The sequence below is a fragment of the Gallinula chloropus genome (genome assembly GCF_964237585.1).
Source record: "Gallinula chloropus genome assembly, chromosome: 12".
Lineage (NCBI taxonomy): Eukaryota > Metazoa > Chordata > Aves > Gruiformes > Rallidae > Gallinula > Gallinula chloropus.
Genome location: NC_140097.1, coordinates 3,276,925 through 3,349,013, shown reverse-complemented (window position 1 = coordinate 3,349,013; position 72,089 = coordinate 3,276,925). Strand labels below are relative to the sequence as shown.

At 42.8% G+C, this 72,089-nt stretch overlaps 1 protein-coding gene across 1 annotated transcript; it reads left to right on the top strand.

The window, feature by feature from the left end:
* Positions 1-13,681: 13,681 nt before the first annotated feature.
* On the top strand, positions 13,682-67,296 carry CHL1 (cell adhesion molecule L1 like; the record flags this gene model as incomplete). The annotated part of the gene is made up of 26 exons (XM_084269671.1): positions 13,682-13,772; positions 15,671-15,776; positions 17,130-17,320; positions 25,861-25,983; positions 27,099-27,269; positions 29,030-29,077; positions 30,711-30,831; positions 33,792-33,976; positions 40,286-40,417; positions 41,000-41,137; positions 41,785-41,896; positions 42,569-42,735; positions 44,857-45,022; positions 46,195-46,319; positions 49,055-49,156; positions 49,374-49,571; positions 50,411-50,481; positions 52,809-53,031; positions 54,468-54,583; positions 54,751-54,955; positions 55,198-55,320; positions 56,609-56,788; positions 63,296-63,457; positions 64,145-64,276; positions 65,108-65,180; positions 67,080-67,296. 26 exons carry the CDS (start codon positions 13,682-13,684, stop codon positions 67,294-67,296), a joined length of 3,678 nt encoding a protein of 1,225 aa, XP_084125797.1.
* Positions 67,297-72,089: the final 4,793 nt, after the last annotated feature.

Here is a 72,089-nt window from a genome sequence, read left to right as displayed (position 1 = left end):
TTGCAATGGCTTTAGTGGCCATTAGCTCCTTCTCTCCCTGTTTGGAAACCAATATGCTTCAAGCTCTGGGGTCTATATGCCCAAAAATGCAGAGAGGGGAGTGTCAAGGAAGCGAATGCATCACCTGTCAGCTCCCCATACCTCTGTTTGAGATGTAGGAGGTGTAAGGAGCATGGCTGCCCTTGGCTTTCCTGCTGCTTGGAATAAACCAGAAGTTGGTAGGTTCAGGAGTAGCTCTTTTCTGGGATTCACTGACTAAATTGCAGACAAACCTGTGTCTCCCCAGTGCTGCAGGTTTGTCCTCACCCCAGGGAGCTGCCCGGGCCACAGGCAGGTTCCTGCAGTTAATACCAGGCTCTCTGTGAGCTCTCAGTGTGCCACCTTGATCTGCTGCATGGTGCCCTGGACCTCTGAAGGGTTCCTGCTGCTCCCCTAACACAAAACAGCATTTATAATACTATAGCCACATTTTCCAAGGAATATCCAGGAGCATCCATCAGGCTTCCAGATGCAGTTGAGCTGTTTAATAAACACTGCTGTTTCCCCCAAGGGAAGGAACCTAATGGACACACCAGTTGGGTTGGACAAGCGGGAAGAGCGGGGCCGTGTCCCTGCATTTGTGTGTTTAGGGGAGAGATGTTTGCAATGCTCAGATGTGTGAGGAGGGAAGCCATGCAGCTTGTCTCCTGTGCTCTGGGGACCTTTGCAGGCTCGCAGCCAGTGGCTGGGAAGCATGAAGGAGGAGAAGTTAAGTCAGAGATATTTGAGAGTAAAGCATATGAAAGGTATCGTGCAGTTCTTGTCTTTTTAATAACTGACTCCTCACTGTGGTTTTCTTAGCTGTTTTCTTGTTAAGCTTTCTAAGGGGCATAATCAGTTATGTGAGATGATGATTAGAAGGAAATAATGTGGATCCATCCATGTGATGCAATACAAATGAGATGAAACATGACCAGTAGCATTTGCGTAGAACAGCATGTGTGATGCTATAGAAGCTCCAGATGAAGTGTGTAATACAGTTTTCATGTGTGGAATGTGGAGAGTGCTTTTTTCCCAAAGGGCATGTAATTGATTAGTGTGATACATCTGCAGATGGGATGGTGAGCAAAAATCATGATTGTTCTGGAGAACATCGTGTTATGGGCAGGGGTGGTACTGAAGACCACAGTCCTGCATATCTGATGTTCAACATTAGGGTTTTCCTTACAGCTTTATCTAACCCCAGCAGATTTCAATCTTTGAAGCACAATTTTGCACTGCTGATGTATGTTCATTGTGAGTCTAGTTTCATTTTATTTACTTACATTTCCAGCAAGGTGGATTTCAGGTTTGCCCAGCAATGGGATAGAGGAAAATATGCTGTCTGTGCCCAGCATGTGTGCAGCCACATCAGCCTTCTCCTTCTATTGCAACTTAAGGTTTAGTGCTGTAGTAAAACATGGAAAAGCAGAACATAAATCACCAAAATGAAAGAGAAAGGAAACACAATGATGTAATTATCTTTGTGCAGTTAGTGGGGATGACCTTTGGATTGTTTCTAAACCTTATTTCTGTCTGGTCTCAGGAGATGCTTTGCCAGGCTCCCACCAGCTAAGGTGGGACTTAGCTTAGGGATAGCTAAGTGGGACTTAGCTTTGACCAGTTTTCCTTCAATACTCTTTTCTCTTGGTATTTTGCAAACAGGTGGGTGATGGTATGCATCTCAGGGCTTTTACACTGGATAGTGTGTGCATGCTGCATGTTTTCCTTCCTCATTGTTCTCTGCTCAGGCACCTGGTTGGAGTCAAATTGTATCAACTGTTCCTGAAAATAGAGGGTGCGTGGATATGATGTGCCTAATCCAGTATCTTCTGTGGGATCACCTGAAAATGATGCAGTTGCTGACAGCTGCTTTTCTGCATCTCACCAGTAATGAAAGGGATGATGAGCATGGATCCAAGGGAGAGAGAAACAGAATTACCAGTCTTTCCCCTTTCTTTCACAGCTACAGTGGATATATTCAATATATTGTCAGCTAACTGTCTTCAGTTTAGTTGATTGATGTTTTGATTCAGTGCTCTGAAAAAAAAAGCCATTAATGGAGAGAGGCAACTGTTGCTGCTGAAAAATCATTGGGATCTGGAGCATTTTAAATGATGCTTTTCTCTTACAAAGGTAAAACTATGTGAGTGGGTGCAGGGAACTGCTGCCTGTGCTCAGAAATAATCTTCACCTTATCATCAACTGGGCTCCCCTGAAAGCCTCAGTACAAACACTTCCATTAACACATGCTATTGAGACAAAGCCACAGCCAGATAAACTGTAGCACTGTGCTACTTGGAAGGATGTCTCAGGCACTTCCATTAAGATTGCAAACTCTTTGCTCCCCAGATGAATCCCCAGCCAAAATATGTCCTGTCAGTTGTCCTGTATTTCCCTACTGGGACGGTAACAGCTCCTACACAACTTGTTTTTAGGGTGAAACCAGAATGTCCCACTTATATGAGCTGGCTTTTCTGTGTGTGTTTTTCTTTAAGCTTAGTGTTTATTTTTTAGCTGTGAAGTTGTTCATGGGGAAAAGGAAATTACTGTAGACTCCAGCATCTAAGGTAAACACAAACGAAGTAGGAAATGCACAATCAGGATGAAATATCCACTCCTCTCTTGTGCAACCGTGTTTGCTCTAGAGATTAGGCTTCCTAATGCATAAACTGTGGCAAATCCTGTATTTATTACCCTAAGTAAATTCTTCTGGCACTTCTTCTGTGGTAAACTGCAAATCTCCCTGGAAAGTGGGGATGATCTCCTCCTGTAGAAGCAAACCCCAACAGATTTGACCCAATGCCTTGGGAGAAAGGGCTCCCTGTCCAGGCAGGCCATGCCAGGATTTCAGAATCTGTCCTACCATGACATGGATGGTGCTTAACTTGTATCCTCAAATGCTTCCCTGGAGTCTGTGGTTAAGTCATTACACTTCACTTCTTTTTTTTCTTTTTTTTTAAAGTAATCCCTTGTATCTCCTGTAATGTGGAAAATGTTGGAAGCTTAATGGCCTTGACTTATCAGGAAAAGCAAGCATTGCACGATCCTCCACGAAGCTGGAAGAGCTAATCTCTTTTATTAGACAGAAGGAGGAAAAAAAATCAGAGGAAGGCAGAAAGTACACGAGATTGCTTGCTGTGAAGCTCCCCATCCTCCTGAGTCGCTGCCTGCAATTTAAATTAGAACCACAGAGTGTCCCAATGACTCTTGCTGTCTTGTAGCACTATGGTGCTGAGATGCAAGAATAAAAGGGATACAGAAGGAGATTTGCTGCAGGTTTGATGTTAGTTTTCCTTTGGTTTTAAGATTTCATGTGTGAAGTCTGCCAGGAGTTTCCTCTTGGGATCTTGGGATCACGCTGAGCCTCCCTGGGGTCTCTGAGGCAGAGAAGTGCTGTGCATCTTGCATGACACGGATAAAGCACTGGGCTCAGGTTTAGGATTTTTGATACTTGACGGTATTCACAGGTGATGTACACTGTGGATGAGTCCACCTGTCTTGGATGCATTAGGGAAAAGTGATTGTTCATGGATCAAATGGGAATAATAGCTGTTTTCTGCTGTTTATAAAGGTAATTTATTTGTAATCAAGTACCTTTTTTTCCCCCTTTGTTTTTCCTCTCCTCCCTGGTTGTATTGTCACCTTGCTACCAGCTCAGGGAACTCTCACATAAACTCAAACTCACGCTGTGGAAAATCACTAACGCACAGCAGAACCCTCGCTGCTCTGCGGTGGTGCCTGTTGCTGTCAGATGATGCTGCTGGCACAGGGATTTCTCCCGCACTGGGAGCATGCCATGCTCTTGAACAGATCCCAGTATGTGCTGGGTGCTGTATATTTATCCCCCCTGTTTTACTACCTGATAGAGAGCAGCATTTCTCCCAGGGCAGACTTTGGAGGAGCCGGTGTGGATGCGTTTGGGAGGGGGGGAGATGCTGTTTTCTCTGGCTTCATGCTGGCTGAACAATCTCATTAGAGTCCAGGGCTGCAAGGAGCTCTGCCCAGCAGATCCCCTGCCCGCATTTCCAATTCAATAGGGCTCTGCCTGGCTTTGTGTCTGCTGAATGATGCGCTGCAGAGCGGGAGCTGAAATAGCTCAAACGAACTGGGATGGCTCATGCCAACCGGGATGGCTCATGCGAGCTGGGGTGGCTCATATGAACTGGGATGGCTGGAACAAACTGTGTCAGGTTTCAAGGGAGGTTTTCAAGGTGAGGCAGCATTTCTCCTAGGAGGTGTTGCTTGACTAGAAAGGGTTGGTTTGTTGTTGCTAACATGAGAAGACTCATGACTTTGCTGTCATTTTGTGTTTTGAACAAGGGGGAATCAGGGTACAAAAGAAAAAGTGCCTCTGCTTGCAAATTCATTTGGAAATCAGGAGAATTTGCATTTCCTCAGTTGGAGGAGGCTGGCATTAGCAGTCTCTTCTGGAAACAACCTGCTTTTATTCCCTTTGTGCATGGCTGACACGCTGTCATTCCCAGCCACCCAGCCCAGTCCCTACTGTACTTCGCGTTATGCTTCATGCTTGACCTATGAGCTGAAATGCTAATCGCTGATGAAAATTTCAATTAATATAAAACTAGTTTCAGCCAGAAATGTGGTAAGGGCATTTAGGAGATGTGGGATCTCAAGGAAAAACATAACAGCAAATGCCTCAGATGATAGTTTAATTTTTAACTGGCTAGTGTGCTGTGTGTGTGTCTGCAGAGCTCCCATCTGTCCCATCTGTGCTGCTCTATTACCAGCAAGGGGAGTGATGGTCAGTGCACGTTGGCAGGTCTGTGTGAAAGCCATGCTCACAGCGTTATCTCCTCATGCTGCAATAATGGCTCTGATTTCATTGCTTAACAAAAAATGAATGAATGTATGGACATACCCTCAAGGAGGGGAGATACAGCAGGTACACATGGAGGGGATTAGTCTGCTCTTGCATCTCTAAACGTGCATCTAAGTAGTCAGTAACTTTAATTTTTAGTGACTTGTACAAGTGTTATGCAAACTGCACTTTGTGTTGCAGTGAGGAAATATAATCTAAAATTTCACCATGGTATTTTTAATTCAGCTTGAACTTTAGATTCTTTAGAAACTTCCTAATTAAATAATCAAGCATCGCTCTGAAGTCTGCAAAACATTTACACCACCAGTTTTTTGCCACAGAATGTGGTATATACAGCTTACGTACTCTATCTTAAATTCAGACTTCTCCCTGAAAGAGAGACTGCTGCCATAGTAGAACTGGGAGAAGGCTAGAGGAAGATGAATATAAAGATATGGACTGGCTTCCCACTCAAGGAAAGATTGAGTTAGTTTCTCCGGACCTACACTCATCTTTTACAGGAGCTGCTGTAGTGACCCAGTGCTCTCAGGGTTGAGTTGCTGCCCAGTTGACCCACTCCAAGAGCAAACTGGGGAAGGGCAGTGTCACGTGCAGTGAGGATGGCCAGAGAAGCGGGACCTGAGACCAGACTGGTCAGCTAAGTTACCCCACTCCCAACACGTGGTGTGGTTAAGGTGATGCTCTGTTTCACTTTGGCAATGGGATTGTAAAGGGGGACACAGGGAAACAGCACAATCACAAGTGATGCAGAGGGAAAACCTGTAGAGAGTTGGGAAGAGCCAGTGAGGTGATGAAGCAGCAAGTTTAACAGCATATGTATCAAGGGACTCGTTATCTGAGGGGATGGAGGTCTGACTAATCGTCAGTTGTGGAACAAGAGAAAGGTACCTAAATTTGTGGAAGAAAGGCCCATTGGCTGCTCTTATGGATGAAAGGTTAGTGGCAGCATCTGGCTGAGATTCAGGAGGTGGGGAGGATGGATGTTCCAGGAGAGCAGCATCCTGCACTCCTTTTGCCACTCACTTGTGCCTCCCCTGTCAGGAGGAGCCAGAGCCACTTCGGTGTGACCTGGTGTCCTGCTTGTTGTTAACCACTGCTCTTCTTAAATCAATACAGATGCTCGTGTTTATTCACAGGTTGAAGAACATCACTAACAGTGGGATTTGGCTGTGGGGTATTTAGGTCTGTGTGTTCCTAACAGTGGGAATAACCACATCAATGGTTATCTCAATAACTCATAAGCACCATGTCAATAATGTTGTAACTAAAGTGTAACGATGTATTCATCATAAACTACATCCTGTTCACAGTTAACATTTATGTCTTTGGTTATGAAAAAGCCAACCCAGGTATTGATTTCCACACTGGATTTCCTTTTGAATCTTTATTGCAAGTGCTGCTCAGAGGCGTTTCGAGCTCACAGCGGAGCTGGTGGGGTGGCACAGCTGGTCTCCCCACCATCTTCGCAGGGCTGCTACTCTTTGGGTAGATTTCCACAGTGAATATCCAGGCCTGGAAAGTGAACTTTTGTTTCCAACACTTGTGTAATTTGTTTTAGGTTGGTGCTTTTATCAGATGTTCTGGGCCTGAAGCTTGCTCACACCAATTTTCCCAGGAAGCAAATATGAAAGTGGGGAATTGCTTACAGTTTACAGGTGATGCAAGGATGAGTTTGCAATTCTGCTGGGCTAAGTCAAGTCCAGGTGACGTTAGATGGTTTGAGCAGGTAGATCAAAGTGGGTACTGCCAAACTGTTACTTTGAAGTATCACATGTTGCCAGAAGCATTGCTCAGTCCTGCACTGTTTTTAGAAACCAAACCCTTGCTGACTTGAGAGGAGCTGTGTAAGAAAAATGGAAAAAAAAATGGGAAAAAGCATTCAGATACCCTAGTGTATGTGTATCATATTGGTGAAAGGACAATAGAGAATCAGATTATTGATATTTTTTTTTCAGGAAAACCTGAAGACCTCACATTCTTTGGCAGCAAGCACCCTTATATCCTAGGAAGGGAGCTTCACATTGGCAAACAACAGCCACCAACAAGGAGATTGTTTGTACTGATTACAAACTGCTTTCCTTTAGCTTTCAATCACTGTGTGTCTGTAAAACACATGGAGGGTTTATAGAAATCTGGTCCCCATAGTCTGTGATTCAGTGGTACGGTGCTTCAGCTGCCAGGTGCATGAAAGGAATTCAATCAAATCTGTCAGGTGCTGTGTGTATACGGGCAGTGGTGACCAAGAGAAATCATTTCTTTAGTTATTTAAAGCTAGCTTTTAAGTGGTTTGCACTTTATGATGTTTTGGGGGAACAGTTGGGAGTAGATACTTAGCACAAGCGGGTAGTTGGTGCCGGCTGCCTTCTCCCCGGGGCCAGGGAGATGCTCGTACACCTTCTCAGCTTCCTCTTAGCTCAGGGTAGATCTCAAACAGAAACGCCATGAACTGACTTTCCATGCAATCAGCACAAACATCAAACTGAGACGTTGGTCACAGCCAGGCGAGAGCAGAGCTCCAGCTCAGGGACAGGCACCAGCTGTCACCCTGCCGTCTCTGCCTGCCTGGGGATGTGCCCTGCCTGCCCGACATCTGACTTCTCTTCCAGAAAACTGCCCTGGTTTATCCTGAAAAGCTGGGCTCCCAAAATCCCTGCTTATTTCTGAAAACCTTGTCCCAGGGAAATTAATTCTAGTACTTCCACTGTTCATTAAATTGAACCCTTCACTGCTGGTTGTGCTACAGTGCAACGCTCTGCAGCCTTGTGTACATATTTCTTTATTATTTATATTCATTCTGTCACATTTTAGAGGGTTTTTTTTTTGTGGTTTGAGAAGCTGAAAGACTGATGGATTGCAAAATAGGGAAGGCATAATAGTTGCAATCATATTTGAAACACACATTTTGTGCAATAATGTTGAAGTTGTTTAGCTGCACCCAAAACTTTTACTTTGCGTGTGCTGTTCAATTCTGTTTATAAAGTCCTTGGCAAGATAAATAATGCATAGACTTCTCTCACTAAACCTCCTGGGAGCAGAATAGGATCTAAAAATATATAAATATCTTTGTGCCTTTGTGCTACAGTCTATTTGGAATTATTTTACCACGGAAGGAAGAGCATCTTTCTGATTTGGCTGATTATTTTAATCACCCCCAGCATATGCATCATGGGCTGCTTCTCTAAGAAGTGACAACATCCAAAAATAGGTGATTGGGGTAGAGTCAAGTGAAGGTTATCTTCTCCCTGCTACTAACGCTGGGTTGTCAAAAAGCTTTTAGGGGAAAAGCTATGTGTAACATTGACACCTGAAGTTAAAATGCTGGGTCCTTATGAATATTCCTTCTCATCTTTACTGAACATATAAGTGACTCTGTGTGTGGGGAGGTTTTTTTGCAGGGAGTTGGGGGGAAAGAACCATAGCTGCATGAGTGCTGTAGTGTTACATTTAAGGCTTCACCAGCATAAATCTCAACCTTTCTTAGCTCATTAGTGAAACAGGGAGGAGGTGTTCCTACTTGTGGCATGGCCAAATGCAGAGAGGATTAATCCTCCATGGTCTTCAGGGCTCTGCCTGTGTCCCAGGGGACTGTGGCCCCTGTCCTGGGAGCTGCTGGGAGACCACTTTGTCCTATGATGAACACATTTCCTTGCCTCCTGAGTTTTCTGACATTGATTTGCTGGAAGAATCTGCAGCAGAGGGGAGGGGAGGCTCATTGGGGTGGAGATGAATGCTTCCTGAGTAGAAGCCCTTGTCCTCATAGCGAGCATGGAAAGAGGCAGGTGGAGCATCCCTGTTGCCCTCCACTGTAAAATTCCTCAGTGTCTAAGGTCACTCACTGTGATCTTTGATGGAGTCTCACCATCTCCCAGTATCACACCCTCAGCCTCATTGAAGAGGCCACCAAAGATGATAGGGCTTCAGGAAGGTGCCTTCAGAGGTGTCTGTGGTGGGAGCTGCCGCCCCAGGCCAAGGCATCGCTTCGGGAGCAGCGGTGCTCACCAAGCCCAGAGGCTACTGGGCTGTCTGGGGCACCACAGGATGTACCAGATGCCGTGTGCCTCTCAGTGAGAGTGTCAGCTGTGGGCACAATCCAGCCATTGCCCTCAGCTGGGATGGGATGAGGGGCTTTGGGATGGGGGGGGTTGGGATGGGGGGCACTGGGATGGTGGGCATTTGGACCATGCCTGGGACTTTCTTCTTCTTGTGTGCTTGTAATCAGGTGATTGTAATTTGGAAAGAGAGTACTTAATTAAGCCCCAGTGCTATATAGTCACTTAAACTTGCAGCATAGGGTATAATTAAATAACCAAATTTTTATTTCTCATACCAGGAAGCAATTTTTTACCAGGGTTTTGTTCTGTTATTCTTCTAATGGGGGCCACCCTGAAGGCTGTAGTTTCTAATTACCAGTGGCTTTTATTTAACAATCCTATAATGTATATGTCACTGAGAAATTAAATCTGATTTTAGCTAATGAAAAGGTCAGCCCAGAAATGCACCAGCATTAAGCTGCGGGAATCCTGTACTTCTGTGAATATTTGTGCTGTACAGGACTTATACAAGGACCAAATCTTATGTATTTTAAGGAGGAATCAAACAGCCAAGATTGATGCCATATTTAGCAGTGCATTATAATTTCTCTTGGAAGCAGTAGACCAGTAATCTGGGAATTTTGGCTGTCATCCTGCTACTATTTATAAGCAATTTTAATGTAGTAATTACATGTAGGGAAAATTGTTCACTAGGTTGATGAGATAAATGGAAATTCAATTTTTTTTTCTTGTTTAGTTGTCCAATATTTTTATTCTATGCTTCTGGAAGCTATGGTATACAGTAAAAGGATCTGGAACAGCATTGCTCCTTGGAAATACTGGTGTTTTGAAAGATTTGCTCACTGTAAGTTAAAGGCAGCTCATTAAACAAACAAATGAGCTGTCCTTAGAGCAATCAGTATTTACTATTAACTGAACAGCACAGTAAATAATGAATTGCAGGTAAGGAACTACAGATAAGTATTTGCAGGGAATTCAAATTACTTGACTTCAGCCTGAGGCAGAGAAAAGGGAACAAAAAAAAAATAGAAATGAAGAGGGGGATGAAGAAACAGGAGGAGGAAGGATTGCAAATGTAACATTCCTTGGACCATACATGTTGAATCCTTGAGCTGAGGAAAGGTTTTCTTATATTGTCTTTTGCCCTGCTTCCTGGTGTAAGGGATGCTGCAGCTCATTCCTTGTGAGAACAAAGGATGATGTGGAATTCCTGGGATAAAGCAGGGGTCTGCAGCAAGCTCGCTGGCTCCCAGGGCAGGGCTGATGTTTTTACCAAGGTCAGGATTTTGCAAGTTGCTCTCTGGCATTTACTAGACCCCAGGAGAGCGTTATGCCTTGGCACCAGTGAGACCGAAACCTGCCCCTAGCTGCCAAGTGCTTGCTCAGCTACCTCATTTATTACTCCAATTTACTTAAGCAGTTGCATTGTTCATTTGCTAGGAACTGGCATGGGATGAGAAGTTTTGGGCTGGTGTTTAACCATCAGAGGAGTGAAAGACGGTGCTGCCTGAAGTTTGGGTACGTGGCTGCGTTTTCAGCCCAGATAGATGGGGTGTCTGGAGGATGGACATCTAGTATTGCTCACTTAGGAAGGGGCTCAGGGTTGTTTGGGTGCTGGAGATGAGAGGGAAAGTCAGTGATTTAATCAGAGACTCTGCTGTTTCAGCTCAGCTGCAGGCCTGAGGCTTGGTAGGACAGTTGGACACGTGACAGCCATACAAAATGCCTAATGCTTGGCAACCCTGTCTATACATCACCTTAAATAAGGTTAATCACCTGACACAGGTCTCCGTGTGGGGAGGACGTATGTGTCAACCTGTCTGTCTGCTGAGGACCAGCACTGTCTAAAACAGAACCCAAAAAACAACTGGTCCAGTGTGGGGTGTTGGAGGAGATGTGTGTTGAGTGTTTGCCTTCCAAAATAACCCCTGTCACAACCAGCACAGCCAGCGTAACGCCTCTGCTACATCATCAGGTGTAGGATAGATAACATCCAAGCAGGATGCTCCTCTTGCTGGATAGCTGTCCCTAGGCAAACACCTCTGCAAAGACACTGTTGTTTAATTCACATCACCCCAGGACTGCGCCTCGTGGAAACGGCCACAATAAAAACCCAGCAGAGGTTAAATGCAGCCGCAGGGAGATTTCCAAGTGGCCTTTGGAAGCATCCGATCGCTGCACACAAGTCCAGTGCCATCGGTCCCCAAGCGCCTGCTGCTTCCAAATGCTGGTGCTGTCAGCCCCCAGCATTAGTATTCAGCACAGGGAAAAAGAGCTAGGCGCTAGACACACCGACTAATTACAGCAGCCTGCAGAGGCAAGTCATGCCATACCACATGATAAAGGATATCCTTTTTATTTAGTACATTTCTGCTTTGCTCTCTGTCACTGTATTAAAAAAAAAAAGGAAAAATAGGAAGTGTGAGCTAATGGGTTTGGTTAAGGAACCAGGCTGTTTTCCTACCTTGTTCTTGAATTGAATCTGAATCTATAGAGTGCTTTGTAATATTCCTATGCAAGGAAACTTCCTACTCTGTAGTCTGCTGCCTTAGCAAGCTGCACACCTCCTGTAATCATAGCTCTGCTTGGCATCTTGGCATGGGATGCTGTGTTCCCCAGAGCTGTCAGCAGATGTGAGGAGAAGGGGGCTTTGCGGCCGCTATCGTACCATCTGCAAGCTGTGACATGGGTCTGATTTTTGTGAGCCTAAATTGGAACAGTGTGGGAGAGGGTTTGCTGTCAGCACGTCTGTTTCACCATCAGTGACACTGGGACTGAGCGTCTGCCAGGACAGGTAAGGCAGGCAGGAGAGCCAGTCCTGTGGTGACAAGTTGTGAAGCCATCAGGTACTTCCAGGCTGGGGATGCTGTGTGGCATGTGCACCCCCCCACTGTGCTGTGATACAGCACAGATTTTGTTGGGCTGAGGTTTGGAAAAGTCTGCTGCTCACAGCTCAGGGTGGGAGGAATCAAACTGGGGGAGATCCCAACTGCCACAAATCATAGCTTACTGATGTTGCCTGATTCTGCCTGATTTGCACCCAGACATGACCTGGAGGGTGGCAGCTCAGTGGGTCCTTGTCCCCTCCGATGCCCTTCTGCACTGTCCCCTTCTGCAGAGTGAAGCACTAAGCAGATTAGTCAGCTTCTTCCATCAGTGAACACTCGCTGCTTAGGATACTTATAAGACATCTGGTTTTTAGCCTCATTTCTAAATAAATGAGGCTTATGTGATTATAGTGTCTGCCTCTTGTCCCCTTGTTGGCCAGTTTCAATCTCCACCCAGGGATTTTGGTCTCAGAGACTTTAACTTCCAGAAACTTTTCATGAACTGGTGACCAAGTGAACAGAAATTATCCAGCTAATGCCTCGGAAGCAGCAGCAGCACAACCTGTTGCTCATCTCTGAGATCCAATGTGAGAGGGACTGTGCTGGGAAGGGACTCTCTGTAGAGACTCCTGTAGAGCTCTAGCAAACCAACCATCAAGAGCAAACCATCACAGACTGGTGTGTACTGGCTGCATGGCTCGGTGCTGTCCCTGCTCCAACTGCAGCCAGCTGTGCTGGGCAAGGGCGAGCATCCCCAGCGCGCTGCCCAGGTCCCACCTCCTGCCTGCCCCCACATGCCAACTGCTCTCGGTGATCCCAGGATTGCTTTTCTGATCCACAGATTAACCGGGTGGTGTGTGGAAAGATACAAGAGCTGTGTGTGAGCCAGGCTTAGTCTGGCGATGTATTGCTGTGGCCGTACGGCTCTGCGTGTGAGCACAGAGGATTGAATCAGAGCTCACTGGGCTGTGTGGGGCTGGGTGGCTGATGGGTTGGTCCTTACAGCCAGCATGGTCACCCTGTCTTCAAAATACCTGTTGCAAAATTATCTTGAATACTGAGGTCCAAATTCTCTTGAGACCGATGTGTGTGTTAGAAGATGCACAGGTACAACCTGCCTTATACCAGTTTATGTTTCCCAGAGATATTGTGAATGATGCTGAGGACTGAAAGGTTCTGTACACCCACATTTGTAGAATTGTCTCTACTTTACTTCTCTCTGAATTACTCTTAAACACTTACTAGAGCTGACTATGTCTCCTTTTGGCAGCCACCTGATGTTTTTGCCTTGTAATGCAGAACCTGAGGATGTATAACCTGTTGTGTAAAACCCACGTACAGTAGTTCTGGGATTATGGAGGAAAAGCAAAGGTTTCTTGTTCTGGTGCTTATTAATGAACCAAACTAGATAGTCTTTTTTATATTATACATAAATGGAAAAGAAAAGACATGGGAGATTTATGAACAAGGTCATTACTGTACCAAATTTCTCGCATTAGATCTGTTACATTACTTTCCAACTTATACAACTCTCATTAGAAAAATTTATGAACTGGAATGATTACAAGTATACCATATTTTAAACCGTCCCTACTTTCAGTTGCAAACCAAAACACAATTATACTCCTGTGCTGTAATGGATTTGTACTTTGTGCATGTATTTTTTTGCTAGGAATTGAGTAGAAGATCTTCCCAAAGCCGGGGAGAGAGGAGGGGGAACTGTACCCCTCAGTGCAATTTGTGGTTCAGCTGCAAATCCCGAAGCAATGCTTAAATTTAGGAACCTTGCTAGAGCCAAGTTAATGTTACAAGCTAATGTGGCTGTTTCTGTTCCTCACTAGACTTCCAGCTTCACATCCTTGCCTCTGATTTGAAGTGACGGTGAGAGGAAGCATAAGGTGTATCTCGTTCTGTTTGGATTCCTTGTTTACAGAAGAGTGATGGAGATGCTATTAAGCACAAAAGGGATCACCATATGCCTGTTTTTCTTTGTATCGAGTTTGGCAGCAGCTATTGAAATACCATTATCAGGTGAGTTGTAGGTGTTTACTGAGCACTTTGCTGTTTTCATTTGGTATCCCTTTTTTTTTTCCTTTTTTTTTTTGTGTTGTTGATCCTTTCCTTGCAGAAAAAAATATGAAATCCCACTTTTCAGTTGTTCCATTTGAATTTAATTCTACCAGAACATGGCCTTTGGGAAATTGAGATGTGATAAAAATGTAAACTACTTTGTTTGGACCTGTTTGAATGTAGCTGTAAACTTGTCTAATAACATATATCTCATGTTTGCCATCCACCACACTGCTTAGCTCCGAGGGTTTGGTTTTGTCTTTCACATAAATTCCTTGTTTTGGCTCAGAATCTCCCTGAAGCTTGTTTGATGTACATATACCCTTACTTACTTGTCTTGCAACCTGCCGTTTTACTCTGAAAAAAGAGCAGGTGTATGGCTCAGGGCATACATTAGTCCCCTGAGATGTATTTCCTAGACCTCACATACCACCCTGGGAGCACCTCCTTTATCCCTCCCTGCCTGTGATGCATTCAAACTGCTCATTTTACACGGTTGGGCTGGTTTTGGGACACGTGTAAAATATGGGATGAGGCTCACAGGGGACAATCCAATAAAAATCAGTGGACCCCACTGCCTGGAGTATAGCCCAGACCTCCTAAACTTTGCATTTTTTGAATGTAGGATTAAAACCTACAATTTTTGTTGTGGGCTTTTGGTGCTGTAGCCTCAGAGTAGAACACAGAGCAGTTTCAGGCCATCGTGTGGACCTACCGTGAGCTGTTAGCACTCTGGGGTCTGCCAATAGCTCTGGCTGCAAAGGAGAAGGCAATCAAGCAGGTTTATGGGATGTTTTTCTAAAGCTATCCAGATTTCTTTAACAGCATTTGAAAGTAGAAGATTTTTGGAGGAAGGTACCACCGTGGCTCCTTGTGTTTAATAAAGCAAAAGTGGAGCTGTGACTGTGAAGTGCAGGAGAAACTCTCTGGGCATCCACATATTTTTAAGTGCCTACACAAGGGAACCATCTAGCCCTTAATTTCCTTTAATGAAGCATTTTATATTTTAATAAAAAGGAATTATGTCCAATCAGTGAAGCTGGTGGGCTTGGAAGCGTTCAGCTTTGAGACCACATGGTATGGCAAGACACCCCGTTTCACTCCAGCTTTGTGCTTCCTGGACTAAAAAGAGAAACCAAAGACCATGTTTAATTTTCTTCCTGGCTGTTTATAACAATGTGATGATCCTATTATCCCCAGCTCCTCTGCAGGGAGCATTCTCCCTCGTGCAGCTCTGTTACACAGGCATTCACAACACTTGGAATTCCATTAGCAAAAAACCCAGCATTTAGTGGAACATCATCGTGTGACTGTGTGACTGGCAACAGCTCTTCCCCTGCTGTACCCCAGAGGGGGTTTTAAAGTCATCTTTGCATTCCATTGATTTCCTGGCAGTTTTATCTGGGATGGAGAGGGAAGTTTCCTACTTCATGTGTGTGTGTTTGTGTCTGGACTAAAAAGCCAATTATTGACTTTACTGCTGAATTTGCTTACCAGTCCACACAATCATGCTTTGGCTTTGTTTTTGGCTTTGGCTTTGGCTTTGGCTTTGGCATCGCCCCAGGTCTCCTCTGCCCTGCACAGGTGGGTCACACATGGGAGCGTGGGCAGGTGATACCCAGGGGCGGCTGGTCGAAGGTTATCTGTGCTGTCAAGCCGTCCCCCAGCTGCTGAGGCAGTAACAGTGCTCAGCGTTGGGAGCAGGGAGCATTGGCAGTGCCAGGAGGATGATGACCATCCTTCTCTATCAGACAAGCCTCGCTCTTTGCGGTAGTAAGGCAATCCTGAAGGAGGAAGGACCAGAGAGGACCACAGTTTTCCTTAAACTGCGTTTTAACCCAGTACCTTTCTGTGTTCAGTTGCGCAGCTTCCAACCATCACGGAGCAATCTCACACCCAGGTTGCCTACCCTTTTGATGAGGACTTTACAATTAAATGTGAAGCTAGAGGGAACCCACAGCCCAGGTGAGTACTGCTTCTGCCTTTAGCCTTTGCCAAGCATCGTTCTGGTTTTAGGGAGGGGAGGAATAGCTGCTGCACAGTAACCTGCTCACCATCCCAGGGCGAGGTTAAGGCTTGTGTTTCCATGTAGGCCATTCAGGTTTTATTGCTTCAGTGCTTCTGCTCACTCTGTGACTAGATGTGAGCGTGCCTTTTTCCTGTCAGGAGATGTTTTCTTTCTCTTGCATGTGCTAAGTTCACCCCATGATTTAAAAAAAGCTTGTCTGGGAGGTACATAACGGTAATCAAAGGGTCTCAGCTGTTCTTCTGCCTTTTCCACAGCAACACTAAAACTACTGAGCACATTAAACCACGTATTCAGTGATCACATTTGCATTTTATCAGAGACTTTGTCTGTAGCCAACATCATCATGACCATGAAGGTGTTACAATTACACACGTAAGGAGTTATTCAAATAAGTATCCAAAGAGAAGGTTTGTGTAGGTTTATTTTCACCAGTGTGAAAAAGGAAAAAGATTTTTAATGAAAATGTGCTTAACAAAAATGTAATAATAACATAGTAAAGCCCCTCTTGAGACTTGCCGCTGGATGGTGTATGGAGTAAATCAGTCGCTGTTTTGCATGTTGGTTTTACTCTTTAATCCTTCACTTCTTTCTCTGCAACCCAGTTAAACTCACTTTAAAAAAGCAATTGTTATTTTACATCAAGATGATTTGATCCTTTTTAATTGAGCTCTGAATGGAGGTTTGTAGCCTGATAACAGATTTCCTTTGTTTTACTGTTTGCCTGAGGATCAATTAAAAGTTTTATAGTATATTTAAATACGTGTGATAGTGCTGGTCAGGCAATGGGAACATCAGAATCACAGCCCAGCATCATAAAAACTGCAAGTAATTCTAAGACCAGGAGAAGCTCAGTCGAGTTATCTTGGTTTGTCCTGGGTTCAGCCACAGTACCTCCTGTAGATGGTGAGGAAAACTCCTGTCAATCCTTGCCCATCAAAAGTCCCAACTCTCTTACAGACACAGCTCTTCCACAAGCCTCTGATTCCTGTCACTGTGTGGCTCTTGCTTTCACAAATGGTCTCTCTCATTTCCTGTCCTTGCCTGAAGCTTTGTATTCTTATTTCACGTCACAGACAGTTATCCAAAATTAAAGTGTCTTAGAGGAGAGACATGCCCCACAGCTAACACTATAGTGGCACAATGGTCGTTTTACTGTTCAACTCTTTCCTCTTACATCAAGTCTTTCCTTTTATATGTACTATTGTACACTACTGGACCCACACTGACCACTCTTTTCAGTGCTCTCTGGTCTCCTACCTGTCCTTTGTAACGCTTGTATTATCTTTCAGCTTTAACTGGACTAAGGATGGAAAACCATTCGATTTATCATCTGACCCCAGGATAGTTGCATCTAACAACTCTGGAACATTTGTGATTCAAAACCGTGGAATCATCAGCAATTTTCAAGGGAAATATCGTTGCTTTGCATCCAATGTGCTGGGAACTGCCATGTCAGAAGAAATTGAGCTAATTGTTCCAAGTAAGTGCTTTTATTTTGCTTTTGGTTTGTTAGGATTTGGGGTTTTTTTTAAGATGAAAACTGTGTTTCCTCAAATTAAACAGGAAGGAACTAGTTACTAAGGGGATGAATGGTAAAACATGTGCTGTTTGTTATTCAATGAATACTGGAAGGAAAAACTCTGTGCTTCCTGGAATAACTGTATTTCACTCCTGGCTTTGAGGACAGAAGCCAAACCCAAATGCAGGACTTCAGACCATACCACTGGAGTGTCAGGTCCTTACTGGTTTCCAAACGCTGCTACTGATGTTTCTTACCAACTTTAATTAATACAAACACAACTGGGTAGATGATGTATATGTTTTCCCAGATACATTCATTTGGAAAACATTTATTCATTCCTTTTGCTTTCTGAGTACTGTCTGCCCCACTTTGCCTCTAGAGGCTGAGTTATTGGGTAAATTAGGAGAAACTTTTTAATCGCCATCTCAGGAGAGCTGAATGTTCAATGGCAGAAAGTTGTTATTTGCTTTGACTTGACTATTTAAATGCCTCTTTAAAGTACTTGCTTTGCCTTTGCCATAAAACCCATAAGAATTCTTTTCTTTGTATTTGCACTGCTTAGAGCCACTGTTTGCTCCTGCAATGCTTCCACTTTTAATACTTTTTCTGCATAAATATTGATGAGAGTCATAGTCTAGTAAATTCTCCACCTAATCTGATCAGAGACGATTTGTTTGTGAGCTGATGGCAGCACATCATGAAACTGCAGGAACTGAAATATTTGGAGAGAGAAAGCAAATAGAAGAAAAAGCAGAGCAGCTATCTTAACTGCAGTCCCGTTATTGAAAGACGTTAGCTGGTGATGAAAGACAGAAATAATGATATCGATCACAAAATAGTGTTAGAAATATATTAATAATTAAAAAGGTAGTGGTCAATAAGGGAATAGGAAATCATTGTTGGAGAAAACAAAATTGGTTTGAGTCAGGTCACCTGGGGAAGTGTTGTAAAAACACTTTGTGAGTTTGGGGAAACTCCTGAGTTTAATTCAGTTATCTCCCTAAGAGTGGAGAAATTTATTTGATAAAGAATTAGGAATTATGTGATGCTCTTGCCTTCCAAACTTTTATTGGAAAGCAAATGCTTTAAGAGTCATAAGACTTCAATATTTCAGCTTGGCAAGCGTGACTGGGTGCCCAGAAATTGGGAGGACAATATGGTCTCCGTCTCAGAGCGAGGAACATGAAACCAGAAGCTGAGGGGAAGGGTGGGACAAATAGCAGTTTATTACTGCAAAATAGCAAGCGATGCAAATGTTTGAAAGCCCAAGGGGAAGTGATCCAATCAACTGTGATTTCATTAGTCTGATGTCAGTAGCATTCAGGGTTTGCTGTAGATGCAGGGAGCATATCTGGAACTGAATTGAAAATAAGCTTAAAATATAGTAGTGACAATCACTCATCCTAGAACTTTGTCCTTCCATCATCAGCAGAGAGGGAGGGCAGAGGGGGAAATGGGTGGTTTTAAAGACCAGGTTTGTAGAAGTGGGATGAAATTTGCTGAATCAAAGTTTAAGGTCCTGATAGAACCAGCTTTGTACCGACACATTTAAACACTTGTAGTTTGGAAGTAGCATAAGAAGATGAAATTGGTCATAAATTCAGAATCAAAATATATGAAATGAGAAAAAAATGAGGCAGAACTTTCCTAGTGGGAATAGAAAGGACAAGAAATGTCACTGGCTTCACAATGGAGCAGAGTGAGATCATTAAGCAGACTGTATGATGTAGTCAAGTGGCATGGAAGAAGAAGATCAACAGTGCAGTGTAGGGTTTTTTCAGACTAGATCCTGCATTTTAATGTTCCTACAATTTTTTGTTATCAGGGGACCTGAAAGGACTGGGCAGATGTGGAATTGGTGTGCCTACATGTCAGGGGCATCTCCACAGTCTTTGCAGTAGCAAGAGATAGCCACCTAGCTACAAAAAACAGACTTCCACCAGATCAGTGCAGATGAAATAGGCAATAAGAAATATGCTTAATAGTTTCTGTCTTGGTTTTTTTCCATAGGAGATGATCCTGAGAATTATTTCAGGCATAGCCAGGGTGGGAGAGTCATGGCACTGCGGTCACATTGGAAATAAGACACATCACAGGGGCTGGGAGAGTTCCTGGGAGAGAACTGCTAGGAATGCCATGTAGATGTTTTGTCATGAGCACTCCTCATGGAAGAGAGGATTTATTTTCTTTCTAACCAGTTTAATGGATTTTTTTTCTTTGGGAAACTCATTTCATGTTGCTTCATATCACATTGTATTGCCTAATGCAGTAGCTTGGTGTTTGGTGAGGAATTACCAAGATTACACCTATCTCTGTGTGGTTTGGTCCCTACCAACTTGCAGTTGCTTCAAGGGAACAGCCTTCTGGAGGAGAGGAGAACTGCTCACAGTTGAAGTTTACCGAAGTGATGATGTTAGCCAGCTCCACAGGTAGCACAGTGAAGCTGATGTCAGCTGGAGTTTCTGGCAGGACCAGGAGAGTGATGCAGTTACTCAGAGTTTTAGACAGGACGTAGTTATTTACTTTGGAGTCTGGCCAGGGCAGTGGGGTTAATATGACTTCTCTTACGCAAAGTGTCATGGTCTCATGAATTTTCAGAGGAGTTCAAGTCCTCAGTGTCATGTTTCAGTGAAGGGATACAACCTCCAGCTGCAGAATATTTTGATCCTTCATTACTGCTGAAGAAAATAAGACAATAAAAAATGGAAAAGAAGAACAAGTTGAATGTCTGCATCTGGCTTTATTGAATCTGTACTCAGGGCAGATAATTTTTGCTTTTAATAAAAAATTGTCTATACTAGGTTGAATAGACATTAAATATACCGGAGGTAGTTAGCAACAGATTGGTTGAGAAGTTACAATCGTGGTTGCTATCAAATGTGAGGGGAATTTTCATGTTAATACATGCAAAGTCCTAAATCCAGGAAATAAATAAATGGTACAGATAATGTATTAGAGGGATTTACCCGACGCCCACACCCTTTAAGGCACATTTACTTTTATTCATACTCTTCTGTGATAAAGTTCTTTCATTTCATGGTGCAGAGTAGATGCTGCAAATTAAATCAGGATTCAGAGAGGAATAGAAGACACCTTTGATTTTCTAAAGTGCTGGATAGTCTACAACTGTGCTGAAGTGAAAGAGAGCTGCTGGTGCACAGATCCGCTGTAAATTAGGCAATCACTGACACAGAAGAGTTTGGGATAAATTACCTCTATTCACCCAGGAGTTTTGAAGCAGGGGCTGGTACATGGGAGATCACTACATGCATTCAATGATAACGATGCAGAGGTGGCAGTGCTTTGCCAGCTGTATTCAAGTAAAATGTAAGCTACTTGGCAAGTCACTATGCCAATGAAGTGAAGAAAAACCCAGCAAGTCAGACTAGGCCAGGGTTTTTTTCATAAATTACACTTAGACTGCAGAAGTAGAATACTGGGTCTGTGAGGTTGCTTTTGAAAGGGAGAACAAAAGACTGTTTACTCACAGTAGTCGTTCCAGGAAAGCAATAGAAATGTCAGCAGAAATGATCATTAAATCTCACCTACATAATGAAAATACCACACCTCCCTTATATGTGATGACATTAAGAAGAGTGGGGAAGGATGGGGTCTGAGCATCTCTATATGTTTGCATTATTTACAAAGTCCAGATTGCTACATGCAGCACGAAAATTAATTTAAATGGTGAGAACATAGACTTCAGCTCCCCTCCTCCTGTATTTAGGGAATCTGTTGCTTGAATTACTGAGTAGGCCCAAGGCCAGGGGAAGGAGAAGTAGTACAGTTTAAACTTCTTTAATTAACTGTAGTGTAAAAGACTCTTCATGGTAGACTGCATTAAGATTTATGCTCAGTATTTCTAAAGCTGCTGCTCTGAAAAAAGCAAAGATCTGAGGATGGAAACAGCCTAAACATAAAATGATGCAGTGGCAGGCTGTGCTGTGCCAGTAATGGTAGCTCTGGAATTCCCAAACAAAGCAAAACCTATGTTAATATTCAAAAAAAGGGATGTGAATCTTGTGAAATCCTTAAAAGATATCTTTAGCTGAGAATACATCCGATGTCCCAGTAACTCTCTTTGTGGAGGTGCTCAGTGTAGCCTTTGTGGAAGAGAAAACAGGAGAGTAATGGAGACTTCGCAAACAATGGGAATACAATTTAAACCTCTCACCTCCCAAACCAGTCTCTATACCTTTGACAACTTCTCTGGCCATCTACATCATTGAGATCCCTCTGACTGTTGGCAGCAACCATTGTTTTGGCAAGGGAGATTAAGATTTACACAGAAAATAAAAGACCACCACTGATTCCATCATAAAAGCTTTGAGAGTGACTGGACTGACAGCCATGCTCTTCCTGACAGCCAGACATTCCTAACTTGTTCAATTTAATGCAGCAATTAAAAAAAATCTGTGAATAAGCAGGATCACATCCAATGAAAGGTTGAAAGACTGCAATGAACATTACAGATTTAACTACTACTGATGATACATGGATCAGAATATCAATTGATACACTGAGATGAGTACTGAAATCTGCCCAAGCTGTAATCAGTACAACTTGTGATCAGTGGCTGTAAGTCACGTTTAAGGTCCTTTGATATGTTGGGCTGTTCACTGCACAAGACACATAGATCTGTGTAACAGATCAGTCAGCTACTAATTATGCTGTCTGAGGAGCTGGGAATTTCCAGGATATAGAAATTATTTCCACTTTCCTTCACTCTTACATGCTTTAAGGATTTATTTGCATGAAAGAATTTGAGTATCCATGATGGGTCAAGCTAAGCATCCATCTAGCCCAGGACACATCTCTGGCAGCATCCACAGACAAGGTTTTGAAAACAGACCTTGTATATCATGGTGTTTTCTTACAGTAGTTTCCAAAAATATTTGTTGATTTACTGTAATGAGTGGACTCCCATTTTGCACCAGATACTGGTAGAAACCAGACACAAGGATCTCAAAGGCTACTATCATTACCTGGAGAAACCCTTTTCTTTCAGTTCAATTTTGCAGCACGTTTACCCAGAAGCTCGATACAGTTACAGCGGGGTGAGGTCACTGTAGCCAGCAGCAGGACAAAAACTAAGGTGCAGGACAAAGGGTGCTAATAGGCACCTGAGTAAATCCAAAGCAATCCTTCTGGGCCTCTGGTTGCTGCTGTATTTCTGACTTGATATTGCTGAGCTCAAATTTACATTCTCTATGGCGCTGCATTGGTTTCACTCCTGCTGGCTTTCTGTGGAGATACTGCATTTTCTGAACAGACAAGTCTTTGGAGGGGGGGGAGGGCCCCAGCAGCCTTTCTGAAATTTCTCTCAGCCAACCTAATTTGTCAGTGGTATTTCAGCCTAATCTCGAGTACAGTTCGGTCATTAAACTTTGAGTCACCCCAGGGATTATGCAGAGTCTGGCTCCTTACACAAATGACTCTGGACGCTGATAATCTTCCATTTCCATGGTTTGCACACTGTCAAAGCACTGTAATTCTGTCTTTTTGACTGCTGTACAACATTTATGGTACAGCCTTGTCAGGAAATATTACTTGGGCAGTGAAGCCTTTCCCAAGCCTGTTTTGAGAGCTTTATATGTCACGGTGGGCTTTTAGAAGATGTCTCCATACGAGAAGTCAGGTGTGCGGTTTTTCATCTTCCCTGTGGCTGTTTCATACGTGCCACTGATTGCTCGTGTCCTGAGAGCCATCCTGCTTCAGCAAGCCTTTCTCAGAGTCATTAAATAACGTTGTTCTCCCCTGTGTTATGGATATGTGAGAGGTAGCACTTGGAGCTACGCTGGATTCTCTGTCTCCTCTCATTATATCTGTGTGTGGGGAATTGCATGAAAGATTGACGTGACAGTTTTAATGGTACTGCTGCAAAGAGATCAATTGGTTGTAAATTTTCCAGTGTCCATGTGCTGCATTGATAACTCCATACAGTATTAAATACTTCCATGACACAATTAATCTTGTATGATACTTGCGAGCTGTGATAGTTTCTGTGATCAGCCACAAATCAGCAGTGATTGATTCTGGAATATCAGCTAATTAAAACAGACGAAGACTGGAAAGGAAAAAAAAAGAAAAAAAAGAAAAGAAAATGCCTCTATATACATACTGAAGACAAATGTGCAAGAGCCAAAGTCTAATGCGGTGTTAGTTTTTAGTTTTCATAAATCTCCTCATGCAGAATTCAGAAGCAGCTCTTTTTCTCGTCTTTGAGACCTGTGGGACCCCAGCAAGAAAATACACTTGTCAGAAGGTTTGGTTCAGGGATTCATCATGAAAGCTGAATTTTCCTCCCTTGCAAAACTTCCAGGGTTCAAAAAGCTCAAAAATTATGTCTCGAGAGGAAAATCAAAGGTTTTCAATGTTTTTTCACAATGAATGAAGTGTAACAAGCCAGCACGGAAGAACCCAGAAGCCCCAACCTGTACTTCAGGTACTTGGGGTTCAGGTTGCTGCTTGCCACTTTGGGCACCGAAGGGCATTGCACTGGACATGAGAGCCTGTGATGCCAGCTGGTGGCACCGAGACCAGGAATTTTCATTGCCACCTGGTGGGAATTGCTACCTTTTTGTGTAATTCTTTAATGAATGGCTACAGAAATTGACTGAGCTCACTGGTGGTTATGGCACCCAACTGGCATATTGGAGACTCTGATTTAGTTGTGCCAAATGAGGCAGAAAATGGGTTTGAACAAGAGTTTCCAATGTCCTAGATGAGTGATCTCATGGTTAGTGTATTTGCTGATCTCTCTGTTACCTAGACAGAGATCCCTTTAACTTCACCTGATCCAGTTTTCTTGAAGTTTTGTTGAGAGTGATGTGCTTTTGGAAGTAAATAAGCTTTAGACCAACAAATTGGCTTTTTCATACTAGAAAATGTTCCACCTCTCCAGCAATGAGTAGATGTATTTTACAGGGCTTGAAGAGTATAGCTTATAAAAAATACTAGATTTTAATACATAGTTCCCCCATTACCTGAAATTTCACCTACAGAATGAATGGATAGTGCTTGTTAGCCCTGCTTTGCCTCTCCTAAGATTTCATAACATATTAATAACCCTTCTGGAGGTAAAACCTATACCCAACCTGTATTCAGACAATCAGCATTATGGTGGTTGCTTCCTTTTATGTGTAGTAATCCTACAGTGTATAAAGTCTCCTCAGAGTTCCAGCCCTGCTTTTCTCACCTTCCTCCTTCAGTTTGACTCTGGTGATGTGACACTGCAGATATCCTGTGGAGCTGCTGGACCGCTGACGTTTATAATTGTTTATTCACTGTCATGACTTGTCATGACTTGAGCAGCGGGGTGCCAGTATTTGCTGTGCCAGTTTATTCTGCACTGCCAGGATGTTTTCACTGGTGGTTTCATTGCTCTTAATTTTGCTGTTTAAAGCAGTTGCCTGAACCGAAACTTTCACTAGTTTGAACTCGCCTGGAATGAAAGCAGGAGACGTCGTCTGCCCTGAAACTCTCTTAGCTAAATTAGTTTAAGGAGTGGTTACAATCTGCAGACTAATTTCTTTGCAGTAACTGCTGAACCACAGCTTGCCAGCACTTGGTTTGGTGTGGGCTCCAGCCCAGCTCTGCATCCCCGCTGCTCGGATGCGCTCCGGTTCCATTTTGGGCTGCTGAGACTGCCCAGGTTGCCCAGATTTGCCAGGTGTGGTTCAGGCTTGGAACAGTCTGCTGACATCAGCACTGATGCTCTACATGATTAAACAAGTTTTTGAGCCATTAATTATTTAATCTATATTTCAGACCAAATAGAGCAGCCCTTTGTATTCTTTCATGCAAATCCTGAAGGAGAAACTCGCTGAGAGACCCTGCAGGTCTGCACAGCAGAGAGAGGTTTCACACCTCAGGGGATGAGGAGGCTGTAGAGTCTTTAAACCGGACTTCTGCTGTGTGTTATTCTGGAGGAGAACTGGGACAACTCCAGGCAGAAGGTGGAGGAGCTGGCTGATGTCTGTCCTTGCCTGCACTGACTTGCAGTGGTTCTTTGGAACCCCCTCTAGCCAAGACTTCCCAGAACACTGAACTCCCAGGATGATTCCTGACCTCCCAGGAGCAGCCCGGGAGCCATCGGTGCACAGTCCCCTCTGCCCGTCTCAGCCTTCAGTTCAGAGAGTCCCTTCCAGAGAGTAAAAATAAATGAACCATGGAAAGGGTTTGAAAATGAATGTGTTAAGATAAAACCTGAGCAAAGCTCATGGACATCACAGACAGCACCACCATCAGCTGCCTGACTTTCAGTGCTGCAGCCGGTGTGCTTTACAAATGAAGAACCCTAGCAGGGATTTCTTACCCTTCATAAAAGGCACTGTTACTCTGTATGACTTTGTCATAGCTAATATTTTTTAGTACCAACCAAAGGCAGGCAATGGAAAAATGGTATTAAAGAAGGTATTTTGTTAAGAATTGTATAAAGGGGGAAAGAAAGAGCAAAATTTCTAAAGGCAACAACCAACTTCCTTGGTTTTGTGCAGGTGTACCAAAATTCCCAAAAGAAAAAATCGAGCCCCTTGATGTGGAGCATGGTGATTCTGTGATCTTGCACTGTAACCCCCCAAAAGGCATCCCCCCTTTGCACATCTATTGGATGAACATCGGTAAGTAAACGATCTTAACACGATTCAGAAGAGGAGACTCAAAACATTTGTCTTCCAGAGCAGTTTCATTACAGATTCATAATTGATGGGAATGGTAAATGTGAGAGTGCTTAGGAATAAAAGATTGGGATATTGAAAAACAAAACTGAAAAGTGGAGGGTGGAGATATGTTTTTACATAACACAGAGTTAAATTGCAGAGTGTGTTGACCCAAAATATTAATAAAGAGGAGATATCAGAGAGCTTGCACATCAGTAAATGAGTCTACCAGTAATGAGGGGCTGCTGCATTTACAGGAGAGAGGATAAAACACATCAATGTTTTATTTCTACCGTTACTGTTTTCTTCTTTTCATAGATTAATGGTAGATTTATGATACTAAGGGGAAAAAGTAATGTCAGGTTCATATCCTGAGTTCCTTGTGGGTTTTTGTCACATTATTCTCCAGCATTTGTGTTCTGCAGGAATTTCTGGCTCTTGGGAAGCAAAGTAAGTTGGATTGCCTCCATGATGTGAAGGGTTTGTTTCTGATGCTGACCAAGTACTTGCAGAGACAGGCTGCCAGGCTAAACCCCTGATCATATAAGGCAACCTCTCTACTCCTGGCATACATATTTAGCACAGACCTGCATTTGGCTGGATCAGCAATGAGACAGTACAGCAACCTTAGATCGTACTAACACTCCCCTGCCGTAATTTGTAGTTGCACAAGAACAAAGTGCTTGGGAGACTGGCCACAGGGACCAGCTGTAAATTGGGATCTTTGTATCATCATAACAATCCTTTGTATCAGGGAAACTTGCTGGGGATTTCCTTTGACCTGAGCCAGAACTTTGTACTGAGGTGTTTTTTTTAATTAGAATTTTTTCATTATAAATTGTTTTTCATATACTTTACATTTTATAAACATATTATTATATATAAAATATTTATTTCCAGCTGTCAGTCATATGTTGACTATTGGTAAATAACCCATTGGTTCTGCTGGGCCTCCTGCCTCTTTCCCATTACAGCTCTATCCTCTGGAAGCAAAGACATGACAGGAGAGCGTGAGTAGTCACATTGGTGAAACAGCTCAGTATCATTACCATATCATAATTATTTTTTCTTGCTAGATTTGCAGCACATCCCTCAAGATGAAAGGGTCTCCATGAGCCTTAAGGGAGATCTCTACTTTGCAAACGTGGAAGAAAACGACAGTCGGAGTGATTATTGTTGCTTTGCAGCGTTTCCAAGGCTGAGGACGATCGTACAGAAAATGCCAATGACACTGAAGGTTTCCCGCTGTAAGTCTGTGGAGAAGTAGTTTCCTGTTTGCTATTGTTGTCTCTTCATTAACTCCCAGTGCATCAGTGAATGCAGATGTGTGCCCTGCCTCTCTGATCCGAATCTCTCTGAAGAAAATGGATGTTACTGTGCTTATTCCTCCATTATTAACCTCACTCTGAGGGCTAAATTCAACTGATAAAAGCTTTTTGCAGCTGTGGGGCCCCAAAAGTGCCCTGTTCTTCCTCCTGTTCTCCCTGCAGTGAAAAGCAATGATGCCTTAGGGAAATCTCCTTCTCTCCCACCAACGGATGGGACTTGGCTCTCACCTCCTCCATGGGTGCAGGCCTGCTTTGGTCTGGTGCAGCAGTGCAGTTGGGCAGGATGGTGCTTTCCAGGTCTTTGCAGGCTGCCTTGAGCATCACTAGTGACACATGAGGCATTTCCCGTTTTCTTAAAGAAATGTTGAGTAGGGAACATGGAATTTTATTTATTTGTTTGTTCGTTTTATCATCTCTGTGTCCTGTGGGCTCCAAGGGTCTTACACAAAAGATGGTTTCAGGGGTCTTGGTGGGGCATCACCATAAGTGTGTATATGTTTGTGTGCATACCTACCCACCACGGCATCAAACTGCTAGTTCCAGCTGTGTAAGCTACTGAGCAGGTGGGGGGGTACAGGTTGGAAGGGGGAGAGGAAAAGAATACAAATGCCAAGAAAAAAAAAATCTGAAAGAAAGCAGCCTTTTAGGGCACACTCTGAGCAGTGTTAAATCAGCAAAGCCGGACAGAAGCCGATGGAACTAAGGCAGCTTATACCAGCTGGAGACCCATCCTGCTTTGCTGGAATCTCTTTTGGCTGTAATAGTTTCTGGTATCACTTGTCCCACTCACTGAGGCTGCTGGTGCCCTTAATATCAATCTTCTGTTTCACTAATACTTCTGACCTCTTGGCCCAGAAAGCCAAGAAGATTTTTTCTTCATGAATGAAAGTCTAATGTTTAATAGATGATTTTGAGAGTTTTCTTGTTGGGATAAAAAGATAAAGGATTAGTAGTGGGTTTGTGTATCTTAATACTTGCTTAAAACCATATATTGGGATAATAATTGTGAGAAAAATATCAAAATGCAGTGTTGCTCACTGTGGCTTCTCTAAAGGGTCTGGTCCCACACACATGGACATGCAGATAACAGGAATATATGAAGGGGTTGGGATACTGGGGGGGGTGGGAATTAGTGGCCCTGGAAATAGCTCAGCAACATACTTTGGTGCATGCATCTTGCTATAGAAGCCATGAGACTGGGTGCAGGCAAGGAAATGAGGGACATGCTTAATGGCTTGTGTAAGCTCAGCTTGAGACCACCCACCCTTATCCACCCCAGGTACCTGCTGAGGGACCATGTGAAAAAAAAATACATAGAAAAACATAGGTGATAAGAAAAGAGAGACTGGATACATTTTATAAAATTACTTTATAATGGATACTTAGGGCTTAGTGATTTTTTTATTATGCTAGGTAGCTAGGATGGAGTGACAGTTATATCACCCATGAAGTATTTTGCAGAATGAGACCTATCTGTGAAGAATTTTCTTTGTATTTTCAGAAATTTGTTGTTCATCTGTTGCTTTACTTCATATTTTTCTTTTATTTCTTTCTTTTATGGCAGAAATGGCGGGGGGGAGGGGACGTGGCATGGTTTTCTTTTGGTTGATTTAGTGTTTCTTTTGGTTCTGTATCAACTCTGCATGTTTGTGTTTGGTTGTCACTTTTATTTATTTCAGTTAAGCATGCTAATGACTCAGGCTCACCTAACGCTGCGGTTACTAAGGGTGAGTTGATTGCATCTGTTATTCAGCCTTTCAACTGAGAATCTACCAGCTGAGATGAAATGTGAGCTGCTGCTCAGGAAAAAAGAGGGGGGAAAAAAGAATCACAAAAGCCTTTTTATTGCGACAGGAGGGATTTAAGTGGTCCATGGAGTACAATTTGCTCATCTTGTAGTTTTTGACAGAAATCTGAAGGGTTTTTAACAAAGAGGTAGTTTTCTTACCTGAGAACATTCTCATTTCATGATGTGATGTAAGTAGGGAGGATGATGTTCCTGGTTTCTCGTGTTGTCAGTTCAGGGGGGGATTCAGAACTGGATGCTCCAAACCTCCCTCTGGCAGTTAAGATGCTGGTGTTCGGTACACAGGGTTTGAAATGATGAATTCATGTCTAAAGTGTCCATTGTTACTCTGGGGTGAGCTTAAGGCGTGGATTTACAGAGCTTTTGGTGCTCTGTGCTCATTGTCCCCATCTGCAGCTCTGCCTTGGGGCGAGGGGGGGGGGGGGTAGGTGGTTCTCTTTGGCCATACAGTGCCCTGTCTGTTACCACAGGTGAGCACTACACCAAATGCTTCTCAGCCTGGTGATTGACATCTTCCCTCGCTCTGTGTTACCCCCTCTGAGGAGAACTACCCTGGAAGTACTCTGCTGAGGTTGATGCAGGCAAGGTGGATAAGTCAGAAGGCAGCCAGCAGCTATTCCTGCAGTTCTCTACCCAGTTAATGTTGATTAAATTATGTAGAAATGAGAGTCACAGTTCTTGTATGTAGCTCTCGACTCAGATTTATTCAGTAAAATTGCTTCTGAGAGCCTCTATTTTGTTGCAGCTCTGAGCACTCATGACAGATTTGTAGGGATACAAAGGAAAGGGAGGAACAAAAATTAGAAAATAGTTCTGAGAGATACATGGGGCCTTTTACCAAATCACCCGTAACTGACTATTTTTGAAGGAACTAGTACCATTTGGGGATGTATTCATTACTGTGTTAATTGTTATTGTAGTGATAACTGGATAGTCATTTAACTCTATGCATATTTCATCATGAAACCATTGTTTGTTGGGCTGGAACAAATGGTCCATTGAAATCAAATGCCAGTCAATCTTGTTTTATTATTTTAAGAGTCTTCCTTACATATTGTATCCCCATTAACTGTAGATTTAATAATTGTGGAAAGAAGGACAAATATCTGTAGGATATTCAAGTTAGGAAAGATGGGTTTTTATCTGAGATTTAAAAGATGAGTCCATGCAGAAGAAAGGTGCTGAGAAGGGTGGTGCGCAGCAGATCAACAGATGAGAAGACCCTATGAGGAGACTGGGGCACCAAGGCTGGCTGAGGTGTACGAGAGAAGGGCTGGTGCTTGGAAAGCACGACATGAGGCAGTAGGAAATGGGCCTCACCAGTAGTGCTGCTGCCTGATGTTTTTACTGTAGACATCTCCTGACTGTAAACAGAGGAAATAGGAGAGTCCTGGATTGGTTTTAAGCCTTATAAATAAATAAACAAGAAATTTTACAAATCAATGTCCAAACCCTTCTGGCAGAAGTTATGTTTGTGGCATTACTGAAGCATAAGCAAAGGCTCTAAGGTTTCATATATAACTTAGTTTATTTTATTTTGTTTTATTTTTTAGCAAATTTTATCAAGGAAAGAAAACCCAAACTGCTGATCCCTCCTGAAAGTGCTGGCAGTAGCTCATCAGTCACTGTCATCAAGGGAGGTGTCCTGCTCCTGGAATGTATTGCTGAAGGGCTGTGAGTAATGCACAATGCTGCACAAACTTAATCACTTTTTGCAATGGAATTGAAGAAAGAAAGAGCTACATAAAAAGATTATACAGCTACAAATAAATATATCTACCCCCAAACCTTTTTAAATCGAACTCTTCTGCAGAGTTTTTTGGAAGCATGTGTACTCCTTGTAAGGCAGCGCAGAGCTAGTGTGCAACATTGGTGTATTTGTTATTGCTATAGCTTATAAACAGGTCATTAAAATCTTATTATGGTAAGTATTGATTTTTTATTATGATATTGAAACCCCCAAAAAACTATTATGGAACTCTTTTCAGTGGTACTACTGCTTTTGAGATTTGAGAAACCAAATAACATCACAATTCAGCTTCAGTGGTTTGGTTCATAAAGTTTCTTTTCTCATTTCTAGTTTTGCCAGTTCAGTTTTTGTTCAAATCTACAAAATTATCCAGCTCAGGTTTTTAAAAGCGAAGTTATTGAGTGATGTAGTACAACACGTCCATTACGCCCAGTTGAATGATACTGGTGGAACCCAGTTGCAGTGGGAGATGCTGGCTCAGGGGCAAGTGTGAACCTGGCCTCTCTCCATGGTCCATTCTCCAGCATCCAGAATTTCCATACAAAGCACTTTCCTTCCATGATGTTCTCACAGACAACAGTATGTTGAGGAACAAAGTCCACAATGATGTAAAAATACAATGGACTGGAGTCAGCCGCATTGCTTTGATCCTGCCAAATCTAACAGTGATGGGCTAACTTCAGATTTAGTTCCAGTGCTGTGTTTTTGCACTTGGGCCCATTCCTATCCATGCCTCTGGTGTAGCAGGGATGTCTCAAGCTTGTTATTGCTGTTAGCATTTACACTGGAGCACTACTCAAGCTCTAGTCATGGATGTGCTTCTACTAAGCATGGCAGAATGTCTGAGTGAGGAGATGCTCACTGTAATAATACAGGGAAAGGTTATAGTAGATAATATATGCTGGGCAATCAGGATGGTTCTGTTCCTTAGTGTAAAATAACTCAGGACAAAATAAGGGTGAATAGGGAAAGGAAATGGCTAAATAAATATGAAGCACAGTGAAGCTGTGAATTCCCCTCTCAGACCATGGTCCTGCTGCAGTAACTCAGGCAGACATAAGCTCCGCTTTGCCCCCAGCCCAATTCTCCAATTTTTACTGCAGAGGCAGTAGCCAGCCCCAGAAGAGTTGCCACCAGAGAAACAGATAAAGTGAAAATCTCGCCAACCACCAAACCCACAATGAAAACACAGTCGCTTCTGGTTTATTTATGATAGAGCTTTTTGTTGTATGGAGACTTAAATCATCGTCTTCCCGTGTTGATGGGGCTGCAGACTGTGCTTAGCAGATAGATAATTCATATCAAAGGCTGTGCAATTATATCCCTGCTATAAAATTCCAAAATCAGGGTATTTATCTGCCTGAACAAACACGTTTGGGGTATTCTGGTTTTGCATGTGGGCTTGAAAAAGCATTGCTCATTTAAGCTGGCAAGATTATGCCTCTGCAGTTGGATGCCATTTCTGAGAGAAGGTGAATTACTTGTCTCTATTGGATTCACTCCAAGTATCTGCAGTGAGTTTTAGTCCCATGTTGCAACACTTCATTGTGGGTACCCATCAAGCTAATTCGCAGGCATACAAACCTCCACAAATCCCCAGCTATGAGTTTATGGGCTTTTCGAGGTATTTCAGGGGCAAACAGTCTTGGAAATACACAAATATGAATTTTCATGCGCAAGAATTAGTATCCTGTACAAGAAGAGAAAGTCAAATAAGGGATGCTGTTTCTTTGGGAAAAAGAAAAGTTTAAAAAAAGAGCAAGTTCTGTTTTACTCTAAATTTTCCAAGAAACATTTATTTAAATTAATTTTCCATTTAATAAATAGTTTGGGTTTTTTAAAAAAGTTGTCACCTTAGAAACAAGAAAAAGTACTCTTTTAATCAACAAATATTTTCCCTGAAAGCCTTCAAAAATGCAGCCTTTTAAACCAAAATACGAGAATATTTCTTTTTTATTATTACTTTAAATTCCCCTTTTCAGCAGAAAAATGATCAGCTTTCCCTAGATCTCTGCCAATCTATCCCACCAAATGTCCACAAACCACAGAAGCGGATAGACTGAGCCAGATTTCAAATAACTAAGATCAGGGGCAACCAACTGCAAAATAAGGAATTAAGTACATTTCCAATCTGTCATTTTTTGAAGACTTATAATCCGAGAAATGACAGTGTCAGGAGGGCATTGCCTCTGTACAACACCGAGGAGACTCAGCACCAGAGTTTGGTGCGGGAGCAGGACAAGGGCTTGTGCAGGAAATAGTAGGATATTTGCACTGTTGTGCTTGTTGCTCCTGGAAAACCATAATTTGTTGGTACCTGGGGCTTTGAGTAGCTTGTGCCCGGGCATTTTGCCACAATAACAGATGGACACAAGAGTAAGCAGATACGACACTGTGTATGAGCGTCGTGTATGGTGTTGGGGGTCGCGAAGCCCAGCTGGGAACGTGCAGACAACAGTCTGTCCCAAATTTCTCTGTCACTGCCATTTGCTTTCTAAAAATGTACGGAGTGTTTTCAGCCATCTCCAACGGTTGGCCACCTTTCTAACCAGGCAGGGCACCAAGTGAAGTCACTATAATGAGTCTTTACCTCCTTGTCTGTCCTCACGTGCCCTTTTGGAGTAGGAGGAAATGAGCTCTGCTCCCTCTCCCACAGCCCACACCAATGTGCTTAGAAGGAACACAGCCTCATGTCATGGCCTGGTGTTGGCTGTGAAGAACCTGTGCACAGGGACCCTTTGAATGGACTAGTTGTAGTCTGTAGTGTTTCAAAAGGGCTGAAAAGCTTCACCTTGCAGACCATATGCATGAACTTTAGCAGCTCTGCTAGCGTGAAGCGCTACAGCAGCCTCAAAACCTTTTGTCTTCTTTTCTTTGCTATTAGCCCAACTCCTCATCTAAGCTGGGTCAAAGTCACTGGAAACCTGCCCAAGGATGAACCAGAAACAGAAAATTTTGGGAAGATATTGAAGATAGACCAAGTGACAGCAACTGATGAAGGAACGTACCAGTGCACGGCAAGCAACCCCATGGGCAGAGTGAAGCACGAGTTCCATGTTCATGTGGAAGGTGATGAGTACATTTCATTAAGCTTTTTGGTTATGAATGGAAGAGGTGGTTAAAAGGAAACAAATAAGGACCTTCATTAATACTGCTTGGTGCAATGCATAAATTCAACCAACCCTCTCAATTTATAAGGGCCTGGCTCATAATTTTGGGAAGCCTGGTGAAAGTAGCACCTTTTATGTTTCTTCTTCTTCTTAAAAAAGATAGAAATAATGCATTTTTTTCCCTGAACTCTGAAGGCTTTACAAAGTGGTAAACTTTGTAAAATGAATGTGTGAGCAGGGCCAGTACTTAAACATTAAGTTAGTCAAGCAAAATATTGATTCAAATTCTTGTATTAATCTGAAATTCAGATTAAAAGATCTATTTATTCTCCTTGCTCTCAAAGAATGTGAAAATGGCTACACTGGGCCAGATCAGAGGTACATTTAGCTCAATTTCCTTTCTTTGGCTTACACCAGAAAGGAATGTCAAGGGAGGATTGTAAAAACCCAGGGAGCAAATACAGCATCACCTCTCTCTATCCCTCCTCCATGTGCTCCTTCGCTTGTATGGGGACAACCTGAACTGAGAGTGGGGTTTGTGTTTCTATAGCCTCTGAAAAGTATAAAAACCTCATGAAACAGGGTAAAAAAATGACTGTTGACTAATTTTTATCAGGTTGGGTTTTTTTAAACTGAAATATAAGCCTTTTTGTCATCCCACTGAGTAGCCAAGGCCTGTTTCCACCCTAGCCTGTGTGCTTGGAAGGATGGCCAAAGCTCTACTAGTAGCATCCATGAATAGCCCTCAGGTTACACTCACAGTATCTCACACACTTGTGGGTGGCACATCCCTCTGCATGAGCATACACACAGGTCTGGTGACTGCACAGGACGAGCTGGGGCCAGGCTGGTGAAACGAAGAACACGGCATGGTTGTGCATTCCTTTGGTTGTCTGTTATTTATGTTGCTGCCAAAAGAAGGCAGATTAATGAAGCCAACCAAGATACCTTCCTAACAGGCATCTTGCAGAGTGGAGAGAGAGGCGTGTGGTGCCTGCTCTCCCTCCATCCCCTTCTCTCCCTTCCTTACTCCCCGGACCCCGAAGGTGTGAGCCCTTCACACAAGGCAGGTGCAGGTGCTCTTTTCCAGGAGCAGAGCAAAGCTCAGGTGAGACTAAGCAGAGACAAGAGAGCCCTGCAGAAGCATCGCTGCTGCTGCAACCCTTTCAGCAAGGCTGCCCATAAATAGCTATGAAATGAGAGTCCTGAAGCACCGCTGAAAAACTTGCTGAAAACATTTTCTCGTTACTGATGAAAAATGCTCCAGCCTCTGCTCTGCAGAGGGGAGGAAAAAAACATCACAGGCAGTATTAAACTGTCTGAGTCTGCCAACTGCTTCATTTTAATCTGTGCTGCTTCTCACTCTGTGGTCACAAGATGTCCTGACAGGAGGAAAGGCACTGTCAGCTACCTGCTCTGTATTTACTCGCCGCTGCGGAAGAGCCTTTTCTCCCAGTATGTGATGAATCATCCCCACTCACCTGACACAACCTTGTGTCTTACCATCGTCTTTCCCTTCCTGGAAGTGGTGCAGAGGGGGATACCAGGGTATGGCAAGTTTTCAGCTGTGATGGAGGGGAAGTGCTGACTCCTAGAAATCATTCCAGATGGTTTGGAGCATCTCTGCTGTAGCTGAATATTTTAACAATCTGGCTATGATTTTCTCGCCTGTAAAAATTGAATCCGTCAAAGAAATTGCAGGAGCTGCAAAAACTAAAATACCAGAGAAACAACATTAATTAAGCAGTTCAGAAAACTGACCCCCTTCTCCCCCAGTCTCTAGAGGGAGGAATGCTTCCCGGCAAGTTGTTGTTCCTGCTCATTAGTAAACAAGGACTTAAAAAACCCCAAAACCAACCCAAAAAAACCCATAAATAGTCCCACTCTCCCCTTTGAAATGTAAAAAATATTTTTGTAATTTCTATTAAATTAATTTTCCATGTGTGTAGCTAACGATGGCTACTGTCACCAGCAGGAATTCTTCCTATTAGGAGTCACCTCACATAGAGGGTATCAAGGTAAAATTGAGCCCAAACATCGTTGTCTTCTAGAATTTCTAACTGGAAAATGTCACTCCCATTAATCAGAGATGGGCACGTTCATCATTCTTGCAGCAGCTCCTGTGTGCACACTCAAGGGCAGATCAGGAGTTGGTGGAAGTGAGCATTAATTTCTGTTGGAGTCAGGGGTGGTGCTGATGCAGGGCATCCTCACACCCAACAGACTCCTCTCAAAGGATGCTTGTAGGGAGAAGAAAATTAAACATGGAAGAAAAATAATCTCAGTTATTAACTGCCAACCCTTCTCAATCTAGTGTCAGTGTGTAAATCAGGATTTTTCTATCATTTCTGCACTCTGTTACATTTTCTGTTCTTTCTGGCATTTGAGGATCTCAAACCAATATCCCAGACTTCTAAATAACAATCTTAATTAATGATATTTGCATGCAGCCCACTTACTAATCCTACAGTAGTCAGAGGGCAAAGATTCAGGCAATTATTACCAAGCCTATGAAAATATTCAGCTAGCAAATTGCTTGACTGTTTGAGCATTTTAATCTCCCTTTGCGAGGAAAGATGTAGCCTGGAACATTGGAACAGGCACAGAAACCCCATTGTTGTTGTTAGAATGAGAGAGAATTATTTAAAAGGAGGGGGAGAAAAAAAGTAAATCAAGCCCACAAATTGCCTTGAATTCAAATGTTTATTTGGCTGTTGTATATAATCCCCCAAGCCCAGTATAGAATGTACATACAACCTCAGAATCTTGTCACTATCGCAGCGCCTGATCTAATGATACCTGGATCTTGAGCGAGGCTCCTGGACTGTGTTTAATAGAAATAATTGTTAAAATATAGTGATTAATTACAGTAATGACATAATAGCTAAGGGCCTTTGTAGTTATGTCTTGTAATATTTTCATTACTCGGCTAGAGAAAAATAAAACAGATGAAGCTAGTGTGAGGCATCAAACTGTAGGTCTGTGTTTCATGGGAAACCTGCAGATCCCAAGGTGGTAACTGCATCTGAAGCTGCAGACGGTGCCCCCAAAGTGGGATGGATTGCCAGCCCTTGGGAAGACGTGAGGAGAATTGGAAATGATCTTGCCAAATTGGGAAAATGGTCCGGACTAAAAAGGATGGGCTTCAGTAAGCACAAGGGCAAAGCAGTTCTCATCAGGCAGCACTAATTGGCTTCATGAGCACAGGATGGGAAATGTCTGGTTAGACTAGTCTGGAGGATATACTGGGTCACAGGCTGATCACAACTTGGAAATACTAGTCTTTTAGAAAATTATCCCAGAAAGTAGAAAGAAAACTGTTGTTCTAAGAGAGACTACTGAGAACCAGCAAGGCTACACGTAGGATAACCAGTTCTACATCATGCACTTCAGCAAGGCTGGGGTTAACTCAAGGCAATTTAGGAGAAAGCAGCAAGGGTAGTCACAGAGCTCAGAAACACAGCATTTGATAAAGAAATGAGAGATATGTTTAATTTAGGGAAGAATGAATCTGGGGAACGTAGCATCCTACAGATGCACCAAAGTTTCTTCACCATAGATAGTAACAAATTGTTCTCTTAGTTCCCTGAGGATGATGGAAGCTAGCAGTTAACTTAAATTGCAGCAAGGCAGTCATCAGGCATTAAAAACGTGTTCTAGTTCCAGGCTGTGAAGGTTTGGATCCATCGTGGGTGCTTCAGGCGTAGCTGATCCTGCCTTGTTGCAGAAGGGTGGACTTGATGCCCATTTCAGATCCCTTCTGGTTTTGGAGACATAAATCTCTTCATCAGGAGCTCCACGTTGATAACTCTTACCAAGAAGGATGCATAATGCAGTGAAATATTTGCCATATTATTGCTCACGTAGATTAACTATTTGACTGTCCAATCACCTTTTTTTCACAGTGCTAAAAAGTACCTGTATATTTTATGATTCTTACATCTTATATACTCACAGGTAGCGTGGCATGTCTGCCACAGAGAGAAGAACCTTTCTGTGACATCACATTTCTTACTTGACCAAATGGCCTTGCCTATGGCTTCACAGCTGCATCACATTCTTGGGGCGCCCACAGCAATTCTTGTGCTGAGAAAGGAAAGCAGCAGGGCAGCGAGTCTGCAGCTCACTTCTAGAGTGGGTGTGTGGATGAAAATAGGAAGGGATCAGAGGTGGGGTTTGGTCTCTTTAGCCCAGTGACAGGTGATGGGACGAGGGGAATGGGCTCAAGCTGCAGCAGGCAGGGTCAGATCAGACATTAGGAAGAAATTCGTCACCAAAAAGGTTATCAGGCACTGGAACAGGCTGCCTAGGGAGGGGGTTGAGTCACCCACCCTGGATGTTATTAAAAGATGGGTAGATGAGGTGTGCAGGGATATGATTTAATAGAGGACAGGTATGGTTGGACTCGATTATCTCAGAGGTCTTTTCCAACCCAGTGATTCTGTGATCTATCAGGTGGTTCTTATTCAGTCTGTGCTTGGTGCCTCACCCAAACCAGTGAGATATCCTCCCAGGTGTCATGTTTGTGGCAGAGCTGATGGAAGGAGTAAAAATTCACCAGGACTGTTACAAACCTTTTCACCTCCCTGCTTTTGACCTGTCTTTTCCTGGCGAAAGCATGATGTATATGAGAAAGAGAGAGAGAGAGAAGGGAATAGATCTGCAAAACCAAAACGTTCTGCTGCTTGCAGAGATGTTTTTTTCTCCTGAAGCCAAATAACAGGAAGTGTAACAAGTGTGGTCACGTTCCACACTGCTCTGTGGGAGGGCCACCAGCATAGTGTGAGGAGGGCAGCAGGAGGAATCTGTACTGTGTGAAGGAAAGTCCAAGATGTTATAATTTGATATAAGCTTCAGTGCCTTGGATTTTACTTCAGTCTTTAGCTGTTGCTTAAGTGTCTCTTCATGGGTGCTCCTCTGTGGGAATGATGGGCTTTGCCTTTGTATCTTCAGGGGTGTTTTTTTTAATATATGTGTGTGAATATGAGCAATGATGCTTTGGTTTAGCATATTGCACTGATAACATCTGGAGGTGCATTGCAGGGAACAGCTCTGTTAATCTGCATAGCAATTTATAAGTATTAACTAATGAATCCTCGTGTTTCCCACACATTAGCTCATCTTTTTCAAATAGGGAAAGAGGTGCAGTGGTCTGCCCAGCACATGTGGAAGAGGTAGAGTCAGGTCTGGAATTAAAATTTGGAAGTTTGTGGCTTCTCAGGGAGAGGAAATGATGAATTCTTCAAGGTTGTGTTTTGGGCTGAGACTGCAAGCTGGAGGGGAGACAGGCTCAGGAATCCTGCATTCAAGTCTGCAGAGAACAAAGCATCAAGCAGATCAGTTTCTGCCCCATTCTTTCCCTCCCTTATAGTTGTGTTTTTCCAGTGCTGTTTGGGTACAGCAATGGGAATGCTCAGGGGCTGCTCTGCAGAGGAGAGGGCTTCTCCAGAGCTACCCCAGTTAACTGGCAGTGCTGGGAGAGAGGAGAGCCCAGGGAATGCAGCAGCACACTGCTGCTCCTCTACCACCACCCTGTGGGCAGCCTTTCTGGGCTGCTGCTCAGGACGACGGTTCCCTTGTTCCCAGTGGTGAGATACTATTTCCTCATTCCCAAACGTGTTACGGATCAGCCTCTGAGCTGAATACATAATGGAAAACCAGAATATTAAGCGTCATGGTGCGTTTTCCCAGCACAGACAGGTGAGCAGATGGAGGTGCCGCACGCTGCTGCGGGTCTCGGCGCTGCTCCTGCATCACCGCGCTCTGCCCCTGCATCACTGCGCTCTGCCCTCCGGCCCCTCCTGGGCAAGCGGATGGAAGCCGTTTGCTTGTGGCTGGTGAGGGGGATTTGAGCTGGATGGATGTTACCTGGCACAGTTGCTGGCACAGTTCTAACCTCATTTCACAGCTCATGGTCTCATGCCTGAGGGTTCCTATGAAAGTGCAGACCTGTTCAGGTTTGCCTCCTTCCCCAGCTTCTCAATCCCTTTATATTTGCCTTCCACTTGGACAAACAGTGCCCATTCCCTATATTTTCTCCTGACATATTTTCCAAGGTCCGAAGGGCAGAAATAGGTGTGTGCTGATGCTAATTTTACCTCTTGTAACATCAGTTTGCGAGGCGTACAGTGCGGCTGCACAGTAAGCTGCGAGGAGCTGGCTGCGAACTGTTGGCAGAGTGTGCCATCTCCTGGAGGACCATGGCAATAGCAGAGTTGGACATGTCACTGTGGTGGTGTCTGATACCTGCTTTCTCCCCTCCTTGCAGAGCCTCCTCGGTGGATCAAGGAGCCCGAAGGTGGTGTTTACAGCGTGGGGACAAACCTGGTGCTGCTGTGCGAGGCTATTGGCAACCCGGAGCCAACCATTCAGTGGAAACTTAACGGCATGCCCATCGACAGTAAGTGCAAGGTCCAGCATCCTCCTTCAAGGTGGTGGCCGGGTGGGATGTGCCTGTGTTGCACCCGGTTAGAGGCAACACACAAATCCTAATGCCCTAAACGACCTCTGCTTTGACACCTCTCTAGGCATGAGTTAATATTTATTTACTTCTCAAAACCCATGCTTAGGTGTGACCTTAAAGAGAGTAGGGGTGAAAAGCTGTGGTGCTGTGGAGTGGTGGTACCCTGTAATGCTCCCATCTTGGGAGACCTAGCATAGCTTCTGTTGTTTGAGGGCTCCTGCTCTTTGTGCTTTTGAAAAAGCACGAGTGACTGTGTGGCTGAGGAGCACAGACCCTGCTCCCTGGTGGAGCAGTGTTATTACTACCACTTTAACATTTTTAATTAGAAATTGGTGTTCTAGAGAACTTTCTTTAGGCCACGGGACTGGTGGCAAAGGCAGTGCTCTGGAGATCACTGGCTGTTGAGCAAAATCCTGGCTTCATGCTGAAGATGTGCTGCCTTTGACTTTCAAGCAGTGACTGTAAACTCTGCAGTCGTGGTGTTTTCTCCATCTCCTGATGCAATCTGGGCCTTTCCAGGTAGGACCTTCAGGGGGAGGATCTCATCCAGAGAGATCAGCCTTACCAACCTTCAGCTTCAGGACAGTGCTGTGTACCAGTGTGAGGCCAGCAACAAGCACGGCACCATCCTTGCTAGTGCCAACGTGAACGTCCTCAGTGAGTATGCTCCTGGCCTTTCCTCTTTGTGAGAAAAGATCTAGCTGAAGTGTCCCATTCTGCTGCTTGGATGCTACAGAACAGCTTGGGCATTGTAACTATGTCATCATTCTATTGCATTGGCCCCAGATTTTAAGAAATACATTGTCCAAACTAAAGCAACATGCCTTATCACGGGCAGTATTACACTCAGCATAAGTGGTCACGAGCTTTGGTGGAGTCTTTATTTTTAAAATGTGGTTGTGGTTGAGCTCAAAACCCACTGGGGGCTGAATTGTGACCACAGCTCTGATTTTGCAATATCAAGTGTATTGGTAATCTTTAATTTCAGTTGTGGTGCTTGTTCTTTGAAGAAAGGGGATAATGGGAATTTATTTAATAAAAGGAATTAGAGGAAGCAAAACCAGGTCTGTTTTCTCTCCCAGAGCACATTGATGTTTCATGTTCTGCCATATCCAGCAGAACAACTCCTGTTATCGTAGTCAGTGAAGCTTATGGGAGTTCACTTGCTCAGTGCAACTGGTTCCAAAAGGCAATGAAATTCCCATTAAGTGGACAAGCCGTTGACCTTTGCTGGAAAAGGGGATGATGCCGGGGCAGTATTTGTATTCCCAGTTCTGAAGTGCATTTTGCATTCTCTTCTGCAGATATCGCTCCCTTAATACTGACATCGGATGGTGAAAACTATGCCACGGTTGTGGGCTACAGTGCCTTCCTGCACTGTGAGATTTTTGCCTCTCCTGCAGCAGACATTAGATGGTAAGTCCCTGAGAACTGATGTTTTCATGTGAAACTGGTCCCCAAACATTGAAAATGCACCAGTTGTTATTGCTGTGGAGTTAAAATTAGACATTTGTAACTAAACTGTTTAATAGAAATATTCTGAGTGTAGATGCACTTTCAAGAACACTGGAGAACTGGTTTATAACAAAAAAGGTTAATGAAAGTCCTCAGTGCCTGTGTGAGACAAGTGCTGGGATGTTCACTAAACCAAGCCACTCGCTACACAGCCAAATCCTGCTACAGCTTCAGCGCCCTCAGTGTGACGCCGGCAACTTTTTATGCTCAGCCACATCACTGAGGTGGAAACCTGATGACTTACAGAACATATTTACCTGGGAATGCTTCCATGGGGCTGGAAATCATGGGATTGTCACTGTGCTTGACAGGCGCAATAAAATCACGGGTGACAGCTATAGATTCAAGCCTCAGCCAGGCTACTGTAAAGACCTCGCCAGACGCTGTCAGTGTGGTTTGGGTTTGCAGGGAGCTTATGTTCCTTTAGGATTTGCTGCATGTGGGTGAAGTGACTTGATTGTTGAGTGACAGAGCTGAGACCAGTTCCCAAAATTCCTTGCAGTATCTGCTAGTCACGGAATAACCGTTCCTGCAGTCCTAGAAATAACCCATGCCTATTATTATCCTCTGTAGGACAAAGGATGACAGCATAGAGCCACTTTCAACCTTACGCTATGAGTTAAATAAGAATGGCACCCTAGAGATCAAAGAAACAAAGAAGGAAGACTCAGGATCATACGCCTGCTGGGCTGCAAACTCTGTTGGAAAAAGAGCAATCACTGCTAATCTGGATATCAGAGGTAATGTCTCACTTGTGAACAGAAAGACTGTTGGCATCTGCTAACATTCTATATTTATGAATTTTCAGTAAATGAGTAAATACTTAGTCCAAGATACAGATTTATTCTGTGAGGCTATAAATTCCCAGTATGCTAAAATTGTCTCTGTTTTTCTCTATGATTCTCCATGCTCACCCATGGTATTTACTTTCTTCTTGACACTTCCAGAAGCTGCATAAGCCACCAAAAACTTGTACTTTGCTTCCCAGATCCCTTAACTTTATTATTTTCAAAGGATTTTCCCTCCCTCTTGCCATCAGTGCTACTACACTTCAATCAGGTTCTCACATGTCCCTGGGGAGCGCAGAGCCCTCCCTGTGCTGATGGGGTCAGTGGGTCCTTGCAGGGTCAGACAGGGTCTCTCCATGTCCTGCAGCCATGGGCTTCAGAGATTCACAGAACTGTAGGGGTTGGAAGGGACCTTGAGAGATCATCAAGTCCAACCACCCCCCCACCAAAGCAGGTTCCCTAAGACAGGTCACAGAGGTCGGTGTCCAGACAAGTCTGGAGTCTCCAGAGAAGGAGACTCCACACCCCCCTGGGCAGCCTGTCCCTGGGGTCCCTCACCCTCACTGTGAATAAGTTCTTCCCCATGTTGGTGTGGAACCTCCTGTGCTTCAACTTGAACCCATTGCCCCTTGTCCTGTCCCCACAGACACTGAGAAGAGACTGGCCACTTCCCTTTGTCTCCCACACTTCAGATATTGATAAACATTAATCAGATCCCTTCTCAGTCTTCTTTTCTCTAGGCTGAACAGCCCCAGTTCACTCAGCCTTTCCTCATAGGGGAGATGCATCTTTGTGGCCCTGCTGGACTCTTTCCAGGAGATACCTGTCTTTTTTATCCTCCTTCCCTAAAGCTGCTTCCAGCCTGTGGATCAGTAGGTGCATCCCAAACTAGATTAATATGGTAAGAAAGCACTGGGACAGGCTGCCCAGAGAGCTTGTGGAGTCTACTCTGGAGATATTCAAGACTTGCCTGGATGCAATGTGATCCAGCCTGCTCGAGGTGATCCTGCTTAAGAAGTGGGTTGGACTGGATGATCTCCAGAGGTCCCTGCCAACCCCCACCGTTCTGTGGATCCCCAGAAACAGGACGGCGTAGGGGATGCTGCTGGTTTGAGGGCTCTGCAGTGGGCCTGATTATCAACTTAGCAAATATTTGTAAATAGAGCAAAAAACCCAAACTGGAACATGTTTACTTTCAGATATGTTCCTTGAGGTTTAATTCTTTTTTAGGGGATTTGTTTGTTTGGTGGGGCAGGAGGGTTTTTTCCCTGGGGGAAGTTGGTGCATGACAGCAGTGGGCAGCTGCTGTTGAACATAAAACTCAAAGTTTTTGGGTTGCATACAAATCTATTTAGGATGCAGGAGTTGCCAGTCAAAAACCCACTTCAGTACTCAGCAGAGGCCTCAAAAGGACACTCAGATGCAGGTTCACTGTGACATACTTGAGAAAGAAATGTTCCTTTTGTATTCCCTTTCCAGCCATCCCCTTTGCTTTGTAAATTTTGCAGTGATAAGGAACATGAAAATGTACAATGCAAATCTCATGGACCAACATCTCACTGTACAAAGAAACTCAGTCAGGTGCTTTCTTCTTACTTATTCTATTGCTTTCTGCATTCAGGTTAGAGTCAATTAAAAGAACTAACTTGATTGCAATAATTTTTTCTCACTTGACTTTAATAAGCTTGTAATTTTTCTTGGATCATTGCCAGAGCCTCATTCAAATGGCAATTGGACATAAAAATCATATTCAAGCTTTTTTATCACCCATTTCATGACAGTCTGCTAACAAGGACTTTCACCTGGGACCTCTCTTTTTTTTTTTTTTTTGGTGGTATTTTTTTCTGGAGCTCTTTGGTTTGGAGCAAACCAAAATAGAAATTTTCAAGATAGAAAATTAAATCCTGGGGAAATATCTATTTCAAAACCAACCATATTTCACTTGAAATGTTTGTATATATAACAGAAAAGATGTGATCATTGTTCCTAGGGTTGATTTTTATATATGGAGTGCTTGGTGAAAATTTGATGTAATAGTCTCTCCTTATCAAAGTGTTTTCTGTGATCAATCAGATGCTACAAAACTTGTTGTTACTCCAAAGAACCCCCGAGTGTTGAAATCACATTCGATTTTATTGAAATGTCAGTCTGAGTATGATTCACACTTGAAACACAGTTTTAAATTATCCTGGAGGAAAGATGGAGATGAGCTGCCAGTCAACAGCACGGAAGATGGCAGGTAAGCAGGGAGGAAACAAGAGTTTTCTTGATCTCAGCTGAATAATGCTGTATGGTGTGGGAACATGAGTTTCAATAAACATGAGACTTAATAGCTTGAAATGCAAATTTCTGTCTGCAAGAATGCTTCATGCAGTATGTGAATAGATCTGCATTTTATATACAGACAAATATAAATGCACCTCTATGAGTTTTGAGCCATGGCTGGCAAATCATTTGGGGGTTTTATTAACTCTCTCACCATCCCAGCAGAGTATTGCATAAATGTTGGCTCGACCCAGAAATACAACCCTAGCCCCAGCATAGTCGAGTGGTGTTTTGTTTTGCCACTTCAGTGGAACTTGTTTTCCTGTGTTCTTATGCCTGTTTGGCCATCACAAGTCCTTGTAACGTTAAAATAATGTAAACCCAGATTTCTGGTATTCTGCCTAATTTTACACATTAAAAGCAATGAGGGTTTTTTCCTATATATAAATTTAGGACTTGGAAGGGCAGGCTGTATTTTAGCCTACTCTTGTGTTTCCATTGACCTTAAAGGGATGGAGATCAGCCTTTATCCCATATGAAGGGTCCCACAGTGGGCAATCAGATGTCTTTATTAATTACCACAGCAGGGAGATGGTTTCCTAAATACCGCAGAGCTGGAGAGGTTGAAGATCCTGCTGAGGCCACGTAGTGTGGGGAGGTAGCGCCAAACAAACGCCATGTCTGCCCCAGAGCCCGTGTCCCTGGGTTAATGCCAACCTAGTGCACTGAACTTTACACAAGTGGGTTGGGATTGCTCAGTTTTACTCACCCCTTTCAAAAATTCAGACATAAAGCCCACGCATTTGCCTCATTAACCACGTGCCAAGATCCCATGTTCCCGACACTCTACTGATGCGTATCAATGTGGCTCCTGTCAGACCAAGAGAGATGTGCCAACTTCCAGCCGTGGAGGCTAAATTACTACAAGACCCAAATAGTAGTCTACATCACAGTGTGTAATGCAACCAGAATTACATTTTGAAATAATAGGCCTAATGTGCAGTTATGCTATTCAAAATGTCCCGTTGCCAAATTCTTTTATCAACAGTTTTTCAGACAACAACCATGTCCATCTGCCATATGCTCATCTTACAGATCTCTCTCTTTCCTATTTGTACTTACTTTTGGGGTTTTTTTTCCCCATAGGATAATTCTGGACAGGGATACACTGTTCATATCAAGTGTGACACAGGAGGATCAAGGAGTTTACACGTGCGTGGCAAGAACTTCCCTGGACAGCGTCACAGCCAAATCGCAGTTAATTGTTCTCGGTAAGAGGAGATCTTCCCACCATACAAACAGCCCATGTGCTATATAATCCCATTGCAGCACTTCTGCTCATTTACTTCTTAAACCCAGCTCAGTTACAGAACCTCAATAACCTGTTTTTGTAGAGGTGCTATTTACCTCTCACTCGTTTACCTCAGTTGTGCTGTTCTTGTATCTCCTGGAATGGGGCTGCTGATAAAAACATTTCATTTATACTTCATTCTTTGTTGCACCTAAGATGAGGCAGCCTGTTTTCCCAGTTCAGGAGTCAGCCACAGTGACTGTAAGAGCTTGCCCAGGCTGGAAGGTGTCCGAGCATATTAAGAATGGCTTTGCTTCTGCTTTGAAATCCACTGTCACTCCTTCACCTCACTTTACTAGAGATTTTCACACAGATCACCACTTGGACTGTGTTTTGAAGAAGAAAGACATAGGGCCGGTATTTAGATGCTGAAGATCAGTGAAAGTTAAGCACCCAAAAGGATTAATTATCTCTGTGAATCTGAGCATAAATTGTTGTTCAGTGGCAAACAGCAAAAAGCTTTGACCCACAGAGTCTGAAGCCTGACCTTGTGTGAGCATCCTCACAGCCTGCCTCCCTTCCTGAAGGAGCACTTGAGATTAAGGGGAAGAACTCGTGTAGTGATGTGCAGCCCTTTGCACATGTATTGAGGGGCATCAGCTGAGATGCTGTTTTGTGGACAGTTTTTTGCATCATTTTTATTTCATTAAGTTTTGCTACATTTTACATTTTTATTTCTTTCTGGCAGTGATTGCAACATGAACTAAGGCAATCTGACTTTCATGTTGGTTTGTTTTCACACTCTAGATGAATGGTATTTTTCAGTAAATAGTAAATTAAGAAAATCCTATGCACATTATTTATGGTACTGTGTTCTTTAGTGCCATATAATCCAAAATGTTTGTAGACTATTTGTTACATTACTTATGAAAATTTCATGAAGCACTTAATTCCCTTTAAAAAAGGCGATTTGTAAAAGAGGAAAAAGAGCCTTGTGCTCTTTTCCCCTTGTTTATTCTGTATAAGAAAGGTCTTGGTGGATTAACAATATCTGTTATTCTCCAAATGAAAAATTCAGTCTTTTTTTCACAATGAAAGACTTGTGAGATGGCAAAAGAACTAAATATGGCACAGATGGCAACATCAGAACAAGGGCAACCAAGATTGAAAGAAATGTTCAGTTACCATACATCTAAGTATTTGTTCTATGATTAATGAGCAGATAAAGGAGTGAGTATCTTTAAGATGCACCATTGCCATCTTTAGAATACAGTGTATTAATTTAACACCAGAATAGAATAGCCTGTAGGCTAAACCGTGCACTCCTGATTTTTCCCAAGTACAAGAGAAATAGGAGAAAGGAATGCAAAGAAAACTAAAACAAAAAACCCCAACCCAAATATAACTTTTAACTTTTTAATGGACCCTGAAATAAAGAAGGAAACTCAATCCTGTTATTTAAAAAATCCAGTACAAACACAGTTAATTTCTTTTGCAATGGCAGAGACAGCCTTGGTGGTGGAGTTAGCTGTTTTTCCTAGAAGAAATTACATTGTCAGACAAAAATGTAGTTGGGACACTGGGGCATGGGGAGATCAACAACCCAAAGTTGTGCAATTTTGTTTCCTTGGTCTGCGGGTGCTTTAGATTTTGAAACACCAGCATGATGTTTAAGGAGGGAGGGAGCACGTGTGTGTGAGTTTGGAAGGGTGAGGGGTTACCATCAGCACCCTGAAGGGAGAAATTGCTGTTTTACATCAGGCCCTATATGTTTCACTTACCAAACTACTCCAATGCAATCAGACTACAGATTGTCCAAGCATGCCATAAGGAAGGCAAACATCTGCTGGGCTGAATCCCCTCCATTTGAAAGTGTTCATTCCATTACAGGCAATTTGGCAAATGACCCATGGTGCAGCTCACCTCTTCTGCCCCTGGTGCTGTTAAATAATAGGTGGTGTTACAGATATGTGCCCCCATTGCTGTCTCCTAGGACTGAGTGGTGCTGGTTTGCCAGGACCCACCACAGCCCTGCTTAAGGGGCAGGAACTGCATCCCTGGAAATCGAGCTCTCAGAGCAGCAGGGCAGTCCTGTGCTCAGGGCTTGTGTAGTCCCACGCTTGTCCCCAGGAGGTGCAGTGCACCTGTCACACCAACAACTCTGCTATATCCTCTGGACAGCATTAGTTGAGCTGACAGGTAATGAATTTTCTTGTTTCCTTTTAATATAGATCCCCATGGCTGGGATAATGAATGTTATCCTTTCACTCATACTCTAAAAGGCCAAGTTCGATAACTATCAGAGCTGAGTCACCTTTCACCACTCCAGTTTTCGCCAGAGTAAATCCAAGTGATGCTAATGTAACTTTCTGCTAAGAGCTGTGTCAATATCTATTAATGATTAAATAGATCTTAGTGTTGACTTGAAAAGAAAAATCTGTGGCTGCAAGCACAGTAATGAGAGTAGATGGAAATGAACTTGAGAAGGGATGTTGCCTTTATAAGGGACAAAGCAGGACCAGGAGAATCACCCTGGTGTTCTGTAATAAAAAGGACCTTTAAAAGAAATTCCCTCTTTCCTAATTTTCTCCATTTTGAAATCAAAAGAGATTTCACCACTGTCTTCACCAAACTTGCTGCTCCAGTCCTCTGGAAAATGCCGAGACAAACAGAAATAGCTTGCCTTGCTTCTGACTCCTCTTCATTATTTCTCAGATGTTCCTGATCCGCCAGAAGACCTTCTGCTCTCAGAAAATCAAAACCGAAGTGTTCGACTCTCCTGGAAAGCTGGGGCCAGTCATAACAGCCCTATTAATGGTAGGAAGGATTTCAGTTGCATCATCTTGTGCTGTTGAGCTTTATGGCTCGTCATGGCTGTTAGGAGAAACAAGCCATGCTCACAGCCATACTTAATCGGTTTTACTATGACAGTTAATTTGTTGTAAGTTCATTTCCATCCTTGCTGTTTATAAGCTGTTTACACAAGCTCTGCCTTTTTTTTTCCCTGCTTTGTTTTCTTTCTTTTTCTCCCCAGAGTCAATTATAGAGTTTGAAGAGAACCGGTGGGAGCCAGGGAGGTGGCAGGAGCTGGCCCGTGTCCTGGGGAATGACACCACAACCCTTTTGTCACTGGCCCCCTATATGAATTACCAGTTCCGTGTCGTGTCTGTGAATGCTGTGGGAAGGAGCCAGCCTAGTAAACCATCCCTGCGCTATGCAACACCTCCAGCTGGTAAACACTGCCATCTAGTTTTTCTGAATATTCATATTGTTACTGTTTTGTTGGGAATAACATCACCCTCCTGGCTTCAGAGGAGGTGTAAAGAAGTCAGGGTCACTTGTGCTGTTCAGGGATGTCTAAGTGAGGATCCTTGGCTGCCATGGCTGGCAGGGTGTTTCCTACCAGGGTACCTCTAGCATGCTGCTTGCCTCAGCTCTGCTGATTTTGTGCCTTTAAAGCAAGCCCCTTTCAGACATCTATGGCTGAGCAGTTGCTGGAGAGGATCTCTGAGGTATGTGGGGAGCCTTTTAGCAGCATGAAGCTTGTCACAAATCTCCATTCACAGCGCATTTCTCACAGTGACTGAAAATGTCGTGTCCCTGAAAGTCATTTTAGAGGCTAACTGTTCAGCACAGCATTTGCATTCCCCAGCATTTTTCTTTCTTCCCCCCCTGCCCTTACTTCAATTTCAGGTCCTTCTTCAGCTTTTCAACTCTGTGCATCCCACTAATGATACACCTTCTGTTGGCTATCCCCACAGGGAGAAAAATCTCTTCCTCATAATCCCCCTACATCTGGTGCTTTGAAATCCAAAAGTCACAGTTCCATGTTAGTTGGTGGCTCCAACCAACTAGGGCACTTAGGAATCAAAACTGCATAAACAATGTGTTTCGGTCACAGCAGCTTTGCTGATCCAAGTAATTAATCTCATGGACGTTCTTTGTTTATGTGTCTTTCACTGTCAGTAATATAGAAATAACAGAAGTTTTTTGCATATTTTTTCATTTAAATAATACATGCAAACAAAACCCAGGGTATGCAAACTAACCTTATCACCTGTGTGGTTCCAGCTCCAGACAAGAACCCAGAAAACATTCGAGTTGAAGCTTCTGAACCAAACGAAATGGTGATGAAGTGGGAGGTAAGGCAGACACGTCCATCAATGCTACAACATCAGGAATGGGTTCTCCCTTCAAGCAGCAGTTTCTAAAGGAGCATGGAGTTTATCAGGGTGTTGTTTTACTATAATCACATTACATTAAAAAAGAAATAACTTCAACTTTATCTCCCCTACCCCTGTTTTTTTAGGAAATATTAGCAAATCCCATAGGTAGGATCCTTGATGCTCCTGAAGTCAAAGGTAAATTTGTTACTGACTTTAACATGTGCTTAAAATAATTGTGTCTCGCCCCACTCCTTAGAAGCAGCAGCCAGGCCCAGGGATGGTTTATGCACAGCTTCTGCTCTTCCAGCCTGGAGGCTTAAAAGTGATGCAGATCGTGAGCTCGCATTTTTTACATCAAGAACTAGAGGAGTGTAGCTAAAGCTCCTGAGAATGTGTGTCAGAGGAATTGTGTAAAAGTCTTGAGGATGGTTTCCAGTCTTCAAATTCCCTGGCTTTTAAGCTTACAGCATCTGTGCCAACAGTTTAGAGAGATATATATTCCTCCATCCACCACAAATTTCAACAACTGTGGAAGGAAGCATATTTTTTTGTGGCTGGAATTAAACACAATTTACTTGAGATTTACTCCTCAATCTGCTGCTCGCAGCAAAGAACAAGAAATGTTCCCCCAGTGTGAATTGGTGGTTTAGGCTATAATTACACCCAAAGGAAATGGCCCTCTAGATCTACTGATGGGGATTTGGATGGGGGTTTCTGCTGTACAGCATAGCCCTGGGTAAGGGAAGACAATCCTGCCTTGCAGAAGAGATGCAGAGTGGTAGGAACCAGCATGGCTGGGAAATGACCAACACTTTGTTGGGCAGAGAATGAATGCTCCTTGCAGGGAAGCCTGTAATCCACTGCTTAGACAGGGCAAAAAAGGGGCGGGGGAGAACTGAGGCAGAATGGATGGACAGGCTTTGTTAAATCTTGTTGAATCATTTAAATGTCGTAAACAGGATATTCATTTATTTATGGTGTTTCCTGTCTGCTTTTCAGAGGAAATGCTAGGCACCAAACATGCCACTGCTGGCAGACAAAGGCTGTGAAATGATGTTAATCTGCCTACTTTGGATTAAGGGACCAGATGAGCATTAGTGACTAGCTTTTCAGCCAAGGATTTGCAGCATTAAGAGAGATCAAAATAAGAGTCAAGCAGCGCTGCAATTTAACTCTAAACAAGAAGTTCTTTTTTAGTAGGAATTTTTACCTCTTCAGCTTCTCTTGAAAATCCCATTCCCTGGGAGCTTTGTCATGAAGGAGTTTCTCCCAGCAGTGCCTGTTAGAAAGCTGTCCAGTCTCCTGGTTCCTCGACCACAGTCATCCCAAAGGTCCTCATAACCTCCGAGCACATAAGTAGGAATTTTTGCAGATTCCCCCTGTCCATGAGGAGCATCAGTGGGGCATCACTTTTTGCTGGTACTTACAAGTCGATGCTGTTTTATTTCAGACCTCTGTGTGCAGCCTGGCTGCGTATCAGTTACTATATATTTAATATGTGCAATATTATTATTCAAATATTATTAAAAGTAGGCTGTGGGGAGGGAAATACCCACAGCTGTTTCAGGGGACTCAAATAACCCCCATCATTTTTGGCAGTGAAGGTGACCGGTTAGCTTTATTATTTAAAGATGTACATTTTCAGAGAGAGAAACTCAACTGGAGAATCTCTCATGACAAGCCATTGCTATATGTCTTCTAATATTTTATAAATTAATGTTAATTAGATGGGAACCATGCTGGGATGAATTCTTCAGCTGCTCAGTAGAAAAGAGTAGCACAGCAGTTGCACATTAAATGTCCAGGCAGAGTTTCAAGCATTTGGTGCGTATTTAGAACAAATCTAAATTTTAATGACCCATCGTGCTGTGCTACATAAAATTCTAAGATAAAACACAGATTTTAGCCCTACTAAAAGGCACATGCAGCCTTATGCCAAAGTGCGTGGTTTAGTTGTGCTAAAAAGGCATGTGGCTTTACATCACACAAGAAAACAAAGGGAACCTGTGGCAAAACAGAAACTGTTGTGGGTAGCATGCAGAAAGATGTCTTCTAGCAGTTAATCTGGTTTTAATCCAGATATCTCTCTTGCCTTTCACCCGCCTTTGTCTTGAAGTCATGACTTTTGTTCCCCAGTCATCTTAAAATTTACATGACAGCCTAAAGTTAAAGCTTTCTTCCCCCCCCTCTTCTCTCCCAAAGCTATAACAAACCCTCCAAAATTATTCCCCCCCTCCCCTCAGCTGCTGTTTCATGATCACTGCAACAAAGCCAGGCAAGATCTCTTTTAACTTCTTCCACAGCCATTGAAACCCGTGGAGAGGAACGGGCCAGGGCTGGAGTACAAAGTCAGCTGGCGGCAGCGGGGAGTCGAGGCGGATTGGAACGAGGAGATGGTGAAGAAACATTCTCTGACCCTGAGAAACACTCCCACCTTCGTGCCTTATGAGATCAAAGTCCAAGCAGTAAATAATTTAGGATCTGGTCCTGAACCAAATGTTACCATTGGATATTCAGGAGAGGATGGTAAGTAGCAGAGATTTTCATGTAAAGATATGTAGCGTGGGGAATTTGTGCGATGCAAAACAGTTGGGTGTGGAGTGATGGATTAGGCAACCCATGGACAAAACTGCTTAAATGCCAGTGCTCAGTGTGATGGGCTACGTGAGACGCAGATACAACTGGAGCTGGGCGCCACGGATGCCAGCTTGTCAGAGTTTGAGGAGTTCTTTAATTAATCTCAGTTGCTGGCTTAATCTGGATACTTGTTTGAAGGCCACAGTACCATGAGAAGTCTATGAAGTGTAGCAGTCATTGTATTGTACTTGGGGAAAAAAAATCTCCAGCTGTCTGCAGTCTGATTCAGCAGTTTACCTCTGCCATAGGTTACGTGCTCTGGTGGGTAAGTACAGACACTCAGGTGCTGGGCATTGTAAGTGAGTTAGTAGGTGATGCCACAGTCCCATGTATGCCACGTGTTACCTTGTTCATTGAGTCTGTGAAGAATGGGTCCTCTTCTCCAGCCTTGGTTTCTATATGGTGCTTTCCATACCTCCCTGGTGGCACAGCCCCCTCTCAGCCCTCCCCGTGTCTCTGGAGAAGTCTTCCTTCACTGTGAGGCTTTGTTTCTGTCTACTCCTTCTCCAAACCCATTCCCCAGGTCTTCTCAGCTGCTGCCCACATCTGATTTTGGGCTCTGCCTAGCCCATGATCCAGCCCAGACCAAAGATGCTTTCTCCCCGCACACCCATTTTCACAAACAGATACCTAGGGCTGCTCTGAGCTCCCAGCTGCCACTGGTGATGCCCAACGTTTGCACATGCTCCTCAAGCTCTGCCTTCATGGTGGGCTTTAAAACTCGTGTCCTGCTAAGAGTTGAAAAAGCCAGAGTGTTGCCTTGCTAACAGAACTAAAGGTGACATGTGGGATGTAGGATTTGCAAATGCTTAGCACATCTATCAGTGCAAAATCTTCCTTGCACTCCAGTTGTCAATGGGTTGAGGCCTCTTTTTCTTTTTTTTCCAGGCACTATAATAGCTCTCTGCATTGTGTAGTGATTAAAATCCTACTGTTTAATGAGCTTAGTTGTAAAATTAAATTGATTATACAAAAAAAACCTTTATGATTGCCTTTGAGTGCCGTGTTAATCATTGGGTTTTTTTTTTTATTCTTCTCACTGCTGTAAGCATTCTTGAAATGGGAAACCATTAATACTGGTCTAGAATTCATCTGTCCCAGTGCACCTGTATTCCATCCCTCAGCAGAAAGCCTGGATATGGCAAAATAATGTTTATTGTCCCTTTTCACCCACTGGATGCAGGTGGAATGGCTTTCTTCTTGCCTGCAGTAAGACTGCATGAGCTGCCACAGCTTGAGTTGGAAAGCCAAGCCCTGTAGCTGCAAACAGTGTGAAACTGAGCTCTTGGAAGTGTCTTTGACATGCAGCACTTTTGTTTTTACAGTTCCAGATGCCGCTCCTTCCGGCGTATCAGTGGATATTGTGAACAGCACATTGGTCAAAGTCTTCTGGTTCGGAATACCGAGGGACAGAGTTCGTGGACATTTAGGAGGCTATAAGGTTACAAATTTCTCTTTAAATATTTATATGCAGTTTAATAAGCTACTAAATGAATCCCAGACCAAGGAGAGATCGCAGTCTCTCATTTCTGGGAAGGCGAGTGAAAACAATTGGGTGTTCAGGCCCATACTGCAGGATTTGTTACAGAAGTACCAATCTCCATGCAGGTCAGTTGGTGGAAAACAAAAAGCATGCTGGATGGGAAAAGGCATCACCCCGAGAAACACTTCCTAACGTTTGTAGGAGACAGAAACTATGGGATGATTCCTGGCCTAGAGCCCTTCAGTGAATTCCGCTTAACTGTCTTGGCTTACAACGCCAAAGGAGATGGCCCGGAAAGCTCTCCAGTTGTGTTTGAGACTCCAGAAGGAGGTAAGACAAAATGAGAATATGGGCTGGAGGAACACAAAAGCAAAGTGTTCATGTAACAAGGCAAGTTGTTTTCCTTGACCACTTTCCTTAAAGTGATCGTAACATCTCTAATATTCATAAAACCCTTTGCTAGAAAGGGGAACTGTAGGTGTTGAGCTAAACTATATCCTCATTTAATATGTGTGTGTAGAGACAGACCAGTTTGGTCTTCTTCTTGGAAAGCTAATCCCTGTATCTTCCAGTTCCCGAACAACCACGTTTTCTAAGGATCCTGAATTTTGACAAGGACTCCGTCACTCTGTCATGGGGACTTCCCAAGAAGGCCAATGGCCACCTTACTGGCTACATTTTGCAATACCAGATGAGTATGTGCTTGCTTTACTTGGATTTTAGAATTTAAGCATTATTAGTTAAAAAAGAAAAGGAAAAAAAAAAGATTATGTGCCCACAGTTATTTATTGATCCTTGTAACAGCCACTGCATCTGAACAGCATCTTTTGAACTGCCATGCCCACACAGCCTGCTAGAGGGCAGACCAAAGTCATCTTCCAGAACAAAGTTTTCTGTTCACTTTCCTGATGCAAGCTCACATTGTCCCATGCCCTATTCCACATTTATAGACTAGTTCAATTATTTCATATTTGCAAATTATACCTAATATTATATTTAAGGCAGCATGTAAACTTTAGGTCCATTTTACAGAAGTGAAGCTCATTCAGTGCAAACTAAATTGCAACGACAGCACTTCAGCCACATTTATTCAGATCTTCACGTTACATCAGTGAGCACCTCCTCCCTCACTGTAGAATGCTTCAGCAGAAATGCAGACAACTACCACCTAGGTCATGTTAGTAAGTAACCACGTTGAGAAACAGCAAAATACCAGGGGTGCAGAAGACTTTCTTTTGTACCTATGAAGACCTGCATAGCCAGGGGACAGACTTTGAGCATATAACCTCAGGCAGGATCTGGTATTGGACCCACTCTGCTGCAACACCAGCTGTTGGGGGTATTTTATGTGTCATTTGAAGATGGAAAAGGGTTAAACTGCATCCTGTTTACAAAAAAAAACCCAACCAAAACCCAAACTAAACCAAATCAAGTCCCAAACATGGGCTTTTATCTAGGCTGATAACAGAACTGCCCAGTTGCCTTGCCAAACTGAGGCTGCAGGCTGGATCTTCCCTCTGGTTTTGGTGACTGTGGGCAGAGAATGGATCTATCTTTTTAGGCAGTTTGGGAGTGGCAACCCCTCCTTCAGCTGCTAAGTATGCTGAGGCAGAGCGGAGCAAAGCAGAACAGCCATCCGTTAAGTTGCTTGCAAGAGTTTGCAGATGTTTGGAAGCAAAGAAAGAAGCAATTCATATATATTTAATGATCTGGGAGACAGTCATTCTTACCTCCCACTCAGTATGTGCATAGCTAGAATGAGAGAGCTTTTTAAGAACAGTAATAGCTCACTGAGTAGTCGGGAGATTGACATGGATGAGATAAATCCCATTTAAGTACTTGGCAGGAAGGTGAGATATGCTTATTCAGGCTTCATCCTTCCTACTTACTGCAGAGTGCCTCCCTTGCAGGAGAGTTCATGACAGGTTTCATGCCTGTAGCCTTTAGCTGCTGGATCTGACTCAACTGCCTTTTCCCTTTCAGTAAACGAAACGCACGAAATCGGACCTCTGAACGACGTCAGTGTCACCAACCGCTCCACGCTCAGCTGGAAGCTTCCAGGTCTCAGCTCCAGCACCAAGTACAAATTCTATGTAAAGGCTTGTACAGTCAAGGGCTGTGGGAAGCCGGTCACAGAAGAAGGACTAACAATGGCTCAAGGGAGTAAGTTAATAGGCAATATGTTTTTTTATGTGGAGAAGCACTAACAATAATGGCAAAATCTATTGAGAATATTCCAGGGTTGACATTTCCTTTGTAATTAGAGAAAATAAATTTGTTTTTCTTTCCACGAGAACGATCGATGAACTTTTCGCTGGAGCCACGCAGCCTTCAGAAAGGCAGAGCAGAGCTTATCTGTTTCACCTTGCTGGGCAGGATGGTGTTTCTCTTCCCACCGATCCACTCCTTAAGCTGTGCTAGAATAAGTGAATTTAGTCACGAACGGAAAATTGAAGATCTAAATAATCCCTTCTCAGTAGTATTATAAACCCAAATTCTCCAGCAACATTAGAGGCAGGTATTTGACATGGAAAATCCAGATGAACATAAAGCTGATGGCAGTGCATTTGATGGGTTATTTTATTATTATTTTATCAGAGACTGGGGGGAGCATTTGTGTGCCACTTATATCCTATCCCAAACCACTGATGTTCAGTGATTTAAAGGAGAATCGCCAGCACTATATGATAGCTCATCTTTCACATTCAGCTGAAATGAAATAAAATTACTGTGCTCAGCAAGTCTGAAAACTCTATAATACCAAGGAACAAGTCCTCTCTATTAATCAGAAAACATTGCTGTGCATTTACCATGGGGAATGAGAAAGAGAATGTGATAAGCAAAAGAGTCCTGGTTTCATTGGTTTTAGCCACGGTAACGGTCTGGAACAATATTGATATAAAATAGAAACATAGTGCTCGTTGCACGACATCCTACTGGAACAAGTAAAAAGTACTTTAAACATGTCATATCCCAGTTCAGGCTCAGATCATGAGCTATCATCCATTTCTTTCAAGTAGTGAAACTCCTTCACAACTGTCTTGTAGCCTCCAGACTTGCCGTAGTATACAGGTCATCACTGTATAGTCAATTAATCTATCAGCATGGTTTAAAATTTATTCTTTAAGAATAGATCATTCTATTTTTTATTTTTTTTTTCCCCAAGTGAAAAATAATACAATCTCACCTCATTAGTTACCTTTTCTGGCCTTCACTGGGCAGCCAGAATAAGGTGGTTTGGCCACTGGAAGGTCTGTAAGTTCTTTGAATAACCTTGCCTGTTTATGAAATGTATCCCTGCCCAATAGCCTTAAAAGGATGATAATGCTGCTGTTCATTGTGTTCTCATTCCCTTCTTTTCTGTCCTAAGACTTTGTTTCAGCAGTGGCAGCAACTGATTCTGGAGAAATGTTTGGGAATAGAGTATTCTATGTAGGAAACACTTCAAGGGTCCAGTTCTACGATTAATGTCTGCTCCGTGCTGGTTTTCAAGCCACCGTGAATTAGAGCACGGCATCTGTCACTGAGATGCCGTTAGACTTTTTTGTGTCATTATTTGGTGGCTAAATTGTTGGGATATTTTTCACCTAAACATGATAGGCTGAAAAAAAAATAACGAAATCACTCTTTTCAGTGACCTTCTCAGGGTTTTAAGTGGTGGTATGGGAAGCAAGGCGATTGTTCAAAATTAAAACAATCGCTCTTTTTGAGGAAAGGGAGTCATTTTGAAAGTCAAAGTTTATAATTTAAAATGACCCACATAAATGACAGATATAAACCACGCTGCCCTCTGAAATGAAACTCTGAGATGGAGCATTTCAAGTTTCTTTGGGCTTTGATTCAGTGATTCTATATCCGCCGTGTTCTGCTTTTAGTAATAAAACCATAAAGCTCTCGTTGCTCATTTCAAGACTTTGAATAGCTTCCACTGCTGTAATACAGCCCCTCTGTGCCATGGGTATTCCAGGGTTTCAAGAGTCAGTCTGCCAGGGAAGTGGAGGTGTTGAGGTAGTAGCAATAGGTTCATTCACAATTTACCATTGATATACTTGATCTGCATCACTGCTATTACTGTCACTTATTTGCAGTTATCCCTGCTGCTGGAGTCTGGAATCAGGAGGAAAAGTCACTAAACCCCAGGTCTCAGTAGGGAAAATGGTTGTGCTTTAAATGATATTTATGTGCAACCCATCTCTTGAGGCTGAGCTTGCAGTGGCTTGAATGACTGAATTTAGTAAAAAAAAAAAAGTTTCTCTCAATTAAATAACTCCCTGTATAGGTAAATGGACAGATCATACCCTTTGTCTACAACTGCAACATCTTCCTCAGTGAATAAACCACACAGGATTTTCATTAAGAGTAACACGTGGCTTTGGGTTAGCAACACTTCACCCAAAGGCCAGTGAGTGGATACTGATAGGAAAGGACCATCTAGTGCTCACATCTCCATTTCTTCACTCTCCAATGGAGCAGTGCCACAGTCTGTATCTTCTGCATGTCCAGAGGTCGAGCTATCTGCTCTGCAATGCTGCCTCTGTCAGAAGGGGCTCTTTCTGTTTAATTACTTACCAGAGGAAAACCACACGTTAATATTTATCACTAAGATTAAACACAGGCCCACTGGAACTAGTGAGAAATAGGAGGAGGCAATATAAAAGCTTTCATTAATAGAATCCTTGTTGCCTGACCCAACACTGCTGATGTTGGGATACAAAGTCAATGGAATAAAAGGCCTCTTTCTTATGAAAGATATTCAGCATAGAAAGAGAGAGTCCAGAGCAGGGCTATGAAGATGATTAAGGGCCTGGAGCATCTCCCCTATGAGGAAAGGCTGAGCAAGTTGGGACTGTTCAGCCTTGAGAAGAGAAGACTAAGGGGGGGCCTAATTAAAGTCTATAATTATCTTAAGCAGGGGATGCAGGGGAAATGGGCAGCCCCTTTTCAGTGGTCGGTGGGGCCAGGACAAGGGGAAATGGCTGCAAGTTGGAGCATAGGAAGTTCCGCACCAACAAGCAGAAGAACTTTTTTACAGTGAGGGTGACAGAGCCCTGGGACAGGCTGCCCAGGGGGTGTGGAGTCTCCTCCATCCGCTTGGACGCCTGTCTGAGTGCTATGTCCTAGGGAGCTGCTTTGGCAGGGGGGTTGGACCCGATGATCTCCCGAGGTCCCTTCCAACCCCTACAATTCTATGATTCTATGATTATAACACACTTCTCATCTTGAGTTATCAGTGTTTCTCCAGGATTAGTAAACACGTATTACATGTTGGGAATGATTACTGTGTGTCCAGTAAACTCAAGCCTTAATGAAAAATTCATCCGGAGGAATCCATATTACTGTAGTTTTATTTTGCAGAGAGGCCAGAGAATAGGAGCTCACCAGTTTCATTATGATTCAATGGCAGTTGGCACAAAACTCCCACAGGCTTTGTGGAAATCTTACCTGGAGGGTACTAACCTTTGTGACACACCGTAAGATGAGAGTTAGCATTGGTAGCCCATCAAACCCCGTTGCTGATGACAGGCAATGAACTCTCTTGCCAGCCCAGGCGCTGCAGACAGGCGGGATGCACAAAGGACTAAGTGATCACTGTTTCAAACCCCTATCATTTTGAGCATGACAAATAGGCATTTTAGATAGAATGTGCTAAATATTTCAGTTTGGGAGTACTGCAAGCAAATTTGTGATTAACTGTTTGTCTTTGCTGGTTTTGTGCTTTTTTGCTTATCAGCCTGCCCCAGTGTAGCCAGCACAGAGAGCTAAAGAGAAGCCACAAGAGATGAACAAGCTGTACATAACCTGTTGTCTTGCCTGAGCTCAGCTCTCTCCTACAAATGACAATCAGTACAAACAGCTTATCACTAACTCACCTAGTTCTTCTCCATAGACTTTACCCATAGCAGCCTTAGTCACTCCTGCAGCTTAAAATAGTCCCGAGTTAGCATGAATTACCTCCTGCACTAAAAAAGCCCAGGAGATGAAGGATACTTGTGATGCATATTTATACACTTTTAATAGTCAGGCAGTAGGGGAAAACTAATGAAAGTTCAACTTTGTGTTTATTGCAGCAGATGTATTTAGACAGGTATGGTTATAAATTAAGATGTTGCCCACAATTAGTATTTAGCTATTAGACTGCCAGCTTTTTTTTTATATAAGTATGTTTTATAACAGATGTGCTAACTTTTGGAGAACTAGCACTCCTCTAAGTCTTTGGGGGCAGTTTATATTGTTTTTCCCTTTATACCATAAGCTTCTATAAAAAATGTGTGTTCTGTTCTCATAAATCTCAAGGCCCGGTAGGAATATTGTAAAATTGCAGTTCAGTGTTTAATGTTCATGTGAGTCCCATGGTGTGGCTGATAAATAGTGGGGGAAGATGAGAAGTGCTGGTGATATGCCTTTATTACTAATGCTTCTTCTCCCTTATTGTAGATTAAAAACCTAACCCAACTGCTTTCAATTTTCTGAAGCTAATTTCTGCAGCTCACTGACCTTTCAGTACGCTGAGCTTTTTCCTTATCTGTATATCTTTGCTTTTATTTTACAGGATGCTACACTGCTTTTTCTAGTCCAGCCAGCGAATTTGCCCCAATTAGCAATGCTTTCTCCTCTGTAGGTGCTATGTCGAGTGTGTAACACAGACCAGAACGAAATCGCATGGAAAAAAACCCATCATAATCACCCATCACTGGACATCTTTACTGAGTTTTCAAGAAAAATAAATGTGTTTAGTGTTTTGGGACAAGTGCTGTTAAACAGTCTGGTGAGCCAATGGGAAATCCCCAGTCCCAGGTCAGGTTGGGCTCAAACCCTCATTCCAGGACGTGCATCTCGGTGTGCCAGGGCAGCGGCATGGCAGGTTGGAGGGGCTGATCCAGCTGATGAATAATCTGGTAGAAAAGGGTCATTTTTCAGCCATATCATTTCACTGTTATGCTTCTGTAAAGAGCTGGCCATTTGAAAAGAACAGCCTGGCACAAGCTGGAAAGAAATAGGTGATAGAAAGGGTAAAGTGGTTTAGGGAAATGCTCAACAAATACAGCTGCAGGCTACCATCATGCTCAGGGTTAAGTATTTAGCTGATCAGGGGGTCAGGAGAAATGCTTCTTGAGACTTGTCTGGTGCACAAATAGGACTGTGTAGTTATGATGTCATGCATAGGTGTTATACAGGTTTCAATGCACAATGGGTTGAAGGTTCACATTCATTCTTGTTTCTTTAAAGAGAGTGTTTCCATGAAGTAAGTTTTCCTGATGCCTTGATTTTTAGAACCTGTAATTAAAATATACCTGTGGTATCCTGTTGCTTCATTTGCAGTTTGATTAAAAATTACAGCTCAGTTTCACGTACTTCATTTAGCAAAAATTACTGATAGATGGATTAATTTATGCTAATAAGCTGTGCTTCAGTATCAGCAGTATTTCAACTGTATGTGTTCTCGCTGGGTCCCAATGGTCTACTAATTTAACTGCTTATTGTAATACATGTATAGTTGCCTTGGAAAACTTATCTTGAACTGCTGCTTTGATTGCGCTTGGATTCATCTTAATCTTTTTTTTTTCCTTCAGCTGTCAACTAAGCTTTAATCTCTGAAAGCTTCTTGCTTTGCTTGTTTACTAGTTTAAGTATTAATGAGCATTGTTTTACTGTCAGAGTTAATTGGTCAAGTAGTTTTCAGATTATGCCATGTGTGCCTTAGTTTAGATGACTTTGGATAAAGCAGGCAAAGTAGGCAACTGAATTAAAAATTTCTACTTATCAAGTGCAGCCCCCCAAAAACATCTCTCCTGCCATCGAGACGGGCACCATCCCCTGCTGTGCCCCTGGGTTGACTGATGTCCCATGCCAACCCACAGATTGAATTTGCTTGTATGAACAGGCTTTTGGTGTGACTGATATCCTCTGCCGATGTCCTCCTGTTACCCACAAATGATATTTCTAAAAAAGCTTCATTAATGCCTCACAGTCATAATGCAGAGAGAAATTACAGCAGGCATTTTTACAGGTATAAAGGCTCTCAAACTAGTGCTACAGGAATTTCCTCTCTACCTCTTAATCAAATATTAAACTCATCGGGAACATTTAAATGCTTCAATATCAATTTAAAAGCAAACTTCAGCTATATCTAAACCAAGTGCTTTGTGCAGGCATTGTGGAATTTAAAAGGACATGGAAAATCACCGTCAGGGGAGAAATGAGTACAAATCCCAATGTTAATTTTTTCCATGAGACACATAAGAATCCATTTCCAGATAACAAGCTGTCGGCGCTTCCCTGCTGAGTTCAGTTCAATGGGAGGAAGCATCAACCCCCAGATTATCTATCCAAAGCAAGACCATTTTCAAGTTGTAATTTTTTAAGCACGCATTAGTTAAAGCAGATCCATAATCCCCCATCAATATTAACTTTCGTCCTGGGAAATGTCCAAACCCCTTCATAAACATCAGGATTACTTCAGGCTGCTGTTCATTTTATCTCACAGAATATTAAAAATCAAACAGGGGGAACGTGTTTTACTTTCTGAAAGTCAGCTTGTCTGATGGCAAACGTTAAAAATCCGTCTGTGTCGTGTTTGTGTGTTGTTGACACTGTTTGTAACTGTGCATTTCATGGGCCTGTTCAATGAATACAATTAATCAATATGACTTGACTATGTACATTCCATAGGTAAAGGGATCGGCAAGATTTCAGAAGCAGTAAACCCCACCCAAAAGTTTCACCCCATTGAGGCACTTGAGCCTGGAACTGAATATACAGTTCGTCTAGTGACTAAGAATTGGGTTGATAACAATAGCATTTTTGAAGATGTAATTGAGACAAGGGGGAGAGGTGAGACATGAAACCCTTCGAGCTGATAATGATTTCTTTTGAATGTGAATAAATGTTGAGGCTGCATCTTACATCGTGCAGTGAACGTGTACCAAACTCATCATTTTTGTCCTGTGAGTTTTAAGTTGACCCTTGCAGCTGAATCCCATGGGAGCACAAACGCATCCGTGGTTCTCGGCTCAGCCCTATGCTTTACTTGACACACAATAGCCTGGAACAATTACAGACCTTTACAAAGCAGTTTTCCCTCCTATGTGATTTGGAAAGGGTAGTGCTGTGATACAATCCATTCTAAGTGTGCCAGTCCAGCAGTTTGCATGTATCGGGTGCACTTTTAACGCTGTTTCTTTCGCAAAGCTGCTTTTGCATGAGAGGCTTTAACAATTCTCTGTTCAGCTTTCCTATTTGGCATTAAATCCTCTGAGCCAACTCCTCTCTCAGAATTACCTTTCCAAAATGTCTGTATGGAGCCTCCTAGGCTGTGCTTTCCCTTTCAATCTAGAAATGTCACACTCTGGGCATACCTCCGTCTTGTGTTTCTTTAAGTTGAACACAATTAAGTAGCGATAGACCGATTCTATTAAGATTCACTGAAGAAAATGTTATGTATTCATGTCATAGCAGGGTTGATGCCCTTTTCCCCTGATTAATTTTCTTTTTCTTTTACTCCTCTCCTGTTTCACGAAGCCTATGCTGGCATTTATGATGGAATTTCCACCCAGGGGTGGTTTATTGGACTGATGTGTGCCATCGCTTTGCTCACCCTACTGCTGCTAACTATTTGCTTTGTCAGAAGAAATAAAGGAGGAAAATATTCAGGTAAATGGATTTATTGTCCTTTTGCTGTGTTCACATGTTAATAACAAGCATCCTTCAGACTTTTATCTCTAGAGGCTGCAAAGCCGCAAGCAGAAACATCCAATTAGGATTTGTAGCTTTTGGTAAATATCCGCAGAATGGATTCGAATGACTCTAAGTGAAACTGTGCTCTCTGGGTGAGATAGTGCTGTCTGCTGGTCTGAGGTCTTGCTAAAGCCTTTGATAGTGCTCATTGAATCTTCACCCAGCCGCAGAGTCATGGTCCTTCACCAGCTGCCCCTTCGAGCCTCGGCTGGCAGGGCTACCTGCTCGCCTTGTGCCTGATAATTGACAGTGACATACTCACTGACAAAGCAGCTTAACAACAGAATATTTTGGTAAAAGTAATTCTGTAAGTTTCAAAGCGATGAGTAAGGAATAAAGTATAAATGTTTAAGTGTAAATCTAGTTGCCTGGAGAAGGTGGTAGATGCCCCATCCTTGGAAACACTCAAGGTCGAGTTGGATACGGCTTGGAGCAACATGATCTAGCTGACGATATCCCTGCTCATGGCAGGGGGTTGGACTAGATGACCTTTAAAGGTGCCTTCCTACCCAAATTCTTCAGTGATTCAATCAAAATTTCCTAGCTTTCTTAAAAATTAGGGAATGGCACTAAACCCTTTGCGATCTTTGTGGTCAGCCCTTCCCAAACCCTCTGTGGTCGTGATCAGCCGGACACGCAGTGCAAGCTGCTGCACTCCAGGTTAGGCTGTAGGTGGTGACAGGCAATTTTCCCATTGTACTGGGAAAAGAACAGTGTACAGATCTGTGCTTTATTTCATTTGTACAGTGAAAGAAAAAGAAGATTTGCATCCAGATCCCGAAGCTCAATCAATAAAAGATGAAATCTTTGGGGAATATAGGTAAATAGGACCTGCTTTAACAGGCGTTTGTGTTTGTTGGGGTTTTGTTTGTTTCCGGATGTCATCATTATTTAGGACATTTTTATAGCATGCAATTAACTCCTATTTTTCATTTTCAAAGCAAACCTCACAGGAGTGGATAATATTAGGAATATAAAGGTATACTTAAATCCATCCCAGTTGGGATATCAGTAAATGTTGATGTGTCAGTGGTTATTTTTCCACTTGGTTTGGGGTTTTATTTTGCTGTTTGGGTTTGGTTTTTTTTTAATTTATTTAGCATTGTATGAATAATGTAAATATATATTATAATTTGGATTCCTGCTGTAATATCCACTGAAGTCAATTGAAAGGCTTCTCTGTCTTCTCTGGGTTTCTGAAACCCAGTCAGACCCAAATCGTGTGATATGGGAGACATTGGTTTTGTGGAAGAAGGCAAAAATTTGAAATATAAACATGGCAAAAACACCCAAGAGCCCTCACTACAGAAGTTTCTGTAGGAGAACTGAAATAATTACTTTGTCTCCTTTAAAGTAGCTAAAGCTTACAATAGTACCTAACAGTTACATGAAGAAAAATACATTTTTTTGTGGAAATCCCATTTATATATACTACATTATTTGTACTGGAATAGGGTTTTTTTTTTCTGCATAATTTCATCTTTATTTAATTTTTAATGCTTTCTAATGGGACAAATATTTAGAAAGGTAAGAAAGTCCTGAGGTTAATAACTTTGATCCTCCCTTTCCCACCCCTTCCCCCCAAACTCCAGTCTTGTCTTTTTTTATCAATAGAAATGCCATGTGTGGAAGAGTAACATGCATTTAATACTGTATTGACCATATATATTATTGATTACATGCTGAAGAGGTGAAGTTCAGGTGCATTTCTCTGTCCTTCCTTAGATAAGTCACCAGAGCCTTGACACTAAATTGGCATTGGCAGGGACTGTAACTGAGAACTTCTGTACCTAGTTCAGAGACCTAACTTGATTAATATTTAATGTTTTACTCTATGTTCCCTTGCCCCAAATGTCCCATTCAGACAGGAGAAGTCTGGCTCCTTTGGAGATTCTTCTGTGGGACCAGTGGGAGGAACAGCCAGTGGAATTTCCTTTCCCCCCCCCTGAATTTTGGTGGTGGGTCTGTCCTTTTTCATGAGATTCCCATTGAGTGTATGCTGCCTATGAGCAGATATGGACACTCTCTGCTTTCCTTGTTATCTGTTCCTCACCTTTTGCAGAGAGAAACTCCATCAGTTCCAGTAAGATAACAGCAGAAAAAATGATAACATGAAAAAAAGGACAAAAAGCCCCCTTTTTTTTCCCCCCACCATCTAACATCAAACGAATGCTCACAAAGCTGGGAGATGGAACCGACAGCTGCTGCCCCGTCCCACACCTTTACATCGGCACACCCACCCACCTCAAAAGGAAAATGAAATATATAGGGCCTGAATATTGCCCACTGCTTTGTAAAATGAAAATGTCTCTTTTTGTAAGGTGCTGAAGGCTCACACCAGCACTGAGGGCTGGAACAGATCCCTCAGATCCCTTCTAGCATTTCCTTTGCTTTCCCCTTCGCTTCCTGTATGTTCTTCTGACTGTCCAAGCAAAAAGGGAAAAAAAAACCCAAACCACATGTGTAGCTTTCATTGGTGTTTGCCTTTTTAACCAATTCCATTGTTGCAATACTCACAAAATCCTATATATGTGGGGAGACAGAGGTGCACCAGACCCAGCAGGACTCGGGGCTCAGACAGTTCCCAGTGTACAACCCGCACAGAAACGTTTCCCTCTCTCTTCCCTCCTGCTGCTTCCTTTCACAATAAAAAGAGCAGTTTCCATGCCTGCAATTAAAAAAAGCTAGATTTTTGGAAAGGCATTTCTTTGTTTTGTAGTGACAGCGATGAAAAGCCGCTGAAAGGCAGCCTCCGGTCAGTGAACGGGGACATTAAAGCCACCGAAAGTGCTGATAGTCTGGTAGATTATGGAGAAGGGGAGCATGGGATGTTCAATGAAGATGGTTCATTTATTGGAGCTTATTCTGGATCTAAGGAAAAAGGATCAGTGGAAAGCACTGGGAGTTCTACGGCAACTTTTCCTCTCCACGCCTAAAATATTAGCAAGAATGATTTGTGTTTAATTGCGATATTTATCTTGATTAGTACTCCACAGTTACCACGTGTGATTGGAAGCAGGTTGCCAATTGAGCCGGTCAGGAACCTGACATCCAGGTAATATAACAATAAGTCACTGCCACTAAAAGATGGGTTTCCATCCTAATTTCGAGGTGTTTTCTACTCATTAAAATAGAAATAAATAATTCTTTATTAGACAAAATGTCTTACTCGGTCTTACCAAAATGGAATTTCTCAGTGTTACATCTGTATATTGACCTGCTACTCCCTGTGTTTCTTAGGGTTGGAATATGTTTCTCTGTATAGTATTTTTTTTATCCCCATATGGCGGTTGTCACTTTGTACATACATTTATATGTGGTATTCCCTCATGTACCGTGGCCTTGGTGTTACAGATGTTATAACACAACAGGCAAATCAAAATTAAAGCGACAGGTCACAAAGTGACATGATGCATCCTACTGAGAAAACTGATAATTTAAAATACTGGAGAAATATATTCTATAGGGTTTTTTAATTTTTCTTAAAGAAATAAACTCCTTTGCTTATGATGCTCTGCAATTATTTTAGTGGTTGCAGCTGACTGCCATTCCCAGTACTTAGAGATGCAACTTTATCCACAGAAAAATTGCTACTTGCTCTTGACAAACAACGCTCTGGCCTTGTGGATGAATCTTTGTCCAGTAGCTGGCACTATTTCCTTACCTACGTTAAGCTGCAGCATCTTTCCTGTGGCAAGGCAAAACAGGGTTCCCATCCACCATCCTTAGAAAGTATTTTAATTTCTCTCTGCAAGCTGCATTTCTAAGCAAGACGCTTGTTGTCCGCCCCATATCTGTATATTTGTGCGCTAGCATCCGTTTCATGGAGACGTTGTACATATGATATTAATATTGACACAAGTAAAAAAAAAATCAGCCTTGTTTTATTTTGAGATGAGACATGTTGCTAGCATGAGTCTGTATACCTGTGTAGGAATGAATAGAATTGCTTCTCAGTATGAGTTTGGACCAGCAAAACTAGTTTTTGGGAGGAGTTGTGTGTATACCAGTCATATAAATCTCACGTCGTTCTAGTATCAGAGAAAACAGACCTACCTGACTTTCAAGAGATCATTTATTTTCAAGCCTATTCATTGTTAAATAAACAAAAGCGAAAGCAAGGAGAAAATATTATGGTATGGTTTCCTTTACATGCTGTTTACTGAACGCTGGTTCAAACCTGGTTCTTTTCTTCGCCTCTCCCACACTAACTCAGCACAGCTGAACAGCACATTTATTTGGTCTTTTTGTATTGGAATATCCTGATTTTTTTTAAACAATGCATTTGTATCTCTGAATATGCTTCTTTGAGTAGAGTATTGATACAGCTGCGTTTCTTCTTGCACTTATCAATGACTGTCACTTCAATTATAATATGTTTTAAATATTCACTGCAGGAGGAGGAATAGGTCCTAAAAGCTGTTCTGCATTACGGTAGTAATTAGGCAGATATCCCCAATGGCTCCTTCATGGTCTCCATTACTTGGGTGGAAGGAGAAGAAGCGAGAATTGCTCACACAGACTTGCCAGGAAGGCCTGCAATTAAAACCCAATAGTCACCCACAGAAATGCAGGTTGTTACCAGCTCCCCTTGGGCTTGGGCTGATCCCCTGGGTGGCTGAATTCTCGGTTGTGCCCATCAGTTTCTGAAAGTGGTAGTAGACCTTTGGGGCTTGATGCTTCTGCATCTCTCTTTCTTTTTTTTTTTAATTGTTTTTGCTTGTAAAGACCTTTCATCTTGCCTCTGTCTGGGAGAATCTACCCCCAACCAGCCAGCCCCAAACCCCAGTGACACCACATCTATGAGTATAAAAGTACCAACGTACATCTGCACTGAGTCAAAAATCACCCCACTCCATGTCAGTGACCCCGTGGTGTGAAGAACTTGATATTTATCATTTTAAAAGTTTTATTTTCTGTATTTCATTCAATCCTAATACTGAAAAAGCCCAAAGTAATTTTCATTATTTAAGAATCATCATTTTAAAAGAAGGGAGTGCATAAAAAAAGGAAGTTGGAGTGATATGAACATCTTCTCAGGAGAGGAATTCCCCCACCAGGACCTTCATCTGCTGACTCTTGTCTGCTGCAGCCGAAACCAGATAAAGGCTGAGCGCTGCTGTGCCAACCTTTAGTACAAGCTTTGGGCTGGTTTTAACCCATTTCCTTTAGGAACTACCTGCACTAGTGCATGAGCAAGGGTCTTTGAAATAGGAACAAAATTGGGGTGGACCTCCTCAAAAGCCTCACTAACCTCTCTGTCCAGAGAGCTGGGGAAGGGCTGAGCTCTGGGGTGACTATCCAGGGCAGACCTTTGGGCAGACACGAGTGGGTGAGGCTGGATGTGACCCAGCCCTTCCTGTACTTGGGGTCTCTGCAGACCAGCTAGACTCCTTGTCCCAAGAAAAGCCGGTGTGAGACAGACACAAATTTCAAATCATATTAGCGAGTGTCAAATTATCAGATAATGAATATAAATCCCCCGTGCTATCGCTCGCTCTGGTGCTGCTAAGAGATGTTTATGACATTCCTGTGATGTGCTCCTCATCTGTGCCGGTATGAGTGCTTTTTCTATTAAAAATTTAATTCAGATCCTTAAATCTTAATGTTGGTGTTTCGTGATGCCTCAGGGCCTGAAAATCATACAGTGACAAAAAGATGTGCAATGGAATTCGTACAGTGTGCACTGGCTTTGGAGCAGTATGCCCAATGAATATTAAACAAATGGCTGAAACTCCCAGGTAATCTCTCACCTGAGCTTTTTTTTTCTCTTTCCCCATCATTCATTTGCCTTCTTTTCTTCCCCACTGGGACTTTATTTTCTATTGTGAGGGTACCACTCATACAGGTTGCCCTGAAAACTGTAGCCACTAATGTTTTTTTTACAGATCTGCTTTCAAAAAGTAAACTAATGGAGCAAGCTTAGCTTTTCCCCTGCAGATTTTTTGTCAGTGCCAGGAGATGGGATGCATGGTTGTTTTTTTCCTAGGGCAGCCTGCTACAGGTGAGAAGAAGAGTTGCCATGCAGGCTGAATAAAAAGTATCCCCAATTTATTGCAGTTCTGTAACTGTCCATTAAATCAAATCTTTATTTTTTCCTTTTTTTTTTCTTTTTAAATAATTCTCACCAGGAGTGTTTATTAAAATTCATTGATGGAAATCGGTGGTGATTTCATTAATTAATACCTAGCAGGGAATTTCAGACTACCTGCTGGGAATCAGGGACAGCCAGCTGTGTGAGCACACAGACCATATCAGATAGGGAATTATTAATTACCTAGTGTTGTGTCTGTGGATTTGGTTACATTTGGCTACGATAACGCTGCTACGTTTCCTGGCAGTACAAATGTGGGAGGGGAAATGATGCTTTCAGATTTGGTATCTCAGTCAACCCAGGGTGTGATTTCATCCAACAAGCAGGAAGAATTTCCCTGGCCCCAGCAATCCTTGCAGCCTCCTGTGGAGCAAAAGAGGGATGGATGCTTCTCAAAACGCTGCATGGTTTGGACTGTGCATGGGATTAAGCAAATGAAATTGGCTCTTTCTAACTGATGGGGAAAAATATCCCTGTGTGCTAGCTCCTGTAGAAGTGAGCAGTTGCATTCACAAAGCAGTTTGTCATTGATTTGGTATGGATTGTAATCTCCAGCCTAAATTTTTATTTAAAAAAACCCAAACAAAACCCAAAACAAATAAAAAAACCAAAACCAAACAAAAAAAAACCCCCTGCACAATCAAGACTTTGTAGGAATGGCTCTACCTTCATTCTCTGGCAAAAGCTGGGGACCTGATCTCAAGAAATCCTCACTTGCATCTGACTCCCCACTCCAGCATGTCTAACAGTACCGGACTGGGTATCCAAGCCTTTCTGGGGCTGGATCTTGAGGAAGAGCAGAATTAGGAGCCAAATCAGAAAATGAGTTTCCCCTCCAGGTAAAAATGTGTGTGTATGTATAATAAAAATTCTCTGTAACTCAGTTTTGAAATGGATCTAATTAGCAGATCAATTAAGGACCTATATTATTCATTCTGTTGTGTTTTTCTCACACAAACCTTGACGAGTAGGGCTTTCTCTGGTAACTACTTCCCTTGACTTAATGGGTCAAATCCAGGGAGTGAGAGGTTTCAATAAAACTTTTCAGGACAATATTATTTTTGAGATTAAAGCAAATATTAGCACAATCTTTCTATGTAAAAAGCTTGGTTTTGTAACAGTAATTCCACGTGGGGTTTTGTAAGCTGCTGTTGAAAGGACGATCACTGATCCTTGCACACGTCTGAAAGGAAATCTCATCGTCATGTTTTCATAGTCGTTGTTCTGCAGATGAGGTTGTTTTACATACAAGAACGGATATGAAGCAGGGGAATTCTTCATGGCAAGAGAATTTCCTTTGTTTGGCAATGGATCAAGCCCTCAGCTGCATCTCTGTTAATGTTTAGTATTTCAAATTAAGGCATATAAACCATGTTGGAGAACCAGTACATGTTTACATCGCTGCTCCGTATCTTTCATGTAAGAGTTTCAAGTGATCTGCACTGATTTGTTCTTTTTTTCAGGCAGGAACCAGGAGTTGGGTTTGAGCCAAAGCATACTGTCTGTTTCCTTTTTTTTATTATCATTGTTACTTTACACAAGATACTTTGTAATTTCACGAGAAAAGATCAAAGCAAATGTGGTGTCACCGTTCCAATGTTCCTTTTTGAGCTAAATGTTAGTGGGCCTTTATTA